Source organism: Oncorhynchus gorbuscha, linkage group LG16 (genome assembly GCF_021184085.1).
Source record: "Oncorhynchus gorbuscha isolate QuinsamMale2020 ecotype Even-year linkage group LG16, OgorEven_v1.0, whole genome shotgun sequence".
Classification (NCBI taxonomy): Eukaryota; Metazoa; Chordata; class Actinopteri; order Salmoniformes; family Salmonidae; genus Oncorhynchus; species Oncorhynchus gorbuscha.
In genome coordinates this window covers 66,520,684-66,591,236 of record NC_060188.1, presented here as the reverse complement: position 1 = coordinate 66,591,236, position 70,553 = coordinate 66,520,684, and the positions used below count along the sequence as shown (strand labels likewise).

Below are 70,553 nucleotides of genomic sequence, written 5' to 3'. Positions count from 1 at the left end.
TCTTGTAGGATTCCTTTTGAGGTTGTGGAGTTACATGTTTTCCTGAAGAACTTCACTTTTTACTTCATTAAATACACCGTCTCAAGTACTGCTGTGTCTGCCTCATCTTATGGGTTCTGCCGACTATTCGTGGCTCAGTTGGTTAACTGACTGTTTCTCACTCCGGAGACCCGGGTTCGTAACCGGGTCCTGACACATGTTTATGTATTTTACATTACGAGATTACTATTAATCCCCTTCACATTATTTTCTCACGGAATTATGAGGCTTCCCCTGCCAGGACTAAACCTAACCTCTACCTTTGAATGGAGCATGGTTGTTGAATCGGATGACACTGACGTATTGTCCACAAGAGCCTCCCACTCTTATGACAACAGACTAAGACAACAGACTATGACAACAGACTAAGACAACAGACTATGACAACAGACAACAGACTACCGCCCCAATAGATCCACAGACGATGCAATCGCCATCGCACTGCACACTGCCCTATCCCATCTGGACAAGAGGAATACCTATGTAAGAATACTGTTCATTGACTATATCTCAGCATTCAACACTATAGTACCCTCCAAGGTCATAATTAAGCTTGAGGCCCTGGGTCTGAACACAGCCCTTGCAACTGGGTCCTGGACTTCCTGACGGGCCGCCCCCAGTTCTTGAAGGTAGGAAACAAAACCTCCACTTCGCTGTTCCTCAACACAGGGGCCCCACAAGTGTAAGTGCTCAGCCCCCTTCTATACTCCCTGTTCACTCAACTCAATCATCAAGTTAGCAGACGACACAACAGTAGTAGGCCTGATTAGCAACAATGACGAGACAGCCTACAGAGAGGAGGTAAGGTCCCTGGGAGTGTAGTGCCAGGAAAATAACCTCTCACTCAATGTCGACAAAACAAAGGAGCTGATCATCGACTTCAGGAAACAGCAGAGGGAGCATGCCCTTTTTCACATCGATGGGACCGCAGTGGAGCAGGTGGAAAGCTTTAAGTTCCTTGGTGTACACATCCCTGACAATCTGAAATGGTCCACCCACACAGACAGTGTGGTAAAGAGCCTCAGGAGGCTGAAGAAATTTGTCTTGGCACCTAAAACCCTCACAAACTTGAACTTTTACAACTTTTCACACCTGGTTTGGGGGCAGGACCGAACCATTTCATATAAATAGAGGGTGGCAATAAAGAGGCTCCCTGGATGTTTACTTTATTTTAAAAAACAAGAAAAGAAATCGTCGACCCCTGTCAGTCATAGGCCCTTAGAATCTTACAATCTCCCCTCCCCCCCCCATATGCCCCTGCCAGTGCATCAATTCTGGCACCAGAAGGCTCTTGAACAGCTTCTATCCCCAAGCAATAAGACTGATATATAGCTAACAAAATAGCTGCATGGACTATCTGAGTGAACCTTGTATCCTCATTGACCTTTTTATTTTTGTCTCTATGCACACTCACAGGGCCCTACACACTCACACACTCACTCCATCATCTGCTCACTCACACATGACATGCACCTACTTTTATACCGACTATACACACGCACACACACTCACATACAAGCTGCTGCTACTCTGTTGATCTTATATCCTAATGCCTAGTCACCTTAACCGTATACATAAACTCAGCAACGAAAGAAACGTCCCTTTTTTTAGGACCCTGTCTTTCAAAGACAATTCGTAAAAATCTAAATAACTTCACCGATCTTCATTGTAAAGGGTTTAAACACTGTTTCCCATGCTTGTTCAATGAACCATAAACAATTAATGAACATGCACCTGTGGAATGATCGTTAAGACACTAACAGCTTACAGATGGTAGGCAATTAAGGTCACAGTTATGAAAACTTAGGACACTAAAGAGGCCTTTCTACTGACCCTGAAAAACACCCAAGAAAGATGCCCAGGGTCCCTGCTCATCTGCGTGAACGTCTGCGGGATAGGGAACAGTCTTGAACCAGTCAGGGTTCCATTGTGTATGGTCATCACTATAGACAGCAGTTCACCTTGCACTCCGACACTTTCTCCTAGTACTGAGAGGACAGCATGTACTGATATGGACAGACAACACAGCCGTGGTTGCACACATCAACTGCCAGGGTAGACTGAGGTCAATGGCACTGCATTAGGTAGTGTAACAGTATAATTTTAAACCGTCCCCTCGCCCATACCGGGCGTGAACCAGGGACCTTCTGCACAACATTCACCCAACATTCACCCCTCCTCTTGCAAGGGGAACTACTACTTCAAGGTCTCAGAGCAAGTGACCCATTCATTTAGCGCACACCGCTAACTAAGCAAGCCGTTTCACATCCGTTACACTCACCCCCTTTTGACCTTCCTCCTGTTTCAGAGCAACCAGTAATCCGGGTCAACAGCTACGGTATAATTTTAAACCGTCCCTCGCCCATACCCGGGCGCGAAAGGGACCTTCTGCACACATCAGTCACCCACAAAGCAGAGCTCCACAAAACGGCCCTTGCAGAGCAAGGGGAACTACTACTTCAAGGTCTCAGAGCAAGTGACGTAACCGATTGAAACGCTATTTAGCGCACACCGCTAACTAAGCTAGCCGTTTCACATCCGTTACAGTAGCAAGGGACTAACTTCTTTGGGCAAACAGACCGTAGAGCAATAGACCTGCCGGGGCTGGAGAATCAGGCAGCAGACCTTCTCTTCGAGGGGAGGTCCTCTTCCTTTAGACTGGAAGATACATCCTACAGTAGTGGAGATGATCTGGGCGTGATTCAGAAGGTCCATCGCTAATCTGTTTGCATTGCAAGGCTCAACCCATTGTCCTATGTGGTTCTCTATAAGGTCCAGCAGGCCCACTCGGGGTCAATGCCCTATCACACAGATGGCCAAGGGGGGTGCTGTATACATTTCCACCAATTCCCTTGCTCCCTCAGGTCTTCAAGGTAGGTCAGTCTCAAGAGTGTGTAGTTGCTCCACATTGGCCACAACATCACTGGCTTTCAGACCTTGTACAGCTGACAACCTCCCAACAAGCTTTTGCACCCCAAACCCAGAATACTGAAGTTGTGGGTGTAGCCCTTGAATGTGACCGCATTGTAGCTGCAGGGTTGCCCTCCTTGGTAATTGACATCCTCTGTGCGAAGTGGAATGTGTTTAGGAAGCGATGTGTCGACCATGCAGAATCGCCATCTTCCTGCCCAATTTCTGTCATTTTGACATTGCTCCAAGAGCTTTTGGCTGCAGGAAGTCCCCATCAATATTGAAAGTGTATATGGCAGCCATGTCTCTCTCTATGGGTCATGACCAGATTGCGGATGCATCACCAGGGACACAACCTCTAGTATTGCAATTCATGAAAAGTGCCCGCAGGCTACGGCCCCCCAAGGCTTCTACAGTACCCTCATGGGAGTTAGATGTTGTCCTACAATCACCATTTGAGCCCGTCTTCACTTGAGCAATGTGAGCTCTCAGTCAAGACTCCCTTTCTATTGGTTATTGTTTCAGCAAAGCCTGTTGGAGAATTATGCTGAACAAAAATATAAACGCAACATGCAACAATTTCAACAATTATACTGAGTTACAGTGTATAGAAATACATTCAGTAGGCCCTAATCTATGGATTTCACATGACTGGGCAGGGGCGTAGCCAGGGGAGGCATAGGCCCACCCACTGGAGAGTCAGGCCCAGCCAATCAGAATGAGTTGTTCCCCACAAAAGGGCGTTATAACAGATATAAATACTAATCAGTTTCAATAATCTGTCCGGTTGGATGGTAACAGACGATCCCACAGGTGAAGAATCTCTAAAACAACGTTGGAGGTGGCTTATCGTAGAGAACATTCAATTCTCTGGCAACAGCTCTGGTGGACATTCCTGCAGTCAGCATGCCAATTGCACACTCCCTCAAAACTTGAGACATCTGTGGCATTGTGGTCTGTGACAAAATTACACATTTTAGAGTGGCCTTATATTGTCCCCATTTCAAGGTGCACCTGTGTAATGATCATGCTGTTTAATCAGCTTATTGATATGTCACACCTGTCAGGTGGATGGATTATCTTGGCTAAGGAGAAATGCTCACTAATAGGGATTTGTGCACAACATTTGAGAGAAATAAGATTTTTGTGTTTATGGAACATTTTGGTGATCTTTTATTCCAGCTCATGAAAGATGAGACCAACACTTTATATGTTGCGTTTATATTTTTGTTCAGTATACATGTACTTTCTACCCATCCTTCATGCCTCACTTTAGCAGAAGATGGATGTAAGGGAGTGCTTCGGCCAAATCCAGCATTCTTACCAAAGGTGCTTTCATCATCACGTGCTAACCAGCCCTTAATTATAGTGACATTTCTTCCGCCTTCTCACAAGAGTTTCATGAGTTGCATACACTTTGCCCAATTAGGACATTGAGTGCATATCTTGCTGAAACAAGAGCTGTTTGTCAAACAGAACAGCTTTTTGTGTGTTATGGGGAGAATACCATAGTGCGGCGCACAATTGGCCCAGCGTTGTCCGGGTTAGGGGAGGGTTTGGCTGGGGTAGGCGGTCATTGTAAATGAAGAATTTGTTCTTAACTGACTTGACTAGTTTAATAAAGGTCAAATATATATATTTTTAAATAAACACCAAGGGTGTGATGTCTCGAAGCCGAGACTGGAACATTGTATTACCACTGCAGTGTCAAAATCATATGCTGCAGTAGGTAGACCAACTCCAGACAGCGTAGTAGCACACTCCACCAGGGGTATGGACACTCCACCAGGGGTATGGACACTCCACCAGGGGTATGGACACTCCACCAGGGGTATGGACACTTCATGGGCCATGTTATGAAGGGCCTCCCTGGACTCTATCTGTTCTGTTGCAAGTTGGGCTACAGACTCAATTTTATGTCAACAAGTCAGTGGGCCCTGTGGTTCTGGACAAGGCACGCCCGTGGACCTTGTACATACTTACTTATCAACCATCAGTGAGATTGATGTTCTATACAGAGGCCTTCCACTCTTGGTGGTGTTGCACCCAATTGAAGCCTCATGTTGTAAGTTCTAGCTTTCAGTTCGCTTGTGTATATGGTTGTGTACCACAGTTGAGATTCTGTGTTGCCCTGTTGGGTAATTGTAATCTGTTGCATCCTGTGGTGGATGCAAGGAAGTCCCAGGGACTCATCTGGACTAAGTTAAATGGTGAGTTATCCTACTCTGTTGTCCAAATTACCTCTCTGGTACAGCCTCTCCTGTAGGTTGTTTGGTGACCCGTTATGAAAACGATAGAAAACGTTGGGTTATGGGTGTAACCATGGTTCTCTGAGTAGAGCAATGGGTCGCCACGCTTTCATGTCGTTCCTCCACCTCCATGAGTGAAGTAACAGACAGTATGTCATGCCACAGTGCTTTTTATAGTGGTAGGTCACGTGGGTAAAATAAGGGTGTGGCGTATGCCATAGGTCATGCTTACAGATGGGGGGAGATTGCGAACTTCAGTTCTTCCCAGTCTGATATTGACGTGCAAGTGGGATGTCACGTCCTGAAATACTCTATTCTATTTTCATATTTACAATGTGTATGAGTTCTCTATGTACATGTCCTGATGTATATAAATATGTGTACGGTACTTGTTAGATATTGGGGGCATCCTGAGATGTGCTTTTGTTATTGCTGTAAGTGTCACGGATCTCTCCGGTACTGCTGCTCATTTTGTCCACCAGTTCTGGAGGTCGACGTCACCAGCCTTCTATGCTTCTGTAACAGTATAATTTTAAACCGTCCCCTCGCCCATACCCGGGCGCGAACCAGGGACCTTCTGCACACATCAACAACAGTCACCCACGAAGCGTCGTTACCCATCGCTCCACAAAAGCCGCGGCCCTTGCAGAGCAAGGGGAACACTATTTCAAGGTCTCAGAGCAAGTGACGTAACCGATTGAAACGCTATTTAGCGCACACCGCTAACTAAGCTAGCCGTTTCACATCCGTTACACTCCACTGAACTGGATTCGTTATCATCAACCCCGATTCCGCACACCTGGTTCCCATTTCCTCTGATTAGTATGTTATATATGTGCCTTCTGTTCTCCATTGTCCTTGTTGGTTATTGTTCCCTTGTCCGTTGGTTGTGTGACCACCTATGCGTTGTTTCAGCTTCTGTGCCGTGTATTTTTGTGCATTACGGGTCTCGTCCCGTGTCATTCTACGACGTTTACCTTCACTCTTTCGTTTGGGTACGTCCCAGTGGTTTGTATAAGTGTATGTTTTGGGTGTATTAAAAAAAACTTATGTATTCCTGCGCCTTTCTCCAAATCCTTTATACCAGCGTGATAGTAAGAATGAGTTAGCTAGAATGCTATAATTTTAATGGTCACATTAGCTACCTGCTAATTCAATTTCCATGCTAACAGATGAAACACAAATCTACAAACACCAACACAGTTATACTGCACATCTAATGTGCTTCCTTGTGTTTTATGGTCAGGTACTTACATGTGTATTGCATTGTATTGTATTTTGTACAATTTTTGTCATGGTTATGTTTGATTACAAAATACCCTGTCTGATATTGACATGCAAGTGACAAATCAAGAATCTACAGCCATCAACATACTGTTGTCCTGCACATCTAATATGCTTCCTTGTGTCTTATTGTCAAAATAAACACCAATCATCTGGGATCACTGGCTGGACAGTCCTTTCTTTAAAAACACAAAGTTTGAAAGGAGTCTTATTTAGTTATTGCTTATTTTTTAAATGTCCACCAACCTTGCCAGCAGCCATGCTCGGTAAGACAGTTAGACTAGCTAGTTTGGGAGATTGCAAACCTATCTGGGCTAGCTAAAGCCAACTTCATAAAATTGCTAGGTGGCTAGTAGTATTATAGAGAAACAAATATTTTGCATGCATTTTTTAACAGATCAAATCTGAGGGGGCATGACGCCTCCGGGTGTAGACATAGGTATCATGGAAATAAGGCAGAATTTATCATCCTGGGGTCCCGGTTATGTTGATTTAGCTTGATTGATACTATAAGGGCTATAATGCTCATGCCTCTGGCCCCCTGCTGAGCTGAAATGTCACTGTTTCCCACAGCTCTACCTGCCCCAAACAGAGGGCCATAGTTCAATGCACCCTCCTGCTCTCACAATACTCTGAATTACAAAACATATATCTTTTTAAAATCATTCAACCAAAGCATCCAATAACTTAACTGGGAGGGGAAAGATGAAATACACTTGATATTATTTGACTGAAGACTGTCAGTATGAGATTGATACAGGTTTTTTTTGTAGTCAGTCATGTTCTCTTGTGGTGTTGGTGGACTTAATCCTGTCCTGCTGCATTTCGTGTGTGGAGGAATACGCTCCTAGTCACTACCCACCATATGTGTGTTAGAAAAAAAGGTCTGTTGTGGTAATGCATGGCATATACTGTACAGAGGGGTCAACAATTATTTGATAAACATGAGCAAAATAGACTGTATACAATATATAATACAAATACTGAGCTGTATTGTACGCTCACATTTTGACTGTTATTTTATACTAAAACAAATGCTCAGAAAGATTTATTTTAACAAGTAATAAATATATTATTGGCTCCTGTTTTCAGTACTCCAGCACCCTACCCTTGCAAGGATATTGACACTGAACCTTTTTCTAAAATGTTTTATGAGATTAGATAACACCTTGGGAGGGATCTTAGACCATTACTCCATACAGAATCTTTCCAGATCCTTGATGTCCTCCGTCTGCGCTTATGGACTGCCCTCTTCAAAGTCAAGACTGAAATGGCCATTGCAAATTGTAGATTTTGTTGTCAATTAACAATTTCCTTATGGATTTTGATGTGTGCTTGGGGTTATTGTCTTGCTGGAAGATTGTCAGTTTCCTGGCAGAGGCAACCAGGTTTTTTAGCTAAATTGGTTATTACACTTACTGAAAAGCAACTATCATACAGTGCCTTCGGAAAGTACTCAGACCCCTTGACTTTTTCCACATTTTGGTAAGTTATAGCCTTATTCCAAAATGGATAAAACAAATGTAATCCTCAGCAATCTACACACAATACCCCATAATGACAAAGCAAAAACAGGTTTTAAGAAATGTTTGCAAATGTATTAAATACAAAAACAGAAAAACCTTATTCAGACCCTTTGCTTTGAGACTCGAAATTGAGCTCCGGTGCATCCTGTTTCCATTGATCATCCTTGAGATGTTTCTCCAACTTGACTGGAGTCCACCTTTGGTAAATTCAATTGATTGGACATGATTTGGAAACGCACACACCTGACTTGTAACGGTTTTCTAGGTGTGAAGGAGAGTCGGACCAAAATGCAGCGTGTAGATTGCGATCCATGTTTAATGAACAAAAACGTAACACGAATCTAAAATACAAACACTACAAAACAAAGAACGTAACGAAAACCGAAACAGCCTATACTAGTGAAAACTAACACAGACAGGAACAAGGACACTAAGGACAATCACCCAAAAACCAACCAAAGAATATGGCTGCCTAAATATGGTTCCCAATCAGAGACAACGATAAACACCTGCCTCTGATAGAGATCCACTCCAGACAGCCATAGACTTTGCTAGATCACCCCACTAGCTACAATCCCAATACATACCAAAACCCCAAGACAAAACACACCACAATACAAAAACTCCATGCCACACCCTGGCCTGACCCAAACATGAAGATAAACACAAAATACTTCGACCAGGGCGTGACATGACTATATAAGGTCCCACAGTTGACAGTGCATGTCAGAGCAAAAACCAAGACATAAGGACGAAGGAATTGTCCGTAGAGCTCCGAAACAGGATTGTGTCGAGGCACAGATCTGGGGAGGGGTACCAAAACATATCTGCAGCATTGAAGGTCCCCAAAGTGGCTTCCATCATTCTTAAATGGAAGAAGTTCGGAACCACCAATACTCTTCCTAGAGCTGGCCGCCCGGCCAAACTCAGCAATCGGGGGAGAAGGGCCTTGGTCAGGGAGTTGACCAAGAACCTGATTGTCACTTTGACAGAGATTTAGAGTTCTCCTATGAAGATGGGCGAAGCTTCCAGAAGGACAAACCATCTCTGCAGCACTCCACCAATCAGGCCTTTATGGCCAGACGGAAGCCACTAATCAGTAAATGGCACATGACTGTCACAAATCCCGTTTCCTGAGTCTGTTTTTTGCCTGTGTTCTGTCCTGGATTGTTTGTTCCGGCGTCCTGGAACGCACCCTGTCTGGTTGCTGGGCAATGTAGCCAGTTGGGAGTTCTGATTACCCGCACCTGTATCCCATCAGCTATCTGCACACCTGGTCCTGATCATCATCTCTCCTCTTCATAAGCCCGGACCTGACATCCTTTCCCTGCCGGATCATTAGCCATGAACACCATTCACCCGGAACCCATACCCCATCCCTGTCTGCTCGTCGCCAGTGTGTTGTTATCCATTGGATCTGCCTATCCACTCCCATCAACCCACCTCCGCTGCCCGCTCCTCCACCCGGAACTATCTACCTCCACGTTCTCATTGATTAATAAATACTCACCATCTTTATACTCACCTTGTCCTGGTCTGCTTCTGGGTCCAATTCTGGTAAACCCTGACAATGACAGCCCACTGAGTTTACCAAAAGGCACCTAAAGACTCTCAGACCATGAGAAATAAGATTCTCTGGTATGATGAAACCAAGATTGAACTCTTTGGCCTGAATGCCAAGCGCCACATCTGGAGGAAACCTGGCACCATCCCTACGGGGAAGCATGGTGGCGGCAGAATCATGCTATGGGGATGTTTTTCAGCGGTAGGGACTGGGAGACTAGTCAGGATTGAGGCAAAGACGAACGGAGCGAAGTATAGAGAGATCCTTCGGGACAAGTCCCTGAATATCCTTGAGTGGCCCAGCCAGGGCTCGGACTTAAACCCGATCGAACATGTCTGGACAGACCTGAAAATAGCTGTGCAGCAACGCTCCCCATCCAACCTGACAGAGCTTGAGAGGATCTGCAGAGAAGAATGGGAGAAACTCCCCAAATGCCAATTTTGTAGTGTCATACCCAAGAAGACTCGAGGCTGTAATCGCTGCCAAAGGTGCTTCAACAAAGCACTGAGTAAAGGGTCTGAATACTTCTGTAAACGTGATATTTCTGTTTTTTATTTGAATAAATTAGCAACATTTTCTGGGCCTGTTTTTGCTTTGTCATTATGGGTTATTGTGGGTAGATTGATGAGGAATAAGGCTGTAATAACAAAATGTGGAAAAAGTCAAGGGTTCTGAATACTTTCCAAAGGCACTGTAATTTTATGTAAGATAATATATTTATATAATATCCATTGATATCACAATATTGCCATTAATACAAATATAAGTTACAGTATTACAGCGTGTCTTGGCTTTTACAAGTTATTTATCATCCGAGTTCTCTAAGGCTCCCTCATTACCATATAATATAATAATATTATCTGTACATAATAAGTATAAAATACACTGATAATAAACCAGTAAAACAGTGTTCCCATGGCCAGCCCTCTGTTGCCCAAGTGAGGGTTGTCAGTGGTCTCCTCCTCCCTCATCCCCTTTTTGGCATCGGTAGCAGTGGTATTGCAGTACAGGGGCATATGATGGTGTTTTTGGGGGTCACCCCCCTCATCCTCCTGTAGTGATGTTAGCGGTGGTGTTGGCCCAGGAGGGGAAGGTGTCCAGGTTGAAAATGGCTCTTCCCCAGCTGTTAATGGCCAGAGTGATACACAGAATCCCAAGGATGTTCATCACTATACCTGTCTTAGCCTAGAGGAGAGAGAGGGGTTAAAGCTGAGGTGGTGGTAGGTTGAGGGGATGGTGGTGAAGGTGAATGAAGAATACGGTGCGAGGAGGAGGTTTAGATTTAAGGTGGGGTGGTAGGGTGAAATATATGCCAACATACAGTACATTAACTTATTATTCATACTTCCTACTGTATAGTAGGTTTCCATAGAAGCAGAGGTCAAAAGTGAGGCTCTCACCATATCCGACACTTTCAGGTATCCATAAGAGAACACGATGGCGTTAGGAGGCGTGGCGACAGGGAGCATGAAGGCAAAGGAGGCACTAAGGGTACAGGGTACCATCACATACAGTGGGTTCACTCCTATGGATTGGGACTGCAATAGAACACACACATATTAGCCAGCACATACGTATGCACATAAATGCACACATATGAGTACATGCACAATTAGTAGCCTATTATCCTGCGATGTGGATGTGAATAGGATGAAAAAAAGTGTGTGGCTCTGTGTTGGCTCAGTTATCAAAGATTATTGTCACTGAATGAACAGAGCTGAGAGCTCTACACACAGTGCTGTTACAGTCTCAATGTCTGGCCTCTAATGTGACCTATTAGTGTGAATAACCTGTCTTGTTTTCTCTCTCTCTCTCTCTCTCTCTCTCTCTCTCTCTCTCTCTCTCTCTCTCTCTCTCTCTCTCTCTCTCTCTCTCTCTCTCTCTCTCTCTCGCTCTCTCTTTCTCTCTGAGTTGACTCTTCACTCATTCAGCTCTTTCCCTCTGTCTTCTCTCGCTATTTGCTTATCTCTTTCATTCGTACATTCTCTCGTTCACTCTCTGAGAGACTCTTCAGTAGTAGGCCTGGCTCAGATCCCCTATTGACCAGCTCTATTCAGTACAATCCAATTTTATCAAAAGGAATCTTGATCCCAGAATGGAGAGCAATCAAGTGTGTTTGTGTGTGTGAGCGAGATGGGGAGAGAGAGAAGTGTGTGTGTGTGTGGTTGGTTGAGTGTGGGTGGGTGGGTGTACCATGGAAGCTAGGATGGGCAGAAAGAGTGTAGCGGTAGCCACGTTGCTGGCACACTCAGTGAAGATGGCAGTGAGGAGACAGAGGATGACTGCGATGGCCCAGGGAGGGATGGAGCAGAGAGGTATCATCTGATCACCCAGCCACCGCGACAGACCAGACACCTGGATGGATACACACACATTCAAGCTTATACACATACACAGACCCATGCAATCATGCACGCATGCACATACAGTGGGCAGAACAAGTATTTGATACACTGCTGATTTTGCAGGTTTTTGTATTTACAAAGCATGTAGAAGTCTGTAATTATTTATCATAGGTACACTTCAACTGTGAGAGACGGAATCTAAAACAAAAATGCAGAAAATAACATTGTAATTCATTTGCATTTTATTGCATTACATAAGTATTTGATACATCAGAAAAGCAGAACTTAATATTTGGTACAGAAAACTTGTTTGCATTTACAGAGATCATACGTTTCTTGTAGTTCTTGATCAGGTTTGCACACACTGCAGCAGGGATTTTGGCCCACTCCTCCATACAGACCTTCTACAGATCCTTCAGGTTTCGGGGCTGTCGCTGGGCAATACCTGACTTTCAGCTCCCTCCAAAGATCTTCTATTGGGTTCAGGTCTGGAGACTGGCTAGGCCACTCCAGGACCTTGAGAAGCTTCTTACGGAGTCACTCCTTAGTTGCCCTGGCTGTGTGTCATGTTTTGTCATTTATTATCTTGTCTTGTCCCTGTGCTTCCCATTCTATTCGTTTCCCTCTGCTGGTCTTATTAGGTTCTTTCCCTCTTTCTATCCCTCTCTCTCCCCCTCCCTCTCTCACTCTCTCGCTCTCTCTTCTCTCTATCGTTCCGTTCCTGCTCCCAGCTGTTCCTATTCCCCTAATCAATCATTTAGTCTTCCCACACCTGTTCCCGATCCTTTCCCCTGATTAGAGTCCCTATTTCTTCCTTTGTGTTCCGTTCCTGTCCTGTCGGTTCCTTGTCTAGAATTCACCGTGCTGTGTTTGTGTATCGCCCTGTCGTGTCGTGTTTTCCTCAGATGCTGCGTGGTGAGCAGGTGTCTGAGTCTGTCTGGTTCAAGTGCCCTCCCGAGGCAACCTGCTGTTCACCTGCTGTTCAAGATCGAGTCTCCAGTTTGTCCTCGTCATTTCGAGTGAAAGTTGTGTTTTTTGTTTGTATTTACTTTACTGGATTAAAGACTCTGTTTTCGCCAAGTCGCTTTTGGGTCCTCTTTCACCTGCATGACAGAAGGAACCGACCAAGGAATGGACCCAGCGACTTCAGACGCTCGTTACACTGCCGTCGAGATCCAAGGAGCCATGCTCGGCAGACACGAGCAGGAATTGTCTGCTGCTCGCCATGCCGTGGAGAACCTGGCCGCTCAGGTTTCCGACCTCTCTGGACAGTTCCAGAGTCTACGTCTCGTGCCACCTGTTACTTCCTGGCCTGCCGAGCCTCCAGAACCTAGGGTTAATAACCCACCTTGCTACTCCGGGCAGCCCACTGAGTGCCGCTCCTTTCTCACGCAGTGTGAGATTGTGTTCTCTCTCCAACCCAACACATACTCTAGAGAGAGAGCTCGGGTTGCTTACGTCATTTCACTCCTTACTGGCCGGGCTCGAGAATGGGGCACAGCTATCTGGGAGGCAAGGGCTGATTGCTCTAACAAGTTCCAGAACTTTAAAGAGGAGATGATTCGGGTTTTTGACCGTTCAGTTTTTGGTAGGGAGGCTTCTAGGGCCCTGGCTTCCTTATGCCAAGGTGAACGGTCCATAACGGATTATTCTATTGAGTTTCGCACTCTTGCTGCCTCTAGTGAGTGGAACGAGCCGGCGCTGCTCGCTCGTTTTCTGGAGGACTCCACGCAGTGGTTAAGGATGAGATTCTCTCCCGGGAGGTTCCTTCAGATGTGGACTCTTTGATTGCTCTCGCCATCCGCATAGAACGACGGGTAGATCTTCGTCACCGGGCTCGTGGAAGAGAGCTCGCATCAACGGTGTTTCCCTGCTCCGCATCGCAACCATCTCCCTCCTCTGGCTCAGAGTCTGAGCCCATGCAGCTGGGAGGGATTCGCATCTCGACTAAGGAGAGGGAACGGAGGATCACCAACCGCCTGTGCCTCTATTGCGGAGTTGCTGGACATTTTGTTAATTCATGTCCAGTAAAAGCCAGAGCTCATCTGTAAGCGGAGGGCTACAGGTGAGCGCAACTACTCAAGTCTCTCCATCAAAATCCTGTACTACTTTGTCGGTCCATCTATGCTGGACCGGTTCGGGTGCTACATGTAGTGCCTTGATAGACTCTGGGGCTGAGGGTTGTTTCATGGACGAAGCATGGGTTCGGAAACATGACATTCCTTTCAGAGAGTTAGAGAAGCCTACGCCCATGTTCGCCTTAGATGGTAGTCATCTTCCCAGTATCAGATTTGAGACACTACCTTTAACCCTCACAGTATCTGGTAACCACAGTGAGACTATTTCTTTTTTGATTTTTCGTTCACCGTTTACACCTGTTGTTTTGGGTCATCCCTGGCTAGTATGTCATAATCCTTCTATTAATTGGTCTAGTAATTCTATCCTATCCTGGAACGTTTCTTGTCATGTGAAGTGTTTATTGTCTGCCATCCCTCCCGTTTCTTCTGTCCCTACTTCTCAGGAGGAACCTGGCGATTTGACAGGAGTGCCGGAGGAATATCATGATCTGCGCACGGTCTTCAGTCGGTCCCGAGCCAACTCCCTTCCTCCTCACCGGTCGTATGATTGTAGTATTGATCTCCTTCCGGGGACCACTCCTCCTCGGGGTAGACTATACTCTCTGTCGGCTCCCGAACGTAAGGCTCTCGAGGATTATTTGTCTGTGTCTCTTGACGCCGGTACCATAGTGCCTTCTTCCTCTCCGGCCGGGGCGGGGTTCTTTTTGTTAAGAAGAAGGACGGTACTCTGCGCCCCTGCGTGGATTATCGAGGGCTGAATGACATAACGGTTAAGAATCGTTATCCGCTTCCCCTTATGTCATCAGCCTTCGAGATTCTGCAGGGAGCCAGGTGCTTTACTAAGTTGGACCTTCGTAACGCTTACCATCTCGTGCGCATCAGAGAGGGGGACGAGTGGAAAACGGCGTTTAACACTCCGTTAGGGCATTTTGAGTACCGGGTTCTGCCGTTTGGTCTCGCCAATGCGCCAGCTGTTTTTCAGGCATTAGTTAATGATGTTCTGAGAGACATGCTGAACATCTTTGTTTTTGTCTATCTTGACGATATCCTGATTTTTTCTCCGTCACTCGAGATTCATGTTCAGCACGTTCGACGTGTTCTACAGCGCCTTTTAGAGAATTGTCTCTACGTAAAGTCTGAGAAGTGCTCTTTTCATGTCTCCTCCGTTACTTTTCTCGGTTCCGTTATTTCCGCTGAAGGCATTCAGATGGATTCCGCTAAGGTCCAAGCTGTCAGTGATTGGCCCGTTCCAAGGTCACGTGTCGAGTTGCAGCGCTTTTTAGGTTTCGCTAATTTCTATCGGCGTTTCATTCGTAATTTCGGTCAAGTTGCTGCCCCTCTCACAGCTCTTACTTCTGTCAAGACGTGTTTTAAGTGGTCCGGATCCGCCCAGGGAGCTTTTGATCTTCTAAAAGAACGTTTTACGTCCGCTCCTATCCTCGTTACTCCTGACGTCACTAGACAATTCATTGTCGAGGTTGACGCTTCAGAGGTAGGCGTGGGAGCCATTCTATCCCAGCGCTTCCAGTCTGACGATAAGGTTCATCCTTGCGCTTATTTTTCTCATCGCCTGTCGCCATCTGAGCGCAACTATGATGTGGGTAACCGTGAACTGCTCGCCATCCGCTTAGCCCTAGGCGAATGGCGACAGTGGTTGGAGGGGGCGACCGTTCCTTTTGTCGTTTGGACAGACCATAAGAACCTTGAGTACATCCGTTCTGCCAAACGACTTAATGCCCGTCAAGCTCGTTGGGCGTTGTTTTTCGCTCGTTTCGAGTTTGTGATTTCTTACCGTCCGGGTAGCAAGAACACCAAGCCTGATGCCTTATCCCGTCTGTTTAGTTCTTCTGTGGCTTCTACTGATCCCGAGGGGATTCTTCCTTATGGGCGTGTTGTCGGGTTAACAGTCTGGGGAATTGAAAGACAGGTTAAGCAAGCACTCACGCACACTGCGTCGCCGCGCGCTTGTCCTAGTAACCTCCTTTTCGTTCCTGTTTCCACTCGTCTGGCTGTTCTTCAGTGGGCTCACTCTGCCAAGTTAGCTGGTCATCCCGGTGTTCGAGGCACTCTTGCGTCTATTCGCCAGCGCTTTTGGTGGCCGACTCAGGAGCGTGACACGCGCCGTTTCGTGGCTGCTTGTTCGGACTGCGCGCAGACTAAGTCGGGTAACTCTCCTCCTGCCGGTCGTCTCAGACCGCTCCCCATTCCTTCTCGACCATGGTCTCACATCGCCCTAGACTTCATTACCGGTCTGCCTTTGTCTGCGGGGAAGACTGTGATTCTTACGGTTGTCGATAGGTTCTCTAAGGCGGCACATTTCATTCCCCTCGCTAAACTTCCTTCCGCTAAGGAGACGGCACAAATCATTATCGAGAATGTATTCAGAATTCATGGCCTCCCGTTAGACGCCGTTTCAGACAGAGGTCCGCAATTCACGTCACAGTTTTGGAGGGAGTTCTGTCGTTTGATTGGTGCGTCCGTCAGTCTCTCTTCCGGGTTTCATCCCCAGTCTAACGGTCAAGCAGAGAGGGCCAATCAGACGATTGGTCGCATACTACGCAGCCTTTCTTTCAGAAACCCTGCGTCTTGGGCAGAACAGCTCCCCTGGGCAGAATACGCTCACAATTCGCTTCCTTCGTCTGCTACCGGGTTATCTCCGTTTCAGAGTAGTCTGGGTTACCAGCCTCCTCTGTTCTCATCCCAGCTTGCCGAGTCCAGCGTTCCCTCCGCTCAAGCGTTTGTCCAACGTTGTGAGCGCACCTGGAGGAGGGTGAGGTCTGCACTTTGCCGTTACAGGGCACAGACTGTGAGAGCCGCCAATAAACGCAGGATTAAGAGTCCAAGGTATTGTTGCGGCCAGAGAGTGTGGCTTTCCACTCGCAACCTTCCTCTTACGACAGCTTCTCGTAAGTTGACTCCGCGGTTCATTGGTCCGTTCCGTGTCTCCCAGGTCGTCAATCCTGTCGCTGTGCGACTGCTTCTTCCGCGACATCTTCGTCACGTCCATCCTGTCTTCCATGTCTCCTGTGTCAAGCCCTTTCTTCGCACCCCCGTTCGTCTTCCCTCCCCCCCTCCCGTCCTTGTCGAGAGCGCACCTATTTACAAGGTACATAAGATCATGGACATGCGTTCTCGGGGACAGGGTCACCAATACTTAGTGGATTGGGAGGGTTACGGTCCTGAGGAGAGGAGTTGGGTTCCGTCTCGGGACGTGCTGGACCGTTCACTCATTGATGATTTCCTCCGTTGCCGCCAGGATTCCTCCTCGAGTGCGCCAGGAGGCGCTCGGTGAGTGGGGGTACTGTCATGTTTTGTCATTTATTATCTTGTCTTGTCCCTGTGCTTCCCATTCTATTCGTTTCCCTCTGCTGGTCTTATTAGGTTCTTTCCCTCTTTCTATCCCTCTCTCTCCCCCTCCCTCTCTCACTCTCTCGCTCTCTCTTCTCTCTATCGTTCCGTTCCTGCTCCCAGCTGTTCCTATTCCCCTAATCAATCATTTAGTCTTCCCACACCTGTTCCCGATCCTTTCCCCTGATTAGAGTCCCTATTTCTTCCTTTGTGTTCCGTTCCTGTCCTGTCGGTTCCTTGTCTAGAATTCACCGTGCTGTGTTTGTGTATCGCCCTGTCGTGTCGTGTTTTCCTCAGATGCTGCGTGGTGAGCAGGTGTCTGAGTCTGTCTGGTTCAAGTGCCCTCCCGAGGCAACCTGCTGTTCACCTGCTGTTCAAGATCGAGTCTCCAGTTTGTCCTCGTCATTTCGAGTGAAAGTTGTGTTTTTTGTTTGTATTTACTTTACTGGATTAAAGACTCTGTTTTCGCCAAGTCGCTTTTGGGTCCTCTTTCACCTGCATGACACTGTGTGGTTCGGGTCATTGTCATGCTGGAAGACCCAGCCACAATCCATCTTCAATGCTCTTACTGAGGGAAGGAGGTTGTTGGCCAAGACCTCGCGATACATGGCCCCATCCATCCTTCCCTCAAAACGGTGCAGTCGTCCTGTCCCCTTTGCAGAAAAGCATCCCCAAAGAATGATGTTTCCACCTCCATGCTTCACGGTTGGGATGGTGTTCTTGGGGTTGTACTCATCCTTCTTCTTCCTCCAAACACGGCGAGTGGAGTTTAGACCAAAACGCTCTATTTGTGTCTCATCAGACCACATGACCTTCTCCCATTCCTCCTCTGGATCATCCAGATGGTCATTGGAAAACTTCAGATGGGCCTGGACATGCGCTGGCTTGAGCAGGGGGACTTTGCATGCGCTGCAGCATTTTAATCCATGATGACATAGTGTGTTACTAATGGTTTTCTTTGAGACTGTGGTCCCAGCTCTCTTCAGATCATTGACCAGGTCCTGCCGTGTAGTTCTGGGCTGATCCCTCACCTTCCTCATGAACATTGATGCCCCACGAGGTGAGATCTTGCATGGAGCCCCAGACCGAGGGTGATTGACCGTCATCTTGAACTTCTTCCATTTTCTAATAATTGCGCCAACAGTTGTTGCCTTCTCACCAAGCTGCTTGCCTATTGTCCTGTAGCCCATCCCAGCCTTGTGCAGGTCTACAATTTTACCACTGATGTCCTTACACAGCTCTCTGGTCTTGGCCATTGTGGAGAGGTTGGAGTCTGTTTGATTGAGTGTGTGGACAGGTGTCTTTTATACAGGTAACAAGTTCAAACAGGTGCAGTTAATACAGGTAATGAGTGGAGAACAGGAGGGCTTCTTAAAGAAAAACGAACATGTCTGTGAGAGACGGAATTCTTATTGGTTGGTAGGTGATCAAATACTTATGTCATGCAATAAAATGCCAATTAATTACTTAAAAATCATACAATGGGATTTTCTGGATTTTTGTTTTAGATTCAGTCTTTCACAGTTGAAGTGTACCTATGATAACAATTACAGACCTCTACATGCTTTGTAAGTAGGAAAACCTGCAAAATCGGCAGTGTATCAAATACTTGTTCTCCCCACTGTACACACTCAAGGTTACATACACAAACACACCTCGCTACCCTTAGCCAGAGCGAAGCCTCCTCCTAGCAACAGTACAATGCTCCAGGGCATCTTCCTCTGGGTCACCTGCCAGGTCAGCAGGGCAGGGGTGGGGCCGCGGGGGGGCTCTGAGTGGAGAGGGGCACAAACATGTCAAGCAATTTCTACAGTGTGTGTGTGTGTGTGTGTGTGTGTGTGTGTGTGTGTGTGTGTGTGTGTGTGTGTGTGTGTGTGTGTGTGTGTGTGTGTGTGTGTGTGTGTGTGTGTGTGTGTGTGTGTGTGTGTGTGTATGTGTGTGTGTTTCACCTGTGTCAAAGCTCTGTGTTCTCCAGAAGCAGAGGTAGCGGGGGGGCTCAGAGGGCAAGACGAACAACAGCACGGCAACAAACACTGCCACTGTGGCATCAGTCACAAACCTGGAGAGGTTGGATGGTTGGAAGGTAAGGCCCTAGTAAAACAATCCTATAGGATTTGTGATTTTTCCACTGGAATCCCGTAGGATTCTCACAATCCTATAATATTTTGTTTCACCTCTATCAGAACCCTGTTGGAATCCCGTTGGACTACTTTTTTCCTATTGGAAATCAAAAGTAATGCTATTGGATCCTGTAGGATTTTGTGTCACCTCTATCAGAATCCTATTGGAATGCTGTTGGAATACTTTTTCCTATTGGCAACACTATTGTAGGATTTTGTGTCACCCGATCAGTATCCTATTATAACTGTTTTCTTAATTAAACCCATTAAATTATAGTTTGTGGCTCTGCAGAAAATCACTGGTTTTCTAACATGAGCTATTCCTAGTTTTATCCTTTACTGTGTGTGAATGCAAGAACTGCGAGTACAGTATTTCTTTCCTTATGAAGTTTTCAATGTTTTAGTCTTATTCCCGTCATTGTACAGAATTTCAAATCAAATCAAATTTTATTTGTCACATACACGTGTTTAGCAGATGTTATTTCGGGTGTAGCAAAATGCTTGTGTTTCTAGCTCCAACAGTGCAGTGATATCTAACAAGAAATATCTAACAATACACACAATCAAAAGTAAAGGAATGGAATTAAGAATTTATAAATAGTTGGATGAGCAATGTCAGAGAGGCATAGACAAAGATACAGTAGAATAGGATAGAATACAGTAAATACAGAGTTTTGGTTTAGCATGTGTATAGAGAAGAAGCTCGTGGAAGAGGTTCCTACGCATTAGTTAAGTTTTCCAAATTTGCACTTTGCATTCCACTTTCTTACATATCATATTTCATTGGTGAGTTCGTAAGTCATACCTTTTTGATTCAAATGTCACACGAACTGAGGAGCAGAAGACCTGTAACTAACGTTTCAACCGCAATGGCAAACGTGAATGGTAATGGCGCCAACTCCAATCCAACTATTACAGAGCCTCATGAGGTCACACTCCCCACAGATCTTCAGAACCTCCGTATGGTTCTGGTCTCGGAAATTACAGCTACCATTGCCACTCAGCTCAAAACTGCCATCGATGCTGCTCTGGCCCCCTTCTCCACCGTCCTGGATGGTGTCCGAGCCGCTGCAGATGAGCAAGGCCGCCAAATTGACGGCTTTGAACATGACCTGTGTGATGACAGTGACCGCATAGTAGCACTTGAGAAAACAGTCGCCTGGCTGAGCTCCGAAAACCAAAAGCTGATTGACAAAACCGATGACCTGGAATCCCGTTCTCGCGTTTGCAATCTTTGTTGTTGTTGGTATACCAGAGAAATGTGAAAGAGGGGACTAATTTAAGTTCATGTCAGAATTCTTTGCAAGGGTGCGTTCTGAGCCCTCTCCTGTACTCCCTGTTCACCCACGACTGCGTGGCCACGCACGCCTCCAACTCAATCATCAAGTTTGCGGACGACACAACAGTGGTAGGCTTGATTACCAACAACGACGAGACGGCCTACAGGGAGGAGGTGAGGGCCCTCGGAGTGTGGTGTCAGGAAAATAACCTCACACTCAACGTCAACAAAACTAAGGAGATGATTGTGGACTTCAGGAAACAGCAGAGGGAACACCCCCCTATCCACATCGATGGAACAGTAGTGGAGAGGGTAGCTAGTTTTAAGTTCCTCGGCATACACATCACAGACAAACTGAATTGGTCCACTCACACTGACAGCGTCGTGAAGAAGGCGCAGCAGCGCCTATTCAACCTCAGGAGGCTGAAGAAATTCGGCTTGTCACCAAAAGCACTCACAAACTTCTACAGATGCACAATCGAGAGCATCCTGGCGGGCTGTATCACCGCCTGGTACGGCAACTGCTCCGCCCTCAACCGTAAGGCTCTCCAGAGGGTAGTGAGGACTGCACAACGCATCACCGGGGGCAAACTACCTGCCCTCCAGGACACCTACACCACCCGTTGTTACAGGAAGGTCATAAAGATCATCAAGGACATCAACCACCCGAACCACTGCCTGTTCACCCCGCTATCATCCAGAAGGCGAGGTCAGTACAGGTGCATCAAAGCTGGGACCGAGAGACTGAAAAACAGCTTCTATCTCAAGGCCATCAGACTGTTAAACAGCCACCACTAACACTGAGTGGCTGCTGCCAACACACTGTCATTGACACTGACCCAACTCCAGCCATTTTAATAATGGGAATTGATGGGAAATGATGTAAATATATCACTAGCCACTTTAAACAATGCTACCTTATATAATGTTACTTACCCTACATTATTCATCTCATATGCATATGTATATACTGTACTCTACATCATCGACTGCATCCTTATGTAACACATGTATCACTAGCCACTTTAACTATGCCACTTTGTTTACTTTGTCTACACACTCATCTCATATGTATATACTGTACTCGATACCATCTACTGTATGCTGCTCTGTACCATCACTCATTCATATATCCTTATGTACATGTTCCTTATCCCCTTACACTGTGTATAAGACAGTAGTTTTGGAATTGTTAGTTAGATTACTTGTTGGTTATCACTGCATTGTCGGAACTAGAAGCACAAGCATTTCGCTACACTCGCATTAACATCTGCTAACCATGTGTATGTGACAAATAAAATTTGATTTGATTTGATGTGCTGGGTCCAGCCATTGATCCATCACCCCCGAAGCTGGATAGAGCCCACCGCTTTGGCCCCTCCCCTGTGAGTGGAGACGACAACTACGAGCCTAGCGTGCTTATTGTCTGTTTTCACTACTACTGTGACACGAAGCGCATCCTCCAGAGGCAGGGCAAAGACCAGCGACACTTCTGCGGACGCAAGGTGTTCATCTTTCTTGACCTCCGCTTAAATGTCACCAAGAAAAGAGCGAAATTCCTCAATGTGAAATGTAAAATTCATCAGAAGAAAGTGAAATTCTCACTCTGCTTTCCTGCTCCTCTGCACATTGAACACGAACGTTATTGAACTCTGATAAAAATGACTAATACTGTCTTGCGTGGTTGTCATTTAAGCTACACATTTGGGAGGTCCTTTTTGTTTGGCTAGATGGCTAGCATAGTAATGCATGGCTACAATTCCAAGCTTTTGCCGAGCTTTCTTTCCTTTGTTGTTTTTTTCTTTCTTTTCGTCTAGACACTTACTGAAGGACTTTTCACCACTTTATTTCGCCCTATTGATCATTTGTACATGTAAAGACACTCTGCCCCTTTTCTTTTTTTGTGACAGGGTAGCATACTGCGGGACACTTATTTGGCCATCCTTAAAACACATTGTACGTGTTGCACTGATTGAAGACTCCCTGATTCAGGACAGTTCCGTTTCACTGTTATGGGGTGTTTGTTTTGGTTATCTGTTGACCTTCTTCACCGTTTTGTGAATGCCTTTTTCGATTGTATTTCTCTACTGGTGCTATGGAGCCTCTCCGCGTTAGGATAGGAAGGTTTTCTTATATGCACCGAAGCTGCACCGTTTTCGGGCCTTTTTTTTGTTTTGCTTTTTTCATCAGTTTTCTCTGATATCTTTGCAAATGCTTTATCTGTTTTCACACCTTTTTCATTTCTATATTTTAGATGGCTAACAACGCTAATAATAGTATAATGGGAATAGGTAGGCCTAATCCTATAAAGTTTGTATCTTGGAATACTAAGGCAATGAACAATCCTTTCAAGAGGTCTAGGGTCTTCTCTCATTTGAAAAAGCTAAAAGCAGATGTGGTATGTTTTACAAGAGACCCATTTACACACTAAAGATCACTCAAGGCTACAAAACTAATACATTTCTCTACTAATAATGTTATTTCAGACAGCCATGGGAGATATTTAATCATAACTGGCACCATTTGACACACACCTGTAGTAGTGGTCAATGTATATGCTCCCAATTTTGATGATGTTGAATTTGCCAATGGGTTGCTGGGGAAAATCCCTTCTCTGAACACCCATCTTTTGATATTTGGCGGGGATCTGAACTGTGTTATTAGCCCGGCTTTGGACCACTCCAACCACAAAACTATGTCTCCTTCTGCTATGCCAAAGTCCTTCTCAGGTTTTATAGTTCAGAATGGGTGTCCAGATCACTGGAGATTTCAGAAACCCCAGGCAAGAGAGCATTCTTTCTTTTCACATGTACACCTTTTTTTTTCTCATATTGACTATTTCTTTATTGATCATAAGTTACTTCCAAATGTCAACTCTTCTGAATATTTAACCATTGTAATTTCTGACCATGGACCTTTAGCCCTCGACATAGTCCTATCAGGAAAAACTCGTACTCCTCTTTTCTCCAGTCTGATGCAGACTTCTGTAACGTTATCTCCACTTCTATTGATCTTTAAAAATAAAAAAAATCAGACAAGCTCACCCTCTCATTCTTTCTTATGGGAATCACTTAAGGCCTATCTTAGAGGATACATGATTTCTTATTCTTCTCATTTAAACAAAACTCGGAAAGCTAAACTAGAATAACTCTAAAGCCATCCTTGACTTAGACCATCGATATGCCCTGACGCCATCTCCAGAGCTATATAAGCAACGCTTGAACTTACAATCTGAATTCAATCTCTTGTCCACTTCAGACGCAGAACGGTTACTATAGCATTCACATGGTACCTACTATGAACATCGTGACAAGGCAAGTCGTCTGCTCGCACACCAATGAAAATGCAGTGTTGCTACCCGTCTGATTCCCCAAATGAAAGATTCCTCTCGTACTTTGATTTCTGACCCTACGGGGATCAATGACACCTTCAAATCTTTCTATTCCTCTGTGTATACGTCTGAATTTCCATCAGATACGGCCAACATGACTACATTTTTGGGTGAATTGGAGACTCCCACAGTTGAGGCTGAAACTGCAGATGACCTTGATTTCCCTCTCAACCTTGAAGAAGTTATTCAGTCTAACAAGTCCATGCAGAACGGCAAGGCTCCAGGGCCTGATGGGTTTCTAACTGGGTTCTTTAAGAAATTCTATACCAAGTCAGCCCCTTTACTTTTATATATGTATAACGCATCACTTGAACAAGGCTCGTTGCCACCTACCCTAACACAGGCTTCAATAGCGCTTCTCCTTCACTTTCTTTTCTTATTTTAGGTCCCTTATTATTTATTCTAAACAATTCTCCAACTCCCCTGAGGTGGTAATCTCCCTAGATGCAGAGAAAGCATTCAACAGAATTGAGTGGGAGTACCTATTTGCGGTCCTAAAAAAAATGGATTTGGAGACAAATTTAGCTCATGGATCCGTCACTTGCATACATCTCCCCAGTGTCTGTACCAATGACACTCATTCGGATTATTTTGCCCTGGAATGTGGAACATGCCAAGGTTAATCACTGTCCCCTTTATTATGGCGCCATTGAGCACCTTTCAGTAGCTTTATGGGCATCCTCCTCTTTCCAAGGTGTAACATGGGAAGGAGTTGAACATAGGTTATCATTAAATGCAGGTGATTTGTTACTCTATGTAAATGTGGTCCTTCTGTAGCTCAGTTGGTAGAGCATGGCGCTTGTAACGCCAGGGTAGTGGGTTGGATTCCCGGGACCACCCATACGTAGAATGTATGCACACATGACTGTAAGTCTCTTTGGATAAAAGCGTCTGCTAAATGGCATATATTATTATTATTATTATAAATAACCCTGTAACCTGTTTAAATTCTATTTTTTCCATTCTGGTAAAATTTGGCTCCTTCTCCGGTTACAAGCTGAATCTTCAGAAAAGTGAGGGCTTCCCAATCAATCCAGCAGCACTACAGCTCCAGCTGACAGCCATTTCAGCCGCTCTGGTTTCAAATACCTTGGCGTGAACGGAACTCGCTCATTACATGCTCTTTTTCTGCAAACTTTGCAGCAGCAGAGAATTTCAATGAAAACTGATTTTCAGAGATGGGGTAGCTTACCACGATCACTTATAGTAAGGATGCTTACACAAATTCCTTTATCTATTTCAATCTGTCCCATTGTTCTTACCAAAGTGTTTTTTAAATCAGGCTGTTGCCACATTTATCCTAGGAGAAAAGGTACCCAGAGTCAGTAGATTTTTACTTGAGCTGCAAGTTTAGTGTAGGGCTGGCACTAACCAACTTTTTATACTATTACTGGGCAGCCAACTTTCAGAAATTGCCATTCTGGTTACATGCTCCAGATACCCAATGGTGCCACCTAGAGGCACATTCTTGTATTTCTGCTTCTCTTCCTGCTTTACTCTGCTCTTCTCTCCCAACATTCCCCTCTCGCTATACTCAGAATCCTGTAGTGCTTTCCCCACTTAAGATTTGGTACCAGGTTCGACAACATTTTAAATTCTGTGCTGCATCTACTATGGATCCTATTGACAAGAATCCCGTATTCCCCGCTTCTCTAATAGATGATGCTTTCTCTTACTGGACAAGGAAAGGTATTAAGTCCTTCTCATTTTTGATAGTTTTTCCAACCTGGCCTCTAAATACTCTCTCTCTCCATCTAACTTTTTCCATTACCTTCAAATTAGGCATTGTGTCTCCTCCCAATTGTTTGGCTTCCCTACTCCACCCCCTTGCCAACCCTGGGATGGCATATTGACTCTATTACCTTGACAGAAAGCAGTCATTTATATTTAATATTTTTATATTTCATTATCTATTTGTATATGTTGTCATTGGACAAACACTCCACCAACAAAATAAAATCTGCTTGGGAACGGGTGATGGGTGTTGAATTTCCACAGGAGTGGTGGGATGAGGCGATTGATAGAGTACACTCCACTACATATTGTGCTCGTCTTGGTCTCATACAATTTACGGTTTTACACAGGGTGCATTTTTCCAAATCCAGATTGTCTGACATACATCCAAATGTAAATGATGAGTGTGATAGATGTCATGTCTCACCATGAGACCTTAGTCACATGTTCATTCAATGCTCTAAATTACATAATTACTGGGATTCTATTTTTAAAACTTTATCTGAGGTGCTTGAAATGAACCTGCAGCCTTGTCCCTTGAAAGCTGTTTTTGGTATTCCAGAAGACTTGCTCTCCTTGGACCCCAAACATGCAGATATTGTTGCTTTTACATCCTTATTAGCTCAACATAGAATTCATCTCCAGTGGAAGTCTGTTCAGCCCCCCTCTACTTCTCAACAGCTCAACGATGTAAAGTTCTTCCTAAAGCTTGAGAAAATTAAGTATTCTCTTAGGGGTTCCAATGATACATTTGTTAGAAAATGGCAACCATTTCTATCATATTTTAAGGTTTCCCAATAAGCATTACCAGAAGTCATTACATTATAGGTACAAGCATCAATATAATACTATAATGCTGTTTTTTAAATCTCTTATTCATATCAATATTTTTTTAACTGCATTGTTGGTTAGGGGCTCGTAAGTAAACATTTTATGGTAAGGTCTACACCTGTTGTATTTGACGCATGTGACTAATAACATTTGATTTGATTTGATCCAGTCCAAGCAAGTTTGTCTAAGGTTTACTGATCATTTATTTCTTTATGTTTTTGTATATTGAATCTGTATTGAGTTGTTTGTATATTCCTCCCCCCCTGTATTGTTGAATGTTTATTTGTTGCGATATCTCTGTAGAATTTTTGTTTTTTCGAGGACAGAATTGAGGGAGGGTATGGGATGGGAGGAAATCAAGGTGGGTTGACTGAGGTAGGGCGGAGAGGTAGGGAAGGGACCAGGGGGTTGGGTGGATGTGTTGTATGGAGGGAGGGAAGGAGGGTGGTTGGGATATGGTAAAATCTTTGTACTTACATTGATGTACATTCTGTAAAGCTTGAACAAAAAAATACAAATAATAAAGAATACAGTAAATACGTAAACAAATGTAAACATTATTGAAGTGACTAGTGTTTCAAATATTAAAGTGGCCAGTGATTTCAAGTCTATGTATACAGGGAAGCAGCCTTTAATGTGCTAGTGATGGCTATTTAACAGTCTTGAGATAGAAGCTATTTTTCAGTTCCAGTTTTGATGCACCTGTACTGACCTCGCCTTCTGAATGATGGCGGGGTGAACAGGCAGTGGCTCGGGTGGTTGTTGGCCTTGATTATCTTTTTGGTCTTCCAATGACATCGGGTGCTGTAGGTGTCCTGGAGGGCAGGTAGTTTGCCCCCGGTGATACGTTGGGCAGGCCGCACCACCCTCTGGAGAACCCTGCGGTTGCGGGTGGTGCAGTTGCCGTACCAGTAGGTGAGACAGCCCAACAAGATGCTCTCAATTGTGCATCTGTAAAAGTTTGTGAGGGTTTTAGGTGCCAAGCAAAATTTCGACAGCCTCCTGAGGTTGAAGAGGCGCTGTTGCGCCTTCTTCACCACATTGTCTGTGTGGGTGGATCATTTCAGTTTTTCAGTGATCTGTACGCCAAGGAACTTGAAGCTTTCCATCTTCTCCACTGCGGTCCCGTCGATGTGGATAGGGGGGTGCTTCCTCTGCTGTTTCCTGAAGTCCACGATCAGCCCCTTTGTTTTGTTGACGTTGGGTGAGAGGCTATTTTCCTGGCACCACATTCACAGGGTCCTCACCTCCTCCCTGTAGGCTGTCTCGTCATTGTTGGTAATCAGGCCTACTATTGTAGTGTCATCTGCAAACTTGATGATTGAGTTGGATGCGTGCATGGCCACGCAGTCATGGGTGAACAGGGAGAATAGGAGGGGGCTGAGCACACACCCTTGTGAGGCCCCAGTGTTGAGGATCAGCGAAGTGGAGGAGTTGTTGCCTATCTTCACCACGGGGCGGCCCGTCAAGAAGTCCAGGACCCAGTTGCACAGGGCAGGGTTCAGAACCAGGGCCTCAAGCTTAAGAGCTTGGAGGGTACTATGGTGTTGAATTCTGAGCTATGAACATCATTCTTATATAGGTATTCCTATTTTCCAGATGGGATAGGGCATGTATCGTCTCTGGATCTATTGGGGCGGTAAGCAAATTGAAGTGGGTCTAGGGTGTCAGGTAAGGTAGAGGTGATATGATCCTTCACTAGTCTCTCAAAGCACTTCATGATGACAGAAGTGAGTGCTACGGGGCGATAATCATTTAGTTCAGTTAATTTTGCTTTCTTGGTTACAGGAAAAATGATGGTCATCTTGAAGCATGGAGAGGGACAACAGTCTTGGATAGGGAGAGATTGAATATGTCCATAAACACTCCAGCCAGCTGGTCTGCGTATGCTCTGAGGAACACGGCTAGGGATTCCGTCTGGGCCGGAAACCTTGCGAGGGTTAACATGCTTAAACATTTTACTCACGTCGGCCACAGAGAAGGAGAGCCCACAATTCTTGGTAGTGGGCCACGTCGGTGGCACTGTGTTGTCCTCAAAAGTGGGCGAAGAAGGTGTTTATCTTGTCCAGAAGCAAGAAGGTGGTGCCTGCCACATAGCTGGTTCTCTCTTTGTAGTCCTTGATTGTCTGTAGACCCTGCCACATATGTCTCGTATATGAGCCGTTGAATTGCGAGTCCACTTGGTCTCTATACTGACGTTTTGCCTGATTGCCTTACGGAGGAAATAACTACACTGTTTGTATTCTGCCATATTCCAAGTCACCTTGCCATGACTAAATGTCATGGTTCGTGCTTTCAGTTTTGCACAAATGCTGCCACCTGTGGGTGGGTACAACATCTGCTATACACATCCTGATAAACTCAGTCACCATATCAGTGTTTTCGTCTATGTTGCTCCATGGAGGCTACCCAAAACATATCCCAGTCCACATGATCAAAACAATCTCGAAGCGTGGATGCCGGTTGATCAGACCAGCGTTGAATAGTCCTTAGCACGGGTACTTCATGTTTGAGTTTCTGCCTATAGGAAGGGAGTAGCAAAATAGAGTCGTGATCAGATTTGCCAAAGGGAGAATGGGGGAGGCCCTGGTAGGCATCCCAGAATTTAGAGTAGCAGTGCCGAGTGTTTTAACAGTGCGAGTACTACAGTCAATCTGTTGATAGAACTTCTGTAACTTTTTTCTCAAATTTGCTTAGTTAAAATCCCTAGCTACAATAAATGCAGCCTCAGGATATGTGGTTTCCAGTTTTCACAAAGTCCAGTGTAGTTACTTGAGGGCCGTCGTGGTATCGGCTTGAGGAGGAATATACACGGCTGTGACTATAACCGAAGAGAATTCTCTTGGGAGGTAATACGGTCAGCATTTGATTGTAAGTTATTCTAGGCTGGGTGAACAAAACGACTTGAGTTCCTGTATGTTTTCACAATCACACCATGAGTAGTTAATCATGAAACATACACCCCATCCTTCTTCCCAGAGAGATATTTTCCTGTCTGCGTGATGAACTGAGAACCGAACTGGCTGAACGGACACAGTATATCCTGAGAGAGCCATGTTTCCGTAAAACAGAGTATGTTACAATCCTTGATGTCTCTTTGGAAGGATATCCTTGCCCTGAGCTCATCAACTTTATTATCCAGAGACTGAAGATTAGCGAGTAATATACTCAGAAGCGGTGGATGGTGTGCGCGCCTACTGAGTTGGACTAAAAGTCCACTCCGGGTACCTATTCTCCTTCGGCTGTGTTTTGGAACAGCCTCTGGAATCAGTTCAACTGCCCCGGGGAACAAAGAATCCGGTTTGGGAAAGTCGTGTCCCTGGTCCTAATGCTGGTAATGCTGGTGAGTTACCGCCGCTCTAATATCCAAAAGTTCTTCCCGGCAGTATGTAATAACACAAATATTTCCTGGGCTAATAATGTAAGAGATAACACATAAAAAAATGAAATACTGCAAAGTTTCCTAAGAGCATGACAGCCCATCTGTCGACACCATTTCTGTCACGTTCTGACCTTTATTTCCTGTGTTTTGTATTTAGTTAGTATGGTCAGGGCGTGAGTTGGGTGGGCAGTCTATGTTTGTTTTTCTATGTTTTGGGCATTTCTATGTTTCAGCCTAGTATGGTTCTCAATCAGAGGCAGGTGTCATTAGTTGTCTCTGATTGAGAATCATACTTAGGTAGCCTGGGTTTCACTGTGTGTTTGTGGGTGATTGTTTCTGTCTCTGTGATTGCACCAGATAAGACTGTTTTGAGTTTTCACATTTATTGTTTTTTGTAGTCAGTTGTTCATGTGTACCTTAACGTATTAAAAAGAACCATGGACACTTACCACGCCGCGAAATTGGTCCTCTGATCCGTTTCGCCTCTCCTCTTCGGAAGAAGAGGAGGAAATTCATTACAATTTCCCATATGTTAGCTTAGTAGAAACTTTGCTCCAGGCCCTTTGATCTAAAGTGCCCAAATTCAGCATTTTGACATGTCCCTCTGTCAAACCTGTGTCACTTCTAGGATGATTTTAACCCACTTAATCCCCAAATGTGTCCAAGTTTCACCATCATTGTAAAGCCCTAGTTATTTTGTTTATTTGACAGTCATTTTTGAAGATCATTATTTATTCTATGTGATTAGTGATTCATTTGTCCCTCATTTTGTCAACCATGTTACGTGAACTGAACTCTCGTTTTAATATGGTAAAAAACAATTTAAAGAAACATTGAACATCTAATAGTCAAATCATCAGTCAAAAGCAGGAAAGCTGGTTCTACTCTTTTTGGCAATTTTCTGGTGTTTTTTGGTGTAAAACTGAGTGGCTTGAGCATAACACATCAACCCTGTTACCCATAGATAGACAGGCTAGAATAACACATCAACCCTGGTACCCATAGATAGACAGGCTAGAATAACACATCAACCCTGTTACCCATAGATAGACAGGCTAGAATAACACATCAACCCTGTTACCCATAGATAGACAGGCTAGAATAACACATCAACCCTGTTACCCATAGATAGACAGGCTAGAATAACACATCAACCCTGTTACCCATAGATAGACAGGCTAGAATAACACATCAACCCTGTTACCCATAGATAGACAGGAAGGAATAACACATCAACCCTGTTACCCATAGATAGACAGGCTAGAATAACACATCAACCCTGTTACCCATAGATAGACAGGTACAAAGAATATCGATAAATGTGAAGCTTGCATTCAATTGCCACTCCCTGTTTGCACACAACAGCCCACTGGGCACAGACATCAATTCAATGTCTATTCCATGTTGGGTCAATGTAATTTCATTGAAATTATGTGGAAAGAACGTTGACTCAACCAGTGTGGGCCCAGTGGGAAGCTTTCATTCCCCCTGTAACAAGGGGATTTATGGCTGATTTAATAAGAAATCATAAACCTTGTTCTGGTCAACCTTTTTACTTTATTTGGCACTTAATAAGCACTTACTATATTAATTTACAAAAAACATCTTCTTGAGATGGGAAAACTTGTTTTTGATGAAGTTGAACATGTGCTCTTTATGACAGAATGTTAAAATTAGTTGAAAAAAATGGACCACCGTACACTTCTCAAAAGGCACCAAATTGGTAGAATGACCCAGCAATTGGTACAATGCAAATAGTCCGGGTAGTCATTTGATTACCTGTTCAGGAGTCTTATGGCTTGGGGGTAAAAACTGTTGAGAAGCCTTTTTGTCCTAGACTTGGCACTCCGGTACCGCTTGCCATGCGGTAGTAGAGAGAACAGTCTATGACTGGGGTGGCTGGGGTCTTTGACAATTTTTAAGGCCTTCCTCTGATACCGCCTGGTGTAGTGGTCCTGGATGGCAGGCAGCTTAGCCCCAGTGATGTACTGGGCCGTACACACTACCCTCGGAGGCCGAGCAATTGCTGTTCCAGGCAGTGATGCAACAACCAGTCAGGATGCTCTCGATGTTACAGCTGTAGAATCTTTTGAGGATCTCAGGACCCATGCCAAATCTTTTTAGTTTCCTGAGGGGGAATAGGCTTTGTCGTGCCCTCTTCATGACTGTCTTGGTGTGTTTGGACCATTCAAGTTTGTTGTAGATGTGGACACCAAGGAACTTGAAGCTCTCAACCTGCTCCACTACAGCCCGTCGATGAGAATGGGGGTGTACTCGGTCCTCCTTTTCCTGTAGTCCACAATCATCTCCTTAGTCTTGGTTATGCTGAGGGATAGGTTGTTATTCTGGCACCTCCCGGCCAGGTCTCTGACCTCCTCCCTATAGGCTGTCTCGTCGTTGTCGGTGATCAGGCCTACCACTGTTGTGTCATCTGCAAACTTAATGATGGTGTTGGAGTTGTGCCTGGCCATGCAGTTGTGGGTGAACAGGGAGTACAGGAGGGGACTGAGCACGCACCCCTGGGGGGCTCCAGTGTTGAGAAACTGCATGGCAGATGTGTTGCTACCTAACCTCACCACCTGGGGGTGGCCAGTCAGGAAGTCCAGGATCCAGTTGCAGATGGAGGTGTTTAGTCCCAGGATCCTTAGCTTAGTGATGAGCTTTGAGGGTACCATGGTGTTGAACACTGAGCTGTAGTCAATTAATTGCATTCTCACATAAGTGTTCCTTTTGTCCATGTGGGAAAGGGCAGTGTGGAGTGCAATAGAGATTGTGTCACCTGTGGATCTGTTTGGGCGGTATGCAAATTGGAGTGGGTCTAGGGTTTATTGGACAATTGTGTTAATGTGAGCCATTACCGGGGATTCAAGGCTGTAAATTAATTTACAGTATGACTAATAGAATAATCAGATCTTGGAACCAATCCTATTGGTCTCCTACAGGATTCTATTCTACAGGATAGGTTCCAGAATAAATACAAATACAAATAAAGAGTGGATTGACGTAATGGACAGAGTATGTTTGATGACCTTAGCCACAGTTTGAACCAGGATTCTGCTATAATCAACACCTGTTTCCATGGTGATGTGCCCATTCATAGATCGACAGACGTCACATATGCCCTCTGTGATAGGGTGGTCACGTGACCAGATAAGAGAGAACGCAGTGTGTGCCTCTCCTGCCCATCGATCTGTTTGTCATAAAGAAGTGTGCTTACTCTCTCATTCACTCTAGTGAGATCATGTTTCCCAGACTCTGTGTGTGCATGTGCCTATGCAAGTCGTTGTGTGTGCCGGTCAGAGCTTGTGTACGTGCACAAGGTTGTGTTTCTGTGTGTCAAAGTTCAGAACATGTTTATTGACGCAACACAGACGGTTTACTCTGTGAACAACACGTTTTGTACATTTGTGTTTGTTTTCTCCTGTTCCTCGTGTCCTGACTCTTGTTCTAACAGAAGGTTCTGGGTCGAAAGACCACTCAGGTAATCTATCCTTCAGATCAAGCTTGTGTTACTGTGCATGTGTCTGTATATTTCCACCTGCTAATGTTTTGTGTGTGAGTCTGTGTGGTTGAGTATATATGGTGTGTAAAGTATTTCACACTGTGGTGTGTGTTACATACTCTGCCTTTGTGTTGAAGATGTGGGTTGCCCATCCGTTGATGAAGCCTGGGCTTCGTGTGAACCACAACACCACCAGCAGAATGAAGAGCCCCAGGACACTCAACTCTCCATAGGACACTGGCCCCAGACGACGATGCTCCTCACGGATCAAATCATACGCTGCATGTTCTTTCTCTGACTGCACAGCACCACAGCCCCACGTACGCTTCAGACTAGAGAGGAAGAGGGGGAGAAAGGGACAAGAGAAATGAGTGGGGGAGCAAAAGAGAAGGGGGTGAGAGAAAGACAGAGTGAGTGAGAGAGAGAGAGATTATTTAAACTAAAAAGTCAGATAAGAAGCAGAGTGAATGAGAGAGAGAGATTATTTAAACTAATAGGTCAGATAAGAAGCAGAGTGAATGAGAGAGAGAAATTATTTAAACTAATAGGTCAGATAAGAAGCAGAGGGAGTGAGAGAGAGAAATTATTTAAACTAATAGGTCAGATAAGAAGCAGAGTGAATGAGAGAGAGAGATTATTTAAACTAATAGGTCAGATAAGAAGCAGAGGGAGTGAGAGAGAGAAATTATTTAAACTAATAGGTCAGATAAGAAGCAGAGTGAATGAGAGAGAGAAATTATTTAAACTAATAGGTCAGATAAGAAGCAGAGGGAGTGAGAGAGAGAGATTATTTAAACTAATAGGTCAGATAAGAAGCAGAGGGAGTGAGAGAGAGAGATTATTTAAACTAATAGGTCAGATAAGAAGCAGAGGGAGTGAGAGAGAGAAATTATTTAAACTAATAGGTCAGATAAGAAGCAGAGTGAATGAGAGAGAGAAATTATTTAAACTAATAGGTCAGATAAGAAGCAGAGGGAGTGAGAGAGAGAGATTATTTAAACTAATAGGTCAGATAAGAAGCAGAGGGAGTGAGAGAGAGAAATTATTTAAACTAATAGGTCAGATAAGAAGCAGAGTGAATGAGAGAGAGAGATTATTTAAACTAATAGGTCAGATAAGAAGCAGAGGGAGTGAGAGAGAGAAATTATTTAAACTAATAGGTCAGATAAGAAGCAGAGTGAATGAGAGAGAGAAATTATTTAAACTAATAGGTCAGATAAGAAGCAGAGGGAGTGAGAGAGAGAGATTATTTAAACTAATAGGTCAGATAAGAAGCAGAGGGAGTGAGAGAGAGAGATTATTTAAACTAATAGGTCAGATAAGAAGCAGAGGGAGTGAGAGAGAGAAATTATTTAAACTAATAGGTCAGATAAGAAGCAGAGTGAATGAGAGAGAGAAATTATTTAAACTAATAGGTCAGATAAGAAGCAGAGGGAGTGAGAGAGAGAAATTATTTAAACTAATAGGTCAGATAAGAAGCAGAGTGAATGAGAGAGAGAGATTATTTAAACTAATAGGTCAGATAAGAAGCAGGGGGAGTGAGAGAGAGAGATTATTTAAACTAATAGGTCAGATAAGAAGCAGAGGGAGTGAGAGAGAGAGATTATTTAAACTAATAGGTCAGATAAGAAGCAGAGGGAGTGAGAGAGAGAGATTATTTAAACTAATAGGTCAGATAAGAAGCAGAGTGAGTGAGAGAGAGAAATTATTTAAACTAATAGGTCAGATAAGAAGCAGAGTGAATGAGAGAGAGAGATTATTTAAACTAATAGGTCAGATAAGAAGCAGAGGGAGTGAGAGAGAGAAATTATTTAAACTAATAGGTCAGATAAGAAGCAGAGTGAATGAGAGAGAGAAATTATTTAAACTAATAGGTCAGATAAGAAGCAGAGGGAGTGAGAGAGAGAGATTATTTAAACTAATAGGTCAGATAAGAAGCAGAGGGAGTGAGAGAGAGAGATTATTTAAACTAATAGGTCAGATAAGAAGCAGAGGGAGTGAGAGAGAGAAATTATTTAAACTAATAGGTCAGATAAGAAGCAGAGTGAATGAGAGAGAGAAATTATTTAAACTAATAGGTCAGATAAGAAGCAGAGGGAGTGAGAGAGAGAAATTATTTAAACTAATAGGTCAGATAAGAAGCAGAGTGAATGAGAGAGAGATTATTTAAACTAATAGGTCAGATAAGAAGCAGAGTGAATGAGAGAGAAATTATTTAAACTAATAGGTCAGATAAGAAGCAGAGTGAATGAGAGAGAGATTATTTAAACTAATAGGTCAGATAAGAAGCAGAGGGAGTGAGAGAGAGAGATTATTTAAACTAATAGGTCAGATAAGAAGCAGAGTGAATGAGAGAGAGAGATTATTTAAACTAATAGGTCAGATAAGAAGCAGGGGGAGTGAGAGAGAGAGATTATTTAAACTAATAGGTCAGATAAGAAGCAGAGGGAGTGAGAGAGAGAGATTATTTAAACTAATAGGTCAGATAAGAAGCAGAGGGAGTGAGAGAGAGAGATTATTTAAACTAATAGGTCAGATAAGAAGCAGAGGGAGTGAGAGAGAGACATTATTTAAACTAATAGGTCAGATAAGAAGCAGAGTGAATGAGAGAGAAATTATTTAAACTAATAGGTCAGATAAGAAGCAGAGGGAGTGAGAGAGACATTGCCCCTATTTGGCCTATGCAAACCTTTACAAATATCATGTCGTGGTTGAACTGAGAAGAGAGAGTAGAGTTAGAATAATGCACTGTGATGCTCTGGCCAGGTCACTCACTCGAAGCCGATGAAGATGAGCTGGAGCCAGAGCCAGGCCAGCGTCAGCATTAGCAGCATTGTGGGGAAGGCAAAGGCGAACCACGAGGCAAAGTTAACCACGTCACCGTTCTGAGGGAAGAGTCTGACAGTGGGTTTTTGTTAAGAACTTCACTTCTCAAAAATGTTAAATGCCAGTTGATCAACACGATATGTTCGGATACCCATATCTATATTCATACATGGGATATGCACTAACATTTGTGAGGTGTATGTCTGTGAGAGGTACATATGCTATGTGTGTGTGTGTGCGTGCGTGCGTGTGTTACATACTGGCTCATCTGCCCTGTGAGGACGAGGTTGGGTCCGGTACCAGTGAGAGTGGCAGTGCCTCCAATGCTGGCAGCGTAACACACACACAACGTCAAGCCTTTACACATTTTCGTCCTCTCCTTCTCCTCCTCTTCCTCACAAACCTGCTCCTCTGCTTCAGTCCGCTCTTTCAAGACCATAGACACTACCACTTTATACAGAGGGGAAGGGGGAGACAATACCACTATATATTAGAGAGGTTTGGGAATCAGGACTACCAAGAGGTCACAGCCAAAGTTGTTAGCTAGGCAGGCTATAGTGTGCCTGTTGCCTGTAGACATACAACCTAAGTCTATATTTGTCTGAAATCGCCATGTACATGTAACTGTATTATAGCGTGTTTGTGATAAGGCAGTACTCCAATTCTCACCTAGCCCCCTGCTCTGACCTCTGCCTCCAGCCCAGTGCCCCTCACCTGGCTTCCCATCAGCCAGAGAGTTGTCCTGGTGAACTGGTTTGTCTGGGGAGTCCAGTCTATCCTCTGTGGCTGGTTTCTCCAGTGGAATGTGATTGTCCTGGATGATAAGTCTGTCCTGTGGGTTTGAACTGTTCTCCAGTCTTTCCTCAGGAATCATACCATTCTCCTGGCTCTGGGGGATGGGCAAGGGCTTCTCCCCATTCTGTGGGCTGTTGAGCTGCTCCAGGACAGCCTGGACAATGGGGACCATCATAGCTGTGGTGGCTGTGTTACTGATCCACATGGACAGGAATGCTGTCACACCCATGAACCCTTGCATCAGACTGGCGTGGACAGCAAAAGGGGGCCAGTGTATCAGAAAGAGAAAAGAGGAAGTGGAGAAGGAGGAAATAATGCTAGGCTTTAGCTCAGTGGGTTTACATGGTCTTGAATTTTGCAGACAATCCTGATTTGATACCTGATAAACTGATAAAGATAGACACCTGTGATTAGCTACTCACAGGGCAGGCCGCACCCCCACAACAAGTAGAACCCTGAGGGCGATGCGCTTGTGAAGGTTCCATGTCTCCACGGCAACAGCCACCATCAGGCCGCCTACAAACAGCATGTTGGTGTCCTTCAGGTACTGCATACACACCTGATACAGATGTAGGATCTTACTTTGATCCAGTTTGCTACAGCAGGAAAATAATCTCTCGACAGGAAATGTCTATTATTATGTGGATTATAATGAATGGACATTTTTGTAGGGGTTGATACAATATATACACAATTATGTGGACACCCCTTCAAATGAGTGGATTTGGCTATTTCAGCCACACCTTTTGCTGATAGTTATATAAAATGTATATAACTATCAGCACACAGCCATGCAATCTCCATAGACAAATACTGAGCTAAACGACTACCGCCCCGTAGCAACTGAGCTAAACGACTACCGCCCCGTAGCACTCACTTCCGTCATCATGAAGTGCTTTGAGAGACTAGTCAAGGACCATATCACCTCCACCCTACCTGACACCCTAGACCCACTCCAATTTGCTTACCGCCCAAATAGGTCCACAGACGATGCAATCTCAACCACACTGCACACTGCCCTAACCCACCTGGACAAGAGGAATACCTATGTGAGAATGCTGTTCATCGACTACAGCTCGGCATTCAACACCATAGTACCCTCCAAGCTCGTCATCAAGCTCGAGACCCTGGGTCTCGACCCCGCCCTGTGCAACTGGGTACTGGACTTCCTGACGGGCCGCCCCCAGGTGGTGAGGGTAGGCAACAACATCTCCTCCCCGCTGATCCTCAACACGGGGGCCCCACAAGGGTGCGTTCTGAGCCCTCTCCTGTACTCCCTGTTCACCCACGACTGCGTGGCCACGCACGCCTCCAACTCAATCATCAAGTTTGCGGACGACACAACAGTGGTAGGCTTGATTACCAACAACGACGAGACGGCCTACAGGGAGGAGGTGAGGGCCCTCGGAGTGTGGTGTCAGGAAAATAACCTCACACTCAACGTCAACAAAACTAAGGAGATGATTGTGGACTTCAGGAAACAGCAGAGGGAACACCCCCTATCCACATCGATGGAACAGTAGTGGAGAGGGTAGCTAGTTTTAAGTTCCTCGGCATACACATCACAGACAAACTGAATTGGTCCACTCACACTGACAGCGTCGTGAAGAAGGCGCAGCAGCGCCTATTCAACCTCAGGAGGCTGAAGAAATTCGGCTTGTCACCAAAAGCACTCACAAACTTCTACAGATGCACAATCGAGAGCATCCTGGCGGGCTGTATCACCGCCTGGTACGGCAACTGCTCCGCCCTCAACCGTAAGGCTCTCCAGAGGGTAGTGAGGACTGCACAACGCATCACCGGGGGCAAACTACCTGCCCTCCAGGACACCTACACCACCCATTGTTACAGGAAGGCCATAAAGATCATCAAGGACATCAACCACCCGAACCACTGCCTGTTCACCCCGCTATCATCCAGAAGGCGAGGTCAGTACAGGTGCATCAAAGCTGGGACCAAGAGACTGAAAAACAGCTTCTATCTCAAGGCCATCAGACTGTTAAACAGCCACCACTAACACTGAGTGGCTGCTGCCAACACACTGTCATTGACACTGACCCAACTCCAGCCATTTTAATAATGGGAATTGATGGGAAATGATGTAAATATATCACTAGCCACTTTAAACAATGCTACCTTATATAATGTTACTTACCCTACATTATTCATCTCATATGCATATGTATATACTGTACTCTACATCATCGACTGCATCCTTATGTAACACATGTATCACTAGCCACTTTAACTATGCCACTTTGTTTACTTTGTCTACACACTCATCTCATATGTATATACTGTACTCGATACCATCTACTGTATGCTGCTCTGTACCATCACTCATTCATATATCCTTATGTACATGTTCCTTATCCCCTTACACTGTGTATAAGACAGTAGTTTTGGAATTGTTAGTTAGATTACTTGTTGGTTATCACTGCATTGTCGGAACTAGAAGCACAAGCATTTCGCTACACTCGCATTAACATCTGCTAACCATGTGTATGTGACAAATAACATTTGATTTGATTTGATTTGATTTGGCAGTAGAATGGATTTACGGCAGAGCTCAGTGACTTTCAACGTGGTGCCGTCATAGGATAACATCTTTCAAACAAGTCAGTTCGTCAAATTTCTGCTCTGCAAGAGCTGCGCCGGTCAACTGTAAGTGCTGTTATTGTGAAGTGGAAATGTCTAGGAGCAACAACGGCTCAGCTGGGACCTCCGAGTGCTGAAGCGTGTGAAAATCGTCTCTCCTCAGTTGCAACACTCACTACTGAGTTCCAAACTGCCTCTGGAAGCAACATCAGCACAAGAACTGTTCGTCAGGAGCTTCATGAAATGGGTTTCCAAGGCCAAGCAGCCTAAGATCACCATGCGCAATGCCAAGCGTCAGCTGGAGTAGTGTAAAGCTCGCTGCCATTGGACACTGGAGCAGTGGACACGCGTTCTCTGGAGGGATGAATCACGCCTTACCATCTGGCAGTTCGACGGACAAATCTGGGTTTGGCGGATGCCAGCAAAACGCTACCTGCCCCAATGCCTAGTGCCAACTATAACATTTGGTGGACGAGGAATATTAGTCTGGGGCTGTTTTTCATGGTTCGGGCCCCTTTGTTCCAGTGAAGAGAAGTCTTAATGCTACAGCATACATTGACATTCTAGACGATACTGTGCTTCCAACTTTGTGGCAACAGTTTGGGGAAGGCCCTTTCCTGTTTCCGCATGACAATGCCCCCGTCCATCATTTTTTATAAATAATTTATAATTAAGCGATTATTTATTTAACTAGGCAAGTCAGTTAAGAACAAATTCTTATTTACAATGACGGCCTATCCCAGCCAAACCCTAACCCGGACAACGCTGGGCAAATTGTGCACCGCCCTATGGGACTCCCAATCACAGCCGGTTGTGATACAGCCTTGAATCAAACCAGGGTCTGTAGTGATGCCTCTAGCACTGAGATGCAGTGCCTGAGACCGCTGCGTCACTCGGCGAGATCGGTGTGGAAGAACTTGACTGGCCTGCACAGAGCCCTGACTTCAACCCCATCGAACACCTTCGGGATGGATTGCCGACTGCGAGCCAGGCAAAATCACTCAACATCAGTGCCCAACCTTACTAATGCTCTTGTGGCTGAATGGACGTAAGTCCCCAAAGTAATGTTTCAACATCTAGTGGAAAGCCTTCCCAGAAGAGTGGAGGCTGTTATAGCAGCAAAGCTGGGACCAACTCCATATTAATGCCCATGATTTTGGAATGAGATGTTCGACGAGCAGTTGTCCACATATTTTTGATCATGTAGTGTACATTTTCGGTAAGGAAGAATCAAGTTAAAGTGGCAATTACAAACTTCAAAAGCCTTTAACCTCAAATACTCTACAGGTTTTACATTTCCTGCATCGCAGTAAAGTTCTCCTGCAGCAGGGTGCTCAAATTAAGATCCTACATCTTTACGCACGTACCTGCTTGGACTCCATGATGCCAAACAGAGGGAAAAGGACAGCGGGCAGGAGAGCAGTCACCGCTAGTGGCAATACCTCAGTACACCAGTACACTGCCATCAGAGCTATCACATAGGCACATCTTGCCTCCTGCAAACCCACACAGTTACAATACTCTATTTAGAGCCATATAGAAGTACAGAGAACCCAAATATTCTTGAGTTCAAAAGGACACAAACACACACACACACACACACACACACACACACACACACACACACACACACACACACACACACACACACACACACACACACACACACACACACACACACACACACACACACACACACACACACACACACACACACACACACACACACACACACACACACACACACACACACACACACACACACACACACACACACACACACAAAATAACTGAAGCACACGAACACAATGTTCTCTATGTCTGGGGGTGCCATTGTATAAACGTTGATCTGCGATGTGAATTCGTCGAGCTCAAGTAATGTAAACTTGAACTTCAACACCCTATGGTGTGACGAGGAAATGTTTCTACGCCAGGAGTGGGCGGCCCCGATGCACAACTGAATAAGAGAACAAGTACATTAGAGTGTCTAGTTTGAGAAAGTCCTCAACTAGCAGCTTCATTAAATAGTACCCGCAAAACACCAGTCTCAAAGTCAACCGTGAAGAGGTCGACTCCGGGATGCTGGCCTTCTAGGCAGAGTTGCAAAGACAAAGCTATATCCCAGACTGGCCAATAAAAAGAAAAGATTAAGAAGGGAAAACAAACAGACACTGGACAGAGGAACTCTGACTAGAAGGCCAACATCCTGGAGTCGCCTCTTCACTGTTGATGTTGAGACTGGTGTATTGTGGGTACTATTTAATGAAGCTGCCAGTTGAGGAGTTGTGAGGCATCTGTTTCTCAAACTAGACACTCTAATGTACTTGGCATCTTGCTCAGATGTGCACCAGGGTCTCCCACTCCTCTTTCTATTCTGGTTAGAGACAGTTTGCCCTGTTCTGTGAAGGGAGTGGTACACAGCATTGTACGATATCTTCAGTTTTCTGGTAATTTCTCTCATGGAATAGCCTTGACTTCTCAGAACAAGAATAGACTGACGAGTTTCAGAAGAAAGGTCTTTGTCCCTGGCCATTTTCAGCCTGTAATAAAACCCACAAATGCTGAAGCTCCAGATACTCAACTAGTCTAAAGAAGGTCCGTTTTATTGCTTCTTTATTGAGCACAACAGTTTTCAGCTGTGCTCACATCATCGCAAAATGGTTTTCTAATGATCAATTAGCCTTTTAAAATGCTAAACTTGGATTAACTAACACAACGTGCCATTGGAACACAGGTGTGATGGTTGCTGATAATGGGCCTCTGCACGCCTATGTAGATATTCCATAAAAAATCTGCCGTTTCCAGCTACAATAGTAATTTACAACATTAACAAGGTCTACACTGTATTTCTGATCAATTTGATGTTATTTTAATGGACAAAAAAATGCTTTTCTTTCAAAAACAAGGAAATATTTAAATGACCCCAAACTTTTTAACGGTAGTGTATGTGCTGCGCAAATTCAATCAGTGTTCAGACATGAGTAATTATACAGTTTTGGAATCCTTATTACTTCAGCACCCCTACTTCCCATGGCTATAACCTTCTGTCTTATGTAACCAAACCAAATGTAACATATCATACTAATTTGAGTTGTCACGGTTTTCCGTTTACTATATTACTTGTAGTCTTTGAGACCAGGCTGCTTAGCGGGGCAGTTCTATCTTAAGAGGACAAGAAATGGTTAAAGACAACACGAGAGTTCTGCACTAAGTTCACCCCTGGCGCAAGCTGAAAGAATGTGTCACCCCCTTGTCACACCAGGTCCTGACCCTGTTACCCTCTGTACATTTGTAGGAATTTCCATTTTCTGAATTGGCAGAAAAAGTGCGCTCTTCTGAAAAAGAAATCAACATAATACATCTGTGTGTGTGTGTCTGTGCATGCGTGCGTGTTTGTGTGTCTGTGCATGCGTGTGTGTTTGTGTGTCTGTGCATGCGTGTTTGTGTGTCTGTGCATGCGTGTGTGTTTGTGTGTCTGTGCATGCGTGTTTGTGTGTCTGTGCATGCGTGTGTGTTTGTGTGTCTGTGCATGCGTGCGTGTTTGTGTGTCTGTGCATGCGTGCGTGTTTGTGTGTCTGTGCATGCGTGCGTGTTTGTGTGTCTGTGCATGCATGCGTGTTTGTGTGTCTGTGCATGCGTGCGTGTTTGTGTGTCTGTGCATGCGAGGGTGTTTGTGTGTCTGTGCATGCGTGCGTGTTTGTGTGTCTGTGCATGCGTGCGTGTTTGTGTGTCTGTGCATGCGTGCGTGTTTGTGTGTCTGTGCATGCGTGCGTGTTTGTGTGTCTGTGCATGCGTGCGTGTTTGTGTGTCTGTGCATGCGTGCGTGTTTGTGTGTCTGTGCATGCGTGCGTGTTTGTGTGTCTGTGCATGCGTGCGTGTTTGTGTGTCTGTGCATGCGTGCGTGTTTGTGTGTCTGTGCATGCGTGCGTGTTTGTGTGTCTGTGCATGCGTGCGTGTTTGTGTGTCTGTGCATGCGTGCGTGTTTGTGTGTCTGTGCATGTGTGCGTGTTTGTGTGTCTGTGCATGCGTGTTTGTGTGTCTGTGCATGCATGCGTGTTTGTGTGTCTGTGCATGCGTGCGTGTTTGTGTGTCTGTGCATGCGTGCGTGTTTGTGTGTCTGTGCATGCGTGCGTGTTTGTGTGTCTGTGCATGCGTGTGTGTTTGTGTGTCTGTGCATGCATGCGTGTTTGTGTGTCTGTGCATGCGTGTGTGTTTGTGTGTCTGTGCATGCGTGTGTGTTTGTGTGTCTGTGCATGCGTGTGTGTTTGTGTGTCTGTGCATGCGTGTTTGTGTGTCTGTGCATGTGTGTTTGTGTGTCTGTGCATGCGTGTTTGTGTGTCTGTGCATGCGTGTTTGTGTGTCTGTGCATGTATGTTTGTGTGTCTGTGCATGCGTGTTTGTGTGTCTGTGCATGCGTGTTTGTGTGTCTGTGCATGCGTGTTTGTGTGTCTGTGCGTGCGTGTTTGTGTGTCTGTGCATGCGTGTTTGTGTGTCTGTGCATGCGTGCGTGTTTGTGTGTCTGTGCATGCGTGCGTGTTTGTGTGTCTGTGCATGCGTGCGTGTTTGTGTGTCTGTGCGTGCGTGCGTGTTTGTGTGTCTGTGCATGCGTGCGTGTTTGTGTGTCTGTGCATGCGTGCGTGTTTGTGTGTCTGTGCGTGCGTGGCGGAGGTCTAAAGGAATAAATGTTTAAGTCAAAATCAGCATGTGTCAGGTGTACAAATGAACAATTCATGAAATATCTAACAAGACGATAGAATACTAGTAGGCTCTTACTAAAATATATTAAATCATGATACAGATAGCGTACTCTTGGTGCAGAAATCAGAAAGACTAGGCCTAGATGGGGTCAAGAGGAGATAGGGACCCCTGGAATATGTCTGTTCCAGAAATTTGGTGCATACCGTGGTTCCGATCAGTAGAGGCAGCGGGAGGAGCAGGAACGGTGTACAGAACAGAATCACCCCATCCTTGAACATCCACATAATCTGGAGCGAAGACACCATCTTCGCTCGATCAGAGAATACTGACATAAATTAGAGTTGCATGCGTCCCATCCCAGGGAAGAAAGCAAAAATGATGAGGGAGAGCTCAGATACCTCCAGATACCTCCGGCTTTACAGTTGGGACACAACTGCACATGACATCTCTCTGTCTCTCTCTCTACTCTCTCTCTCTTTTTTATTTTACTCTCTCTCTCTCTCTGTGTGCATGTGTGTGTGTGTACAAAGGGGTGGCAACACTTTTGAGTGGCATTCTTGTGCGTGTGTGAGTTAGTGTGTGTGAGAGCTAGAGAGAGAAAAAATGTTGAGTAGCATTTATACTTAAACATTAACTTAGAAAAAATAGGAAAATAAACACGGCTCTCTGAAACTAGAATGTACTGTATTCTGAGAGAGACATAAGGGGGAGGAGACAGATAGATAGATAGATAGATAGATAGATAGACACACCTACTCATTCAAGGATAGTTAAACAAAACAGAACAGAACACACACACACACACACACACACACACACACACACACACACACACACACACACACACACACACACACACACACACACACACACACACACACACACACACACACACACACACACACACACACACACACACACACACACACACACACACACACACACACACACACACACACACACACACACACACACACACACATTATTTGACTTCAGATCCTACACTGCCACCCTTTGGCCATTTTTGTACATACACTCAGTCCTTATCATGATATGTCACTTGAAATAGCCAACATGGTCTGAGAAATTAGAGTTGAAACAGAGATAATTTTCTTCAATTTTATTTGAACATGGAAAACCCTTGCAGATCATCCTTCATACAATATGGCCAATCATCTTCTTCATTGTCAGTGTAATCCAATCAGTGAAAAGCTCCTTTCCCGCATTTCAGGGCCAGGATTTCAATGAGCAGAAGGCTACTTATTCTCTGCAGTCAGCTATTTGTAGCTAAATCAGTTATGCTGACAGATTCCTGCCTGTATACATAACATAATCAATTGGCTTGTGAGTTAACATGTGGGGGCTGTGAGGTGGTGTCCTTTATACTACCCTAATGGAAGGCAGTAAACAGACAGTCACCCCAAACCACCCCAAGGGGACTGAGCAGGTGATGGCCTGATTCATAGGTGCATTGTGGGGTGGCAACGGTTGTGCCAAGGTCTTGTGTGGGCATAGGGCTGGAATGGGGCGGCCTGTGCAAGAAAAACAATATCCCCCACCCCCTCCCCAAACGACACCCTCTGTGTTTACTCTATTTTACCTAAAGGGCTCGCGAGAGACAGAGGATAAGGATTAGGCCCAAAATGGTGTAATAGCAACTCTGATTCATATAGAAACATTCTACAGTGCTTATGTTGGGTTTCCTCCATTAGGGCCGATAGAGGGAGACACAGTGTTGTAAATGAAGTCCATGCATGTATTAATAATATTGGAACATATCAACTCTCATGGTCACAGACACTTCAGTAGGCGGATATTTGACATTTGCCACTATCGTAGAGCTATCTGTGAGGGTTTCCAAACTCTTTCTAGGAAAATGTGTTTGTAGGTCAGAGAGAGTAATGTCACAATCCAAACTACACCCCGCATCTTTCTCTGCGATAAATAGAGACATTTAGGCTGTGTTTACACAGGCAGCCCAATTCTGATATTTCCCCCACTAATTGGTCTTTTGACATCAGATAGATCTTTGGACATTTGATCTTATTTGGAGCTGATCTGATTGGTCAAAAAAACTATTCCTGACAATAAGATCAGCATTGTGCTGCCTGTGTAAAAGCTGCCATAGACATCCTTACTAGTCTGGTAGATATTAAGATTCTCATTGTAAGGGTCCCCCTTATTTGGACATTTCAAAAGGCATCTGTCCTCCTCTCTCAGGGATACCACTGATCTGATGAGAGCAGAAAGGTGAAAATATTGTGCTACTGGGAACTTGTACATGAATTGCACCTGCTAAATGTTTCAGATCAGTGATATGTCTGTGAAATGAGGGAAGGAAGGAAAGAGAGAAGGAATGATGCTGCTCAGTGCTATCTGTCCGGGTTGTGGAGCCAAAGCTCTAATAAAGACAGGTTGGACCTGTGGGTCACATTTTCTGGTAGAGTAGTCGCTCTGCTGAATCAATGCAGGGTTGAACATTAACTGGCCAATGAGGGGGCTGACAATGTAGAATACTGTGCACTACAGGATCCAGCTAAGGGAACACTCACCGTGCCTGTCTGTCTGTCTGTCTCTCTGTCTGTCTATATCCTAATCCTTTTTGCCTATATTACCTATCCCCTGACCAAACATCGGCTGGGTAAGTTTTTACCATCTCGATTCACTTTGATAGAGGCTTGGAAGGGATTGTGGTGTTGGGGAGTCTTTTTTGGCACAGTGCATGAAACCATATAATTCTACTGTAGTAAGTGCTTTTTATTTAAAGCTATTTGGACCATGATTTAGATGTATGGCTGTAGCTATTCGTTTACTAGTGATATAATAATAGCACAAACTGTTTTTTGTAAATAAGACTACAGAGCCCGTTGTAAATGTAAATGTACAGTAAAATCACCAATCAATAAATATCCCCACTACCACTATTTGTATTATGTCTATGAACGCTAATGATTCTATGCAGAGTCATATATATATATATATATTTTTTTTATCTATATCTATATATATTTACATATATAATATATATAGATATATAGATATAGATACAAATTGCATCAAATTGTATATATATATATATATATATATATATATATATATATATATATATGATACCGTTGCAGTAGTGAGGCCAGTGTTTGCTGTTTGTGGACTTTAGAAGTAAAACAGAAACCTTTGGCCCTCTGACAAACACTTGTGGTCCCAGAGCAAAACACCACCCATCTCTGCACTGTAGAACCAGGCTTATGCTGCGCCACACTGACCACTAGCCAAGCAATCCTGCTTTTGATTGGCTCTCTTTTCCTCTCAGCCAATCAGTGGTCCCATGTCCAGCAGCAATAGGTACTTTGTTATTGCTCTGTAAAAGTGAGTGGTTCAACAATTGCTATGCATTGATAATCACTGTTATTGAATCTTAAATATCAAAGTTACTGTGACAGGGTAGGAACCATCGTTTCGGTCCATGTTTCCCAGGGGACTATAATTGGTGTTGAACATGTAAATGTATAAAAGCACCTTAGAGTCATTTCCATGTTAGAGCTTCGTACTGGAACAGTCATTGTTTGGAAAGGTGGTGTGATGGCAAGTGTTAATTCTGTGAGCAACCATCTTTGTGAACATGTTCATGCTTTCTGGGAAGAAATGTTTGGGGTGTGGTCATTGTTCTGGAAGGTTGTTTCCAGTTGATTTGTGTTGGGAAAGGCTTTGTTGGTTTTGGATCCAAGCAGTGTCCTCCCTTATTAAGGGAAGTATTGGTTGTCACTGTTTTTGGTCACTGTGTAACTTAACTTGGTCAATCTAGTCATGTGAAGGCACTGTTGCACTTTAGAAAGGAACTGAGACCCAATAAAACCTTTGGGTATCCATGCTGTATTTTGTATGCGTACTTATCTATTTCTATACAAGCAAATTTAACCTTATTTTTTTACATCTGCCCCAGACTTTCCCCTAAATGGGCCTTGAACCTGTAACCTTACATTATTGTACAGGTTTTTTCTGTTTTGCAGGCTATCTGTTGGGATATGGTGCTGTATCTGGCTGTGCTCTTGCTGCTCTGCCTCTGTCAGCAGGGACTAACTGTAAGGGGGCCAACTGTAACCCTACCCTGAAACACATCAACCTTTCTTAAATATCTAACCTTTTAGCACCCTAACTCTACTCTGGTCTCTAGTCTAACCCCTAGCCTCTCTCTTGCTCTTTTAGGATGAAACTGGTATGGTAGCTCCTGAGGACCACTCCTGTGGAGAGCAGGTGTTCAGACAGGAGGCCTGGCGGTCAGTAGGAGGTGCTATAGAGAGACTGGGCCGGCAACTACTGGACAGCCTGCAGGCAGGGCCGGAGCAGCCCAATGTCATCATATCACCCTTAAGTGTGGCCCTCGCACTAGCACAGCTCTCACTGGGTGAGGCGTGTGAGAGCTCATGTATAATGTGAAGAGTGTATAGCTGAGATTGTATGTGCGTGTTAGCTTTTATCGCCAAGACTTAATGTGCTCAACATGGTCGTTGCCCCTATCAGGAGCTCACAACGAGACCCAGAAGTTGCTGCTCAGTTCTCTACATGCCCACACTGTACCCTGCTACCATCACACCCTGGGCAGCCTGCTCCAACACCTCACCAACACTTCCCTACAGGTGGCCACACGCATGTACCTGCGCCCAGGTGTGTGTGTGTGCTTCCAGGATGAGTAGATGTCAGCGCTGCAGCTCTGTGCCAGAAAATGGCAATCTACTAACATAATTATAAAGCACATCGATTGTAACTGCTGTAAAGGTCTTACCATTTTGACACTTGGTATATGTTGTGTTCACCTCTCTCTCAGAGTTTGAGGTGTACCAGTCCTTTGTTGAAGAATCCCTGCGTAGGTACAGATCAGAGCCTGCCCCCCTGATCTCAGTGGAGGAGGTCAACCGATGGGTGGAGGAGGCCACCAAAGGTCACATGACGAATTTCCTGCCCAGTATTCCGCACGACATGGTGCTTATGCTTATCAATGCTGTGCATTTCAAAGGTATGACTTTTCACTCCTTGTCTTTAAAATAAAGGTTTGGGAACTGTACACCATACAGAAGTGTCTACCCTTTACAACTGTGGCTTGTTCTCCTGTTGTCTCTGGTAGGTGAGTGGGAGGCTCGCTTCGACCCTCAGCTCACACAGAAAGGGGAATTCTACCTGGACAACAACAACTTTGTCCATGTGGAAATGATGCGCTCAGCCAAGTACCCACTGAGCCTGTTAGAAGATGGGGAGCTTGGAGCTCAGGTGAGTTGGGCTGGCTGTTCTGCACTTTTGCTGTCTTAAATTTCTATATTTTGACATCCTCCTACTGGAGATTGGTTTTGATCCTGAAACGTTGATAATAAATACTGTCCTTTTCCACCTTTCTCTTAATATTTACAGTGCAGTTTGTGCATTATCCCATTCTAAAATCTATCTCCCACCCCCCTTCTGTTTGCAGGTTGCACGTTTTCCGTTTAAGGGAAACACCAGCTTCCTAGTAGTGATGCCGTTGCCAGGAAGAGGAAATGTGTCATCGCTGGTGGCCAAGCTAAACATCTCGGACCTGTATAGGCGTCTACCTCAGGAGAGCACCATGCAGGTCCAACTGCCAAAGTTCACCCTGCAGTACCGTCAAGAGCTACAGGAGGCGCTGTCCAGCATGGGTGAGCATAGACGTAGTGTAAGAAATTCCAGACCTAGGACCATCGCACTAGGTCTGGGAGTCATGTTGGATTTTCTTGGCCAATTTGGAGAGGGTGCTATTCAGACCTGACACTCCCAACAAATCACAAGTTTGGGTAGGTGGGGCAAAAACTAAATTAATAATCCCCTCAAACATGAGGTGTACACACAATGCGGTTATTTTTGCCACAGCCGGGCAGTGGTTGTTAGCTTGTAACGCCAATGTCATGGCGCATGCAAACTACTCAGTTGATTCTCTGCAAGTTCCTAGCTAACTGCCGGAAATGTTTGAGGCAGGGCTCTGGATGGATTTTCCGGCAGCCAACTCCACTCTTTCCTATCTGCCAAACTGACATTTGTCTTAGTTCTGTTGTGAAATCTGGAACATTGGTAATTTGTGGGAGGCATCCAGTCTGTTTAGACTAGCAGAGAAAGGTCAATAGTTTTGGCCACGAGTTTTTTTCCTCTCAGGTCTAAAACTATTCCATGAGTCGGGTGAGCTAGAAACGGGTGTTTTACAACAGTGAAAATTGTAGAACGGATGAATGCTCAATCAAAATCTCTTCTCTCTCAGGTTTGGGATCTCTGTTCTCTGGTCCTGATCTGTCCGGTATATCGGCGGTTCCTCTGCAGGTGTCCAGTGTGCGTCACGCTTGCGGGGTAGAGCTCAGTGAGGAAGGGGCCGACGCATCTGCAGCCACCTCTGTTACCATAATGCGCTCCGTTCCCATCTTCTTTGTAAACTCCCCCTTTCTGTTCGCCCTGGTAGACCACACCTCCCTTGCTCCCCTCTTCCTGGGCACTGTCACTAACCCTGCCCCTGACACCAGCCCAATGCACATCGACAGTCAACTCGGTAATGATCCCCATGGCAACAATACCCAAAGTGACAGCACTAATAGTAACAATGTACAGAGTGACGGTCCCCATAGCAGCAACAATGTACTTTGACCAGCCATAATGAGAATACAGTGTGGCGCCGCTGCTGGAGGGAGGTGCATCGGCACCCCCTGAATGAAGTGGAGGGGGAACTCCAACAACCGAGTGGCAGGGCAAAGATCCTGTGCCAACCCCTCTCATACCGTTCCTTCCTAAACCAACTTTGGTTGGGGCAGGCTGGGCATCAAGTTCTCACTTTTCTGTCCTGAACAATACAGCCCAACCAGCCGGTCACATATGGATCCTAGCCCTCATATAGCAAATCCCAATCCATTGGCACAGTTCTCAGACCAAAATCAACCCCAGTTCCTATGCCTAGACACCTGACTTCTCACAGTCCCTCCCCACTGTATGCCCCTGGATTGAGGAGAGACCATGGACCTGTCCCATAATATTGTGTGGATGAACACTCAAATTTGTTGCCATTTTTACACTTGGTTGTGCACTGTCTTACACTATTTGTGCTTTGTTCTGATTATTCCCACCTCTGGTATTGATTAAAGAAAAGGGATGAAGTCAATGTCTTAGTAGTGGATGTGATCATGTTACAGGAGTTTTGGTATAAGAACTGATTATTTTATTTTAAATGGGCTTATGCTAAGCCTTATACCCCAATTTATTTCATCAGGAATGGCTATTTCCTGGTTGCTAAAATTCTAATAGTTTGCTTAATTTCAGTTTGACAAAACAAGCAAGTATAGTGCAGAATCATTGTACCATCTAAACCAGTGATACATTTTCTGGAACTAAAAATACTGATATCAGTAGTTTGGCGCTGGTGTACAAAAGTAAAAGACACATGAACTAGAAGCATAGGAATAAAATGCATCTCCCGCATTTTAGACTTGCTTTCAATGAGTGACAGATCTATAACTAAGGTCTGATTTTGATTGGGTCGCCCAAAAAGTTACATATTGCAGAATTAACTCTCTTCTCCAGCACATTCTTGCGATTAAAAAATAATTCACGTTTTAGGTAATTTTCTTGCACGTGAAATTTGACATACTGTAATGTCAGGGGAGAGAAGGGACCATGAATGTGCCTTTCGCTCAAAACAGCCATCCTGCTTCTTGCTAAACCCAACCGGCTATATCCTCTGCCTACGTCAGAGCAGGGCGGGGGAAAGTTGGCTCCACCGCCCTCATACACCGCTGTGTGCATCGCCCCGCTATATTCAGCACTCTACGCGAGAGACCGCTGCTGAAGACACACGGGCGGGCGACGTGGCCCATATTCGCGCTGAAAGGTTAGTCGCCTTTACGCATTAATATGGGATGTTTTATCAAGGTCGATTGCACGGAATGAAAGACTCTGGCACTAAACCTTAACGGTATTTTCTTTTCTCCAGTCAAACTCCTGTGCAACAACATTTACAGAACGGAGTAGATCTAATAACACTTAAGTAAGCAGGACTTTTTTGTAATGCTTTTTAATCAGGCTTTATGGTGTTTTGAAGCCTTCATTTTATGATACCTTAATCTCCATATCGGGAGTGAATAATCCATGCTTTTGATTTACAAGTGCACAATGTTATGGTGGATTTGGTCCACTGGTCCCTTTTCTTTTCCAGTAGGCTACTTTGCACTGGTTCAGAATTTCCATTCAAGCTGCTGAGCAGGGCACCAAGGGAAACACGCCAAGACTAACCTTTCCCAGAGCCCAAACAACTTGTTTAATTGTCCCTGTTTTTAGTCAGTTCTATATCACAGTAAACACTCAAGATGGTTTGAATCAACTGCAAACCTATCTAATAGAGAAAATACTAAAGACATGTCTAGACTCCATATGCAAGGTGATGTGTATAGAGCAATTGAAGAACACTGTGCACATAGTGGTCCGTACCTCAGGACCTGCAGGATAGACATTCTCATGGCAGGAGATTCATTGTTCGTGGCCTGAAAGTATGGGAGTCAATAGATGTGTGAGCGTGTAGGAGAGCAGTGGTTTGGTGTCCAAACAAAACTTTTGTGCCCCCCCCCCCCCCCCCCACACACCAAAAAACCCAAGATGACCTATAGTACCATTAGCCAAACATTGGTAATTTACCATGTTTGTGATTGCCTCAGTACAGAGAGGTGGTCTCTCTGTGGGTTTGGCTGGCTTCTTTGGGTTGGAAAGAGATGGAGTGCCTGGGTTAACCATCAGACCTGCAGAGAGGGGGCGGAGAAGAAGAAAGGAATTGAGAGAAGTGTGTGTGGTCTGAGGTTCAGTGATGGATGTTTCTTTTCATCAGGGAAACCAGGAGAAGCTCAATGACAACCAGATGTGCTGGGGGAACAAGAGAGTATGTGTGTGTGGTTAAAAGAGAATGTGAGAGGGAGAAGGAAAGAATGAGCGGGGGTGTTGGGAATGAGAACTGGCAGAGTTATACTACTATTCTGTGTTTGTGTGTGGTCTGAAAAATCATCCTCCTCAAACTCTCCATAATCTCCTGTGACCTTTCACTTTGTCACTTCTCTGTCTGTGTCAATGAGTCTGCTCACCTCTCTGGACTCTGTATGACCCTATTCAACCCACAAAGCTCATTAACATTACTAGCTGTGTTAGTGTGACTAGCTAGTAAACCGGTGTGAACAGTCTGCCTCTGCTTGTGTTGTGCGTTAGCTACACTGTGTGTGTGGAGAGCCAGAAGTTTGGGATATATTACATGGTTTACACGCTACCCAAACCGGACCCGTCGCATGCGCAAGCGTGGCAAAATAAATGTACACACATGTTATTCGATCATTGCACCCACAATGCTCGCACGCACCAACGAGCGTCTGCGTTGGCAAGCGCTAAAATAGAAGTTGCAAGTCCTGCCTCACATTTCCTCATTGTCTTTTAGAAGCATATACCCACATGCCATCTCATTGGTTATACCCACGTGGGTGATTGAAAGATGAACTGAGGTCAGATGGTCAGTTGTGGTAATTAGATGCCGTATAAAGTCCAAAGAAGAAAAGGCCTGGAAGAAGGAGAGTTGACTAGAAACGATTCGGTTGACCGTTTTCTGTGAAGATTAATTGTCGGAGTAGTGAACCTTGTGCATTTCAGGTAAAATAACAACCCAGGACAAATTAGCTAGCAACTGCAAGCTAGCTAGCTAAATTGCCATAAATGTTTAATGCTTTTCGACCTGTCCCCAAATTAATATAATTGGTTCAGAGTTTGTTTTGATATTTCAACCTGTGTGTCGTGATCACGTTTGGTGTAGGGGGACAAAATCAATTTTCGCATGATTGCACGCACAGACGGTTTGGGTATGGTTTTAGTCTCTGCTCAGTAAGAGGAAGAAATGGAGTTCAGTTTGAACACACAAACATGTAAACATCACCGCCTAGTGAGAGCAAGAAAAGAAGAGATGCTGACAGGATTTATCACAAGTTAAAACTACGTTCTCCCACAGGAGCCCTGCAGCCAATCACACTCACAGTCAAAAATCTGACTCGCACACCATGGGCCAGTTTCCCTGACACAGATTAAGCCTAGGCCCTGGACTAAAAAGCATTCTCGATTGAGAGAGTGTATGTTTGAATAATAATGTGTGTGTAATTGAGTTTGTGTTGCAGGATGATGCGGACGACCCTGTTGCTGTGTTTGGGGTTCCTCCTCTCCCTCTCTTATGCTCAGTTGGTGAGACCACTCCACATCGCTGTTTTCACTCTCAATTCTTTTTTATGCTCTCAGGTCTTTTATTCACTCTGTCCCTTTGGTTTTCCTATTCTACACTTCATCTCTCATCTTCCACTAGTAGATTCACCACAGTCTCTCCATCTCTACGTCCCTCCATTTTCATTCTGGCTTGCCAATTCCGAACAGCATCACTCTTTGTCACATCACTTCTCTATCTCCTTATTTTTCTCATTCTCCATGAACAAGCCATGTCAATAACCCTCCTCTCTCTCTTCCTGTGTCTTTTGATTGACCGATCCCATGCAGTTGGAGACAGAGGAGGCGGGAGGGGAAGAGGAAGCTGTGGAGCTCTTTACCACGCCCAGAGCAAAGATGGCCGCTGCCACCTCTGACTTCGGCTACAACCTGTTCCGGGCCTTGGCGGGTCGCAACCCAAAGACTAACGTGTTCCTGGCCCCCATCAGCATCTCTGCAGTGCTCACTCAGCTATCCATGGGTTAGTAAGCCTCAGCACTGTTATACTTTATATCACTGTCTGCTATTTATCTGGTATTTAATTGGCAAATTTGTAATTACATATTGATCTCTCTCTCTCAGGAGCATCTCCGGATCGTTCAGAGAGGTGGTTACACAGAGCTCTGAGGTATCACACCCTGCAGGACCCTCAGCTCCATGACACATTCAGAGACCTACTTGCATCACTCAGAGCACCTGGCAAAGGCCTCAGCATCGCTGCACGTGTCTACCTGGCCCGCAGTGAGTGTGTGTGTGTGTGTGTGTGTGTGTAAGCATGTGTCTCAGATCATTTTGATCAGTCTGTGTGTGTTTTGATTGTGTGTATGTTTGTTGACCTGTGTGTATCTCTCTAGGATTGCGTCTGAAGCAGGAATACTTAGGCGTGGTGGAGAAGCAGTATGGGGTGCGGCCCAAGACTCTGATGGGCGGGGCTAAAGATGTGAATGAGATCAATGATTGGGTCAAACAGCAGACGGGCGGCAAGGTCGACCGCTTCATGTCCAAGGCCCTGGGACGGAACTCTGGTGTGGTTCCTCTGGGCGCCGCCTACTTCAAAGGTAAGGACAGTCTGTCTGCAGTCCAATTCTCTACCCTTCTCCCCAAAGTGTGCATTTGTTTATGGGATGCTGCTTGTGTGTGTGTAGTGAAGTGGATGACTCGGTTCAGCAAGAGTGGAGTGATGGAGGACTTCCAGCTTGTTGGAGAGGCTCCTGCCCGCATTTCCATGATGCAGCAGGACAATTACCCAGTGAAGATGGGTGTAGACCCAGACCTGGGCTGTACAGTGAGTACAGATGCAGTTATGCTTTCTCCAGTGGTCATTACTTTCTTAACTAGCCAGTTATCAAGTTTGCCTCAGGGAAAACATTTATTGATGACCCCCCCCCCACACTCCCTCTCCCTTTCTCTCCAGATTGCTCAGATCCAGATGCAGGATGACGTCAGCATGTTTGTGTTCCTTCCTGATGATGTCACTCAGAACATGACCTTGGTGGAGGAGAGCCTGACAGCTGAGTTTGTTCAGGACCTCTCCATGACCCTTCACCCCGTGCAGACGGCCCTCACACTGCCTGTCCTAAAATTCAGCTACTCTACTGACCTCCTGCCACTGCTCACTGACCTGGGTGAGTTTCTTCTCCTCCCTCCTTCTCTCTTCCTCTCGGTCTTCATTTTGCTCTTCTGCCTTCACATCTCTCATATCCTCTTTCTCCAGGTCTCGACGAATTTCTGGCAGACACGGACCTGACCAAGATCACGTCTCAGGCGGCGAAACTCAGCAGCCTCAATCATAAGGTTGTCATGGAGATGGCCCCAGAAGGCACCCGGTATGCCAGCTCCCACCCCGCCTCCACACCCCTTTCGTACTGCGTGGACCATCCCTTCCTGTTCCTGGTGAGGGATGAGGCCTCGGGGGCACTGCTCTTTATTGGCAAGGTGGTTAACCCACGCAATCTGAGGATATAAACACAGACACACACTGCATTCTAAGCAGGTCCTAGGAGGGTATCAGCCATCGTTAAGCTTAAGCTTCTTTGTGTCATAAATGCACAATATGAGAGGATGGATAAGCAGCTAGATTTACCCATTGATCATATAATACAGTTTCTTAATCATGTATGAAAACCCTGCATACCATTCAGACTACAAGTTCAGACCAAAAGTCTGAACACTCACAACTGATAGTCTCAAGTTGTTTTCAGGGAAAATAATTTGTGATTGAAAAGTACACCTCTCATAATGTTTAAAAAAGGCACATACTTTAACCCCCAAAAATACTCTTCATAATATTGTCAATTGCGATGCAATAAATAAACATTGCAGTTAAGTCTTTCTGTTTGTCTGTCTGACTCCATAGAGGGAGTTGTATAACTTTAACCAGTTGACATACAATAGCTGCTTCCAGTAAAGGGTTATTTTGGAAAGAAATTGGACTCTTGGATGTTCTTTCTTTAGCTATTGTGCTGGTAAACAAAATTAAAGGACGAACACAAACATATGTGACCAACCTCCTTGATTCGGTCTTATGTTGCATAATTTGAAATTGTGTTTTTACATTGGATAAAAGCAGAGACACAGAGCTACAAAATTGTATTTCATACACTGCATTTGAGGAACAATGGGAAAGTAATTCTGCTTTGAAAGTTGATTAACTGAACCTCACTTTTGAGAAAATGGCCTTTGAATGTTTTGGTACATACTGGAGAGCTGCTCATTGTCTACACCCATTCAGCATCATTCACACACTCTTAAGCTTTAGCCGAGCGTTCTGTCCTAACAACGACGACAACAGTCAAGCACCCAAGCGAACTACTTCCAGTCAGAAATGAGAGAACAGCTCACATATCACCTTTGACATTGTCCCAAGCTTGAGTTCTTTTGCACACAAATCATACAATGATGGAAAGACCTGTGTGTTGTCCTTCTTATTGCAGACAGAAGAGCTCCAACTTTTTAATCATAGCCCCAATTTTGTCCCGCACATTGAATATAGTTGCGGAGAGTCCCTGAAATCCTAGATTCAAATCATTCAGATTAGAAAAAAACAGCTGTCAGGTATTCCCTTGGCAGCAAGAGGCTCTCGGTGGATACTGCAGTGTACCCAAGTGACGTCGGGAGCAACTGCTTGCAAGCGCGTTACCACTCCACTATGTCTCCCTGTCATGGCTTTTGCACCATCAGTACAGATACCAAAAATGGCAGCAGCTATGTTTGGCTACTTATGGACCGTTAGTGGAATTCCCGCGATAGAGTAACGGTTAATGTGATTGGATGTTAATTATTTGACTAGGGTACCTGTATTTGACATTGTGTTGTTATTTCGCTGAACACCTAGATGGCTTAATTTTATTTTTGGCAGTGAAACGAGGTGATTTAGGCGCGGGAATAAAACTCACCCAAATGTATAGCCCCATCTGACATTATAAATGTATTGTTTGAAAATGTGAAGAGATTAATTTTTATTTGGCATACCCCTGACGGCATTGCGCGTACCCCAGTTTGGGAATACCTGTACTACGTGATACATAAAAAAAGCCATGTTAGACAGGATTACCTACACATACTGACCAACTCAAATAGACAGAAGCGAGCTATATGGCAAACCAATCCGAACGCCTCTCTCGGCATGTCCAGCCCACTCATTATCTCAGACAATCATGGATAGGAGGTTGCTGTTTTTTTTTTTCTGTGGCTAAACCAACTAGGCTTGTAATTTAACAATTGTATTCATATTTACATGGCATACAAGTCTATTATTAAGACACATGGAAGTTCACATGTTCCAGAAGGCATTTCTACCAAAAAACACATTTTGATAAAAGGAAATGTACGTTCAAATGCCTCTCCTGTGAAGTAGTGACGTGGAACATACGCCTAGCTTTCTGGAATGGGTCACATATACTCTTCTCATTCTTCTCTGTACGTCAGAGCATCTTTCAAATTAAACATAGATGAAGAGTGTGTGTGTGTGTGTGTGTGTGTGTGTGTGTGTGTGTGTGTGTGTGTGTGTGTGTGTGTGTGTGTGTGTGTGTGTGTGTGTGTGTGTGTGTGTGTGTGTGTGTGTGTGTGAGTGTTTGCATGAAGTCATGTTTCTTGTACAAGCTGATTTGAAATACATTTTCCATGTTTGGGAAGAGATTCCTGTGGCCACGGTAACTCTCCCCAGAACAACCTCAACCAAAGCCATGCCTGGAACACATCAGTCGCTGATTAGAGGGGAACAATTAAAAAATGCAGTGGAACTGGCTTCGAGATCCAGAGTTAAGTTTGAAGGTGTGAATCATGACTCACTCTCTCTCTCCATGCCACCCCTCTCAGGCCCCCATTGTGGCCACTAGAGGGAGCCCTTTATCAGGGACAGCGCTGAGGAGGCAGAGAGAGAACAGGAGGAGAGTAATTCATAGTAATTCATATCCCTGTCAGTAAACATGGTTAACCTTTGGCTTTTAACCATTCACCATTTCACAACTTCATGTTTTCATAGCACTATGGGTCAGATTGTCTGTAAGAGGAAGTCGCACATGCACGAACGCACAGACAGAGGAAGTCGCACACACACGAACACACAGACAGAGGAAGCAGTGTGCAGACATGGGATGCAGTTTCACAATGCAATAAAATAAGGGGAGATGTGAATGAGGTAAAGATTAGTCTGTGTACATAGACTAAAGAGGAGAATTCTGACAAATTATTCGAAGACAGTTGACAGACGCGCTCGCCAACACACCTCTGTGACTAGCTGACTGGTCATTAAGGGATCAGAGATAAATAAAATACCATTTGTATACGTTCAATTACTTATGCAGAAGTAATAAATGTATACAAATGTAATTTAACTTATCCCCAAAAACCTTTACCCTAGGATACTTTAACTGGTGACTAACCGGGAGATTGAATTGCCTTTATCAGGTCACTACAGTCCCCGGTTCGAATCCAGGCTGTATCACATCCGGCCGTGATTGGGAGTCCCATAGGGCGGTGCACAATTGGCCCAGAGTTGTCCGGGTTTGGCCAGGGTAGGCCGTCATTGTAAATAAGAATTTGTTCTTAACTGACTTGCCTACTCACTCACTCACTCACTCACTCACTCACTCACTCACTCACTCACTCACTCACTCACTCACTCACTCACTCACTCACTCACTCACTCACTGTGATGATGTGTCTCTCTGAAATGAAAACAGGAATTGGGACTCTTTGCCTTTTGACTCTGTGGGACATGGCAGGACTCCCAGATGTTAACTCTGATATTCTGAGATTCAGGGTTATTCAGATATCAGATATATCAATGTTAGGGAGGTCTTGGCAGGTCTACACACACAATCGTTCATGTACCAGCTTGTGTCACCCCATACCTGTTTAAGACAGTAAGTCAGCAAGACACAGTTAATCTATGAAGTATAACATGCAATCTCCTGCCAGGACTCCTTGACACAACCTTTTCTGCAGTGAAAGGATGAGGACTGAACATGTCTGTTGATAGAGTTTATTAACCTTGTGTATCATCACTCAGGATGGCAGTTATAAATGCTTGGCTCAGGTTTCACAACATCCCCGCCCCATCTCCACCTCCCTCCTCTCGCTCCCCTTGGAGAGCAATGCCCCTCTTCCATGTCACATGGGTTCACATGAGTTCATTACATGCATGATTTCTTCCCTGTTTGGAAAGGGCCTTTGAACTCACAATGCTTGCCTACCATAACTCATTACATGACAAGAGCAATGGAGAAACAGATGACTTGTGTGGAATTGTCCATCAAATAAAAATTCCACTTCATATAATGTAGTGAAGATATTTACATTTTTTTCTTCACAGGATAAGATTATAAGCATGATATATTATTGGAGTTGTATATATGTAAGGCGCCTCCTCAATCTATAATGATCATTTTCTTTGAAAGTATACGTTCAAGTATGCGTTGTTTACAAAGGACAAAAAGTTTGTAAAAAATCTGTAGAAAAATATATGGTATATAAAAATGGTATAAAAACAACCAACATCTGAAGACCATTAGTTTGGTAAGTTTGGTTATCTAATGCTCTCTTTGGTCTGATAACGCTGATCTTCAGTTCATAGATCAGGTGTCCTGTAATACTCACTAGAGGTAGAGATTACCCTCTAGAGGTCTAGGATCAGTTTATAGCAGCTTATCCTCCCCAAGTCCTAACCTTAACTATAAGAGGTATATAAAAAGATCTGACCCTGTTTCAGTGGATAGGGAACCACTCAGACTGGTCCCAGAGAATGACATGCTATAGTAAACGTGCCATGGCTCCGATACAGCACTTGCTGTACACATTATTACAGTCAGTTTGGGCGCAGTAATGGTGTACCTTCTCTATGCCCAGTTTTGGGAGAAGGGAACTATGTAGTTCAAGCAGTAATTGAAATACATTTTGCAGTGGCTTGGTGTTACTTGAACTAAATTAAAATATGGTAGTATTTTTAGTAGGTAACTAGAAAGGTATAGGATAGCCTGAACATGTGACAGTTGGTTTGGTGTTTCTAGCTTGAATGGTTCAAGGGTTACTGTTGGTGAGGTAGTTTATGCAAATTTGAATAGTTCTAGTTAATACGTTTTTTATAGAATTGGAAGTTATGATAGTCTGAACATGTGAAAGTTGGTTTGGTGTCTCTAGTTTGAATGGTCTCAGAGTTACTGCTGGTGAGTTACATGCAAATGTGGAACACATTCATGTAGTTATAGTTAATGATTTTAAAGTATTTGAAGTAGGTATAGTCAGAATGTTTTAAAGTTGGTCTTGTAGCTTAGCTTAACTGGCCAAGGAACTGGTTTATTTTGATAAGCTACCCCTGTATTCCTATGGTTCTCATTTAAACTCATGTTCATTTTTGCACATTTATAGTTAAAGTATACATAGTTTAAGAAAATCCTTTGACAGGAAATCTAAGTTGGGTCAGTCTGAACATTTCAATGTTGGTTTGGAGTTAATAGCTTAATAGAGATGCATTTTCCATTGAAATGCATTGGGAGCTCATTTAAATATTGATATGGTTCAAAAGGTATAAATGTTATCAAAAATATTTTTCTCAAGCAACCCCAGTTGGGGCAGTCTGGGCATTTGGAAGTTGGTTTCGTGTTAAATCGTTTAAGCTCGAGCGGCCTAAGAAATCAAATAATAATAATATGAGTATGTAAGAAATCTAGAGTTGCACACCTAATTACTTTTTGCCATGTAGGGGTGTAGTTAACTACTGAAACTACACCCTACTTTTTTGTAAAATAAAATGGGTGATGTAGTCAATAATTTCATTTTTTCTGCGTCACACCTGCCTAATTATTTTTTGTTCATTTAGCAAACGGCTTTATTCAAAATTGATTCATTTTTGTACTGGTCCACCATGGGAATCAGACCCCCAACCCTGGCATTGCAAGCACCATGCTCTGCCAATTGAGCCACACATTACTTAATTCTCACTTGCCTATATGTGTTTAATAGGCAAATTACACATTCTGTTGATACCCCAAAGTGATGTGTGATTGCAACTGGTAGTCTATGACATTTCAGATGTCATTTTTATTTTTATACATTTTCACTAAGTAGTTTGGATGTAGTGAACTCCTTTTTCAAAGTAACTTTAGTTTAAGAAAACTATATATTTTTGTTAGAGGGTAGCTTTAGTGTAGTTTAACTTCTTCCAGTGTGAAGTAATTGCTAGCTTGGTAACCTATATTTTCAGAGTAGCTTCCCCAACACTTTCGAAGCAGCTCTCATTTCTGTAGTCTTCATCGTGACCCTCTGGGGGATAGAAATAGACTTTATACGCAGTTCGCAATTCAGTTCTTTCTTTTTTTATTTTCTCCTTCTCTATCAGGCCTCTCTCATGCTGCCATATTCTGCAATTCTTTGGAGGCGGTGTTCTTGTCTGGACTCAGCTCTCTGTCAATCATAGTGTATCCCTGTCCTGCCTGCTTGCCTTGTTTCCCTGCCCTATGTCTCAGGACCAGGAGGGAGAGCAGGAAGCAGACAAACGCTCCGGTGACAAAGAATGCCTGCAGACCCAGGAACCTGCACACAGAAGAGAGGGGGGAATATCAGACATACTGTATACTCTATAACAGGCCTGGATCTGAGAAATACAGCATTGGAAATACTTTTAAATACTTGAACTGTGTTTGATTTAGTTTGCCTGGTAAAATGGTCCGTAACAACTCTATGCTAAATCAAGCGCATCTCAAATACTTTCTAGTATGTTGACATGGCTGACATATCTGTTGGCTCTTGCCTCTGTCTGAAGAGGTCCATGTTGTAGTAGTGACAGGACGTCTTCCTCCCACACTTCTTCCCCCAGATGATACAGGTGGTGTCTATGGCAGTGCCATACAGAACTGGGGCTGGCAGGAACGCTGGAGACACACATACACAGAATTATAAACACACATCCATGCACGCACACACGCACACAGACATGCATGCACACACTGTGTAAACATTGATTTAAATGAGTGCCTGTGAGGGGATTCTTCTTGAGTGGCAGTGTTTTTATATTAATTATTCCCGTAGAGTCTTATTTCCATTGGGCACATGGTCCTGCTTAAAGGTAGAGTCAGCTAAATGACATTGCATGAGCAGAAACGTAGATATTGCGATGAGTGAGATGCTTCACACTTTACAACGTGGTAGCCAAGCGACCAAAACAGCAGAGAAGTTTGGTATCTCGCTCCAATGCTCTTAGTTGTTGTGGAAATTGACCCACTATGCTGTTTGCTTTGTGCATCTACGTCATATTGCTGACTCTACTGTACCTTTAATGTCACCTAACAGGACAAACAGAGTAAAATTCAGGGTTAAATATTTAAAAGGCAGTTTCCCAGACATTTGCTGTTAAAATGATGGATGTCTGCTCGAGCAGAAAAGTCAATCCCCGTAGGTCATTTATCTACATTTCTTGGAATCCAAGGCAAAGAGCTGAGTGTGGCTGTCTGTGTAATGCTGATATACAGTGTCTTCAGATAGTATTCACACCCCTTGACTTTTGCACATTTTGTTGTTTTAAAAGGTGGGAGTAAAATGGATTTAATTGTAATAGATCTACACAAAATATTCTGTATTATTATAATAATAATAATACATTTTTTTTAAAGTAGGAAAATAAACACTAAAATGTTTTGATTACATAAGTATTCATACCCCTGAGTCAATACGTACACATTAGAATCACATTTGGCAGTGATTACAGCTGAAAGTATTCCTGGGCAAGTCTAAGAGCTTTGCACACTTGGATTGTACAATATTTGCACATTATAAATGTCTTAATTCTTCAAACTCTGTCAAATTGGTTGTGGATTATTGCTAGACCTCCATTTTCAAGTCTTGCCGTAGATTTTAAAGGCAAAACTGTAACTAGGCCACTTATTTAATGTTGTCTTGGTAAGCAACTCCAGTGCAGTGTTTACTGTATATGGCCTTGTGTTTTAGGTTGTTGTCCTGCTGAAAGGTGAATTTGTCTCACAGTGCCTGTTGGAAAGCAGGCTGAACCAGTGATGTATTGTGTTGGATTTGCCCAAAACATAACGCCTTGTATTCAGGACATGAAGTTCATTTTTGTCCATTTTACTTTAGTACCTTATTGCAAATAGGATGCAGGTTTACTTCTTTTCACTCTGTAATTTAGGTTAGTATTGTGAAGTAACTACAATGTTTATCCATCCTCAGTTGTTTCCTGTCACAGCCATTAAACTCTAACTGTTTTAATGTCAACATTGGCCTCATGGTGAAATCCCTGAACGGTTTCCTTCCTCTCCGGCAACTATATCTTTGTTGTGACTTGGTGTATTGATACACCATCCAAAGTGTAATTAATAACATCACCATGCTCAAAGGGATATTCAGTGTCTGCTTTTTAAAAACATTTTTACTGATACCAATAGGTGCCATTCTTTGCGAGGCAATGGAAAACATCCCTGGTCTTTGCGATTGTATCAGTGTTTGAAATTCACTTCTCAGCTGAGGAACCTTACAGATAATTGTATATGCGGGGTACAGAGATCAGGTAGTCATTAAAAAATAATTTTAAACACTATTAATGCACACAGTGTGAGCCCATGCAACTTATTTTATGACTTCTTGTTAAGCATTATGTGACTTGTTACTCCTGAACTTATTTAAACTTGCCATAACAAATGGGTTGAATACAGTGCCTTGCGAAAGTATTCGGCCCCCTTGAACTTTGCGATCTTTTGCTGCACTGAAAGTAAAGGGGCTGAATGTTGTTAAAAAAGTTTGAAATATCCAATAAATGTCGTTCCACTTCATGATTGTGTCCCACTTGTTGTTGATTCTTCACAAAAATACACCGTTTTATATCTTTATGTTTGAAGCCTGAAATGTGGCAAAAGGTCGCAAAGTTCAAGGGGGCCGAATACTTTCGCAAGGCACTGTACTTATTGATTCAAGACATTTTCAGCTTTTCATTTTTATTCATGTGTAACAATTTCTAAAATCATAATTCTACTTTGACATTGTGGTATTGTGTGTAGGCCAGTGACACAAAATCTAAATGTAATCCATTTTAAATTCAGGCTGTAACACTGTAACTCACCCAGCACTCTGAAGAGCATGTACTGAACCCCCACAGCAAAAGACTTATCCTCTGGTCTCACTGTCCTGCAGAGGTGAGTGGGAGAGAGAAGGACAAATTGATGGAGTGGGTAGATGGGACGGAGAGTGAAAGGATGGGTGATGGGTAACATCAGTAACAGAATCAGTGCTGGTGTGAAGAAGCTACTGGCCAGCTGGACGGAACTGCGTTTAAATCAGAGTGAATCACAACAGCTGAACGGATGCAGTAAACCATGTCAGACTCTCTCTCTCTCTCTCTCTCACACACACACACCCCCATCCACTTTATCTTAATCTTTGTTGTTGCATGCACCTTAGAGACTTGCTTTTTCTCTACATATAATCATTGAACATTGGTCACTTTAATAATGTTTACACACTGTTTGAAACAAACATTTTGCTGCACTTGCAATAACATCTGCAAATCTGTGTTCGTGACTTTGATTTGCAGATGCTCTCCCTCTCTCTCTCTCTCTCTCTCTCTCTCTCTCTCTCTCTCTCTCTCTCTCTCTCTCTCTCTCTCTCTCTCTCTCTCTCTCTCTCTCTCTCTCTCTCTCTCCTCCCTCTCTCTATCCCTCTCTCTTTCATTGGTGTGTGTGTGTTCAGTATGTTAGTATCATGTTAGGCCTGTGCGTGAATGCTATGTGTGTCTGTTCTACCTCAGTATCATCATGTAGGATGGGGTCTGTGAGAACGATGCAATAAAGCAGGTGAGAGCTGAGAGAACCATGAAGGGCAGGAGGAGGTGTTTACAGTCACTACCGCATGTCCCTGGCAATGCATAACCATAGGATCTGCTGACCCCTATGCAGCCACAGTCGGTGTATTTCTGTCAGAGAGACAGAGAGAGTCACATGACGTTAACCACTGGCCAATCAGACTCACACCATTGCATCTGGAAGTAACTGTTGGTATTCGTAGGTATGAATGAGAATCTCACAAAGATGTTGAAAAAACATTATCAAGAAACAGTCTATCTGGCTTCAAGCAAAACGAATATTCTTCTCCCAGGCTTTGTGTGATGGTGGCGTGTGTGCGTGCATGTGTGTGTGTGTGTTGGTTTAAGAATGCTGAGTCTGGCTTTAAACTGTTTTCCGTGCAGTAGGCATCGGATTGTGACAGTAAAGCAGAAGTGAGGCCCCTTTAGAGTCTGTCTGGCACGTCTACTACCTTGAAACCCATCATCTAGTGTTTCTTCAGTCATTATGCATCTTATATGATTTCATTTTCTCTCTGCATTCTTGTTTAAGCAAATATAATACATGGAAGATTCATTGAATGGGAATGGTTGGCCAGGAGAAGTTAGGATTCGGCCCATTAATGGATAGGCAGGTGTAGTGGTTTACCAGGATTTTGCTGGTATTGTCATCCAGTACTTTGGTCAAGCAGCCTGCATGACAGGGCGATCTGAACTCCACCCCGTCTGAGCCACACACAGGGTTAAAGGCCTCAGTTGGACAGGAGCACCCAGAGCTACACTCCAAAGACCTGTTCTGTCTGAGAACAGAAGAAGATGTAAGAGAAATGGTGCCTGGTACAATATGGCAACATATGGCTTAAGTGTTGTTTTAAGGAGGGCGGAGAGGTGAGGGTAACCTTTTGAGACGGCAACCTACTTGGTGGGGTAGACGCCAGTGACCCTCTGTGTGGAGCAGCCGAGGAGGAGGAGAGGCAGTGCGGTGAGTATACACATCAAGATGGCTGACGTGCACATGAGGGCGGAGCCTCGAGTAGAGATTTTCAGCCTCCTCATCAGAGCCCCGCCCAGCACAATGCCCAGCACCGCCAGAGGGATGTTCACCCCACCTACAGGCACACAAAGATCAAAGAGTAAGGGTCACTCAGAATAAAGCAGTAGGCACGTTCCAGATCATGTTAATTGCAGTCGCCCTGCACATCGGAGAAGACAGCTATGTTAATATGGTTCCGGAGACATTAAACACTGTGAGATATGCACATCCCGACTTTGAGAAAGACAATCTGGAACACAACCAATGTTTCCCATTACTTAGGCAGGGTAGTTCCCCTCTGCCTAGCTCTGTTAACCCCCTTCTAAAAATGGTCAGCCTTATTTGGTTGTCATGGAAAATGTTGATATATTGGCAGCTTCAGTTGCTAACACTGGAGATTCTGCACCCCGCCAAAGAACTGGCTACAACACTGGGGTAAAGGGCAAGTAAATCCTATCCAGATTTGAACCTGTTCATCAAAGAGAACACATTGTATTCCAAGGCTATAAACATGGGTGGGAGGGGTTTGATTGGCTGTGCTCTGCACATACAATTATCGTCTGGACAGCATCTGCGAATGATTACCTCCAGTTGATCATTAATCTGACAGATTTTTATGCAGATTTTTCTACTATGCTAATTAGATTTGGGGCGGCAGAGTAGCCTAGTGGTTAGGGCGTTGTAACCGGAAGGTTGCACGTTCAAACCCCCGAGCTGACAAGGTACAAATCTGGCGTTCTGCCCCTGAACAGGCAGTTAACCCACTGTTCCTAGGCCGTCATTGAAAGTAAGAATTTGTTCTTACTGACTTGCGTAGTTAAATAAATAAATAAAGATTTCCACGGGGCGAGGACATTGACTTTAGGGGATTGAAAGTGTTTATGTGGTAGTTTTCTATGCGCCCTGTGCTTTCCATAGGCCATTGGAGAGTTGAAGCATAATTATCCTCAGCTAATACTGTGTATATGTCAAATACTGGAGGTGTGCAGATTTGACTGAAGAAATCACTCTCCATTGAGTGGAATTTTCATTTGGTCCATTGGTTGAATTTCCATTTGGTCCTATTTCTATTCAAATGAACCGTAATCTAAACCAGGATGTTCCATAGAGATAACAAATGGTGTCTCTCACCGATCATCATGTTGGAGAAGGAGGCGGTCTGGGTGAACTGGCGCTCTATGAACTTGGCCATGAAGGTGGCAAGGCCGGCTATCATAGCTGCCAGGTGGACCTGTGCCAGCACCACCAACAGGTAGATGGGGTTCCGCAGGGTCCTCAGGGCGATACGGGGGAAACCTGGGAGAGAGAAGGGGAGGGGAAAGAGAGGGAGATGAGGGGGAGAAGGAAGAGGCGAGCGAAGCCGCTGCTATCTGCTTCAGATCATATTTCAGAAGGGATGAGAAGCAACAATAGAGGAAGAGAGAGACCACCACAACTACTTTTCATATACTATCAGTATCATGACAGTGACCGTCACCCTCAACACCATGTAGTTACACACAGACACAATGAAGGGAAATGGAAAGGAAACAGACGGATGTGGTCTTATAAAAGAGTCTAACTTTTGAGGAACTGTTTGAGGGTGAGCTCCTGGACGGGGTCTGGCAGTGGTTTCTTTTCCTCCTCGGCTCTGGGTTCTTTGGCATTGCCTGCAGCTTCCTAACCAGGGGAGAGGAAGATCCACAATTATGCTCTTTACTCGTGTTAAAACAGATTTGAGTGTGAATACGGTACAATAAACATGTAATCCTGCCTGTATTGCATTAACTCTCTCTAATAGCCTTTGCAGAGACCTGGGTCACACGATGTGGCAAAGAGATAGTTTGTCTGTTGGCGAAATGATCAAATTATCAAATGTAAAGTGTATTTTTATTTTCTTTCATCTTTATTTAACCAGGTAGGCTAGTTCAGAACATGTTTTCATTTACAACTGCGACCTGGCCAAGATAAAGCAAGCAGTGCAACACAAACAACAACACAAAGTTACACATGGAATTAACAAACATACAGTCAATAATACAATATAAAAGTCTATATACAGTGTGTGCAAATGAGGTAGGATAACGGAGGTAAGGCAATAAATATGCCATAGTGGCGAAATAATTTCAATTGAGCAATTAAACACTGGAGTGATAGATGTGCAGAATATGAGTGTGTAAGTAGAGATACTGGGATGCAAAAGAGCAAAAATAAATTACAGTATGGGGATGGGGTAGTTGGATGGGCTATTTACAGATGGACTATGTACAGGTGCAGTGACCTGTGAGCTGTTCTGACAGCTGGTGCTTAAAGCTAGTGGGGGAGATATGAGTCTCCAGCTTCAGTGATTTTTGCAGTTCGTTCCAGTCATTGGCAGCAGAGAACTGGAAGGAAAGGCGGCCGAAGGAGGAATTGGCTTTGGGGTGACCAGTGAAATATATCTGCTGGAGCCCGTGCTACGGGTAGGTGCTGTTATGGTGACCAGTGAGCTGAGATAAGGCGGGGCTTTACCTAGCAAAGACTTATAGATGACCTGGAGCCAGTGGGTTTGGCGACGAATTTGAAGCGAGGGACAGCCAACGAGAGCATACAGGTCGCAGTGGTGGCTGGTATATAGGGCTTTGGTGACAAAACGGATGGCACTGTGATAGACTGCATACAATTTGCTGAGTAGAGTGTTGGAGGCTATTTTGTAAATGACATCTCCGAAGTCAAGGATCGGTAGGATCGTCAGTTTTACGAGGGTATGTTTGGCAGCATGAGTGAAGGATACTTTGTTGCGAAATAGAAAGCCGATTCTAGATTTAATTTTGGATTGGAGATGCTTAATGTGAGTCTGGAAGGAGAGTATACAGTCTAACCAGACACCTAGGTATTTGTAGTTGTCCACATATTCTAAGTATGCTGCAATGCAGTGCACTCAAGTTACACACCAAGCTTTAGAGCTTTTAAAGCTCCAGCATTCAAGAGACAGAGAGAGAGACTGTGTGTCTGTGTTTGTTTTTGTGTGTGTGTGTGTGTGTGTGTGTGTGTGTGTGTGTGTGTGTGTGTGTGTGTGTGTGTGTGTGTGTGTGTGTGTGTGTGTGTGTGTGTGTGTGTGTGTGTGTGTGTGTGTGTGTGTGTGTGTGTGTGTGTGTGTGTGTGTGTGCGTGCGTGTGTGTGTGTGTACGCCAAGTTATGCTTTGGCATGTTAATGTGATATCCAGACTCTTTCACTATTGAGCAAGACCTGGCACGAGCATTCTTCTTTGTGCTTAGATGCTTGATTAGAGAAACATGAACCAAAATCTGCTAAAAATAATATTTCAGAATGATGGATATGAGCCAAGACCTTATTCAACAAGGTCAAACCACATCACTCTCACCTGCTCTGAACCACATCTTTTCTATGAGAGAAGATTGTGCAACTTTCATTAGAGTCAATAAATCATAAATACATGTCATGACTGTGACACAGCTGGTACACAATCACCTCTTTTGGCATCTGTTGGGGGAAGAAGAGGTAGGGCA

General features: G+C 44.4%; 3 protein-coding genes and 1 pseudogene across 11 annotated transcripts in view; 2 read left to right on the top strand and 2 right to left on the bottom strand.

Annotated features, from left to right (window-relative positions):
• Window positions 1-10,616: 10,616 nt before the first annotated feature.
• Window positions 10,617-44,987, bottom strand: LOC123999792 (solute carrier family 13 member 5-like). The gene is made up of 12 exons (XM_046305814.1): window positions 44,703-44,987; window positions 41,169-41,297; window positions 37,626-37,762; window positions 37,078-37,448; window positions 36,669-36,858; window positions 36,358-36,480; window positions 33,702-33,914; window positions 19,293-19,402; window positions 18,999-19,114; window positions 11,766-11,927; window positions 10,973-11,110; window positions 10,617-10,757 (listed from the first exon to the last, which is right to left on the bottom strand). The coding sequence occupies exons 1-12, from the start codon at window positions 44,829-44,831 to the stop codon at window positions 10,617-10,619; spliced, it is 1,959 nt and encodes a 652-aa protein (XP_046161770.1). The 5' UTR covers window positions 44,832-44,987.
• Window positions 44,988-46,990: 2,003 nt separating this feature from the next.
• Window positions 46,991-51,640, top strand: LOC124000485 (alpha-2-antiplasmin-like). Of its 5 annotated transcripts, none has more exons than XM_046306868.1 (8): window positions 46,991-47,140; window positions 48,507-48,578; window positions 48,703-48,901; window positions 49,018-49,161; window positions 49,352-49,510; window positions 49,619-49,761; window positions 49,958-50,162; window positions 50,756-51,640. In XM_046306868.1, the coding sequence occupies exons 2-8, from the start codon at window positions 48,522-48,524 to the stop codon at window positions 51,130-51,132; spliced, it is 1,284 nt and encodes a 427-aa protein (XP_046162824.1). In that variant the 5' UTR covers window positions 46,991-47,140; window positions 48,507-48,521; the 3' UTR covers window positions 51,133-51,640. The 5 variants fall into 5 exon arrangements, with proteins under 5 accessions (XP_046162824.1, XP_046162819.1, XP_046162822.1 ...); XM_046306863.1 differs by having other exon boundaries at window positions 49,322-49,510; XM_046306866.1 differs by lacking the exon at window positions 46,991-47,140 and adding an exon at window positions 47,666-48,070 and having other exon boundaries at window positions 49,322-49,510.
• A 475-nt stretch (window positions 51,641-52,115) lies between these two features.
• Window positions 52,116-57,256, top strand: LOC123999628 (pigment epithelium-derived factor-like). Of its 4 annotated transcripts, none has more exons than XM_046305565.1 (9): window positions 52,116-52,366; window positions 52,469-52,522; window positions 54,672-54,735; window positions 55,042-55,231; window positions 55,333-55,491; window positions 55,605-55,808; window positions 55,896-56,035; window positions 56,165-56,375; window positions 56,465-57,256. In XM_046305565.1, the coding sequence occupies exons 1-9, from the start codon at window positions 52,131-52,133 to the stop codon at window positions 56,713-56,715; spliced, it is 1,509 nt and encodes a 502-aa protein (XP_046161521.1). In that variant the 5' UTR covers window positions 52,116-52,130; the 3' UTR covers window positions 56,716-57,256. The 4 variants fall into 4 exon arrangements, with proteins under 4 accessions (XP_046161521.1, XP_046161520.1, XP_046161523.1 ...); XM_046305564.1 differs by having other exon boundaries at window positions 54,660-54,735; XM_046305567.1 differs by lacking the exon at window positions 52,469-52,522.
• A 2,970-nt stretch (window positions 57,257-60,226) lies between these two features.
• The window catches only part of LOC123999791, a 20,713-nt pseudogene continuing 10,386 nt past the window's right edge, over window positions 60,227-70,553 (bottom strand). The window contains exons 5-13 of the transcript XR_006832507.1: window positions 70,516-70,553; window positions 68,627-68,723; window positions 68,196-68,360; window positions 66,951-67,140; window positions 66,681-66,831; window positions 65,994-66,163; window positions 65,315-65,379; window positions 62,999-63,119; window positions 60,227-62,781 (exon numbers count right to left, since the gene is read on the bottom strand). The exon at window positions 70,516-70,553 is cut by the window's right edge and continues 93 nt beyond it. The product of XR_006832507.1 is annotated as a solute carrier organic anion transporter family member 2B1-like (transcript). The remainder of the gene's footprint in view (window positions 62,782-62,998; window positions 63,120-65,314; window positions 65,380-65,993; window positions 66,164-66,680; window positions 66,832-66,950; window positions 67,141-68,195; window positions 68,361-68,626; window positions 68,724-70,515) is intronic.

Bases quoted from the DNA above. Each gene is read 5' to 3' on its own strand.
- LOC123999628 (XM_046305564.1), top strand. From the start codon at position 52,131: ATGTCAGGGGAGAGAAGGGACCATGAATGTGCCTTTCGCTCAAAACAG. The intron at 55,492-55,604 runs GTGAGTGTGTGT...GTATCTCTCTAG, and splicing joins ACGTGTCTACCTGGCCCGCA to GATTGCGTCTGAAGCAGGAA. The intron at 56,036-56,164 runs GTGAGTACAGAT...CTTTCTCTCCAG, and splicing joins ACCCAGACCTGGGCTGTACA to ATTGCTCAGATCCAGATGCA.
- LOC124000485 (XM_046306863.1), top strand. From the start codon at position 48,522: ATGGTGCTGTATCTGGCTGTGCTCTTGCTGCTCTGCCTCTGTCAGCAG. The intron at 48,579-48,702 runs GTAAGGGGGCCA...TTGCTCTTTTAG, and splicing joins TCTGTCAGCAGGGACTAACT to GATGAAACTGGTATGGTAGC. The intron at 49,511-49,618 runs GTATGACTTTTC...TGTCTCTGGTAG, and splicing joins CAATGCTGTGCATTTCAAAG to GTGAGTGGGAGGCTCGCTTC.
- LOC123999792 (XM_046305814.1), bottom strand. From the start codon at position 44,831: ATGTCAGTATTCTCTGATCGAGCGAAGATGGTGTCTTCGCTCCAGATT. The intron at 36,859-37,077 runs GTGAGAATTGGA...CTCTGTATAAAG, and splicing joins AGGTCAGAGCAGGGGGCTAG to TGGTAGTGTCTATGGTCTTG. The intron at 33,915-36,357 runs GTGAGTGACCTG...CTTCCTCTCTAG, and splicing joins CTCATCTTCATCGGCTTCGA to TCTGAAGCGTACGTGGGGCT.